A 72,089-nucleotide genomic window follows, 5' to 3' on the forward strand; every position below is an offset into this window, starting at 1 on the left:
AGAATCAGTACACAGAAAGCCTCAAATCTTAGAGAGCAGGCAAAAACAAGAACCATATTGGAATTTGAAGCCACTGGTTCTGAATCATAGCAAACATTGAACATAGCCCAATTTATAGCCACATTAGCATAAATCTTCATGGAAAAATCCTTATTTACATCAATATCTATTATCCAAAACAACAGGGATGACTTTCAACAGAAAATTTCAAGACTTGCCAAAAGACATAAATAAATATATTATATTCATACATACAAGCGTACATACATACCTACCAATCTGAAAAAGGCAAAGCAATCATCAAAATGTAATTTAGGGGGAAAAACAAGATGGCGGCGTAGGGAACAGCTGCACCCGCCGCCTCCCCAACCACATCAAAATCACAACTAAAACACAGAACCACCATCACTCAGAGCCTCCTGAAACCTGGCTGCACAGAAGCCCCACAACCAGGGAACTGAAGGAGCATCGAGACCGGGAGGAGGGGCGGAGACGCGGGCGGATGGGGGCTGAATCCCAGAGACACGGCCTCAGGCCCACACCCAGTGCACAGCTGAAACCCAGGAGGGAATCTCGGTGGTGGGGGTTTTCCAGAGGAGGGAGGGGTCCCAGCCCCACAGCAGGCCCCCAGCCCAGGGCTCCAGGGCCGAGAAGAGACACCCCCACAACTCTGGGCCATGAAACCAGCGGGGACTGTCCCTGAGGGTCACGGAGGCTGCGGGAGCCCCAGCAGCTCCTCCTAAAGGGCCCGGCACAGACTCACTCGGACGCTCCCTCTGAGCCCAGCGCCGGGCAGCAGCCTGAAAGGACCTGGGACACTTGGGGGAGAACTAACCTGCCTGAAATCCGGGCAGGAGGTGGAGGGGCGGCTTCCTCCCAGGCAGAAGGGCTGGAACAGGTGATTGCTCCTGTGATGACTCCTCCCAGCACACAGCAGTCTGGCAAGAGCCATGTTTGAATCGCCAGCACCTGATTCACACCTTTGGCCCCGCCCCGTGATTCCCAGAGGCCCCGCCCCTCCCCACCTGCAGCTCATCCAGGCCTTTTCCAGGGGCTTTTCTGTGCAAGTGGCCTCTTGAGCCTCATGCTTAGGACTTTCCTAAAACCTCTCAAACAAGCAGCAGCAGGCCACTTAGGACTTGATAAGTGGCCCCAGGCCTGGCACTAGTGGCAGCCTGCATTGGCTCATAACTTGGCCTCTCCTGGACAACGCCAAGCCCAGCACAAGTAGCAGCCAACTATGGTTTGCTGTGTAGCTCATGCTGGGTGGCCCTGGGCAAGGCACTGGCAGAGGCTGACTGCACCTCCTGGGAGGCCCCAGAGACAGGGCACCTGGTGGTCAGATTTGACCACGCTGGATTACAACCCTACCACATCCATGAGTGACACTCCCAAGGGGCGCACTTGGTGAACACCAAAGCTCTACTTAAGTAACTCTCGCTCCATCAGGGTGTCTCCAGCACAGCAGCTCTTTAACTGTAGTTGCAGCTGGTCCTCACAGCTGATTGGGTTGCAGGTCAGTTCCTCCCAGTGACACCAACAACAACCAAGGCTCAACTACAGCAGGACAGTGCACACAGCCCACACAGGAGAGCACCTAGAAGGTCCAGTTCAGGTGACTGGGGAGGCTGAGCCACTGGACCCTACAGGACACCTACTACACAAAGCCACTCTACAAATTCCAGGAGACATAGCAGCTCTACCTAATACATAGAAGCAAACACCTGGAAGCAGCCAAAATGTGGAGGCAAAGAAACATGTCACAAAGGAAAGAACAGAAGAAATCTCTAGAAAGGGAACTAAATGAAATAGATCCAAGTAAGCTAACAGATACAGAGTTCAGAATTTTGTTTATAAGGATGTTTAAGCAGACTATTAGGGAAATAACTGAGAAAATCGATGACACAATAAAGGACCAATTTGAAATGAAGGCTACACAAACTGAAATGAAGAATAATTTACAGGGAATCAACAGTAGAGTAGAGGACGCTGAGAATCAAATCAGGAATTTGGAACATGAAGAAACAAAAAACACCCAACCAGAAAGCAAAAAGAAAAAAGAATCCAGAAATATGAAGATAGTATAAGGAGCCTCTGGGACAACTTCAAGAGGCCCAACATTCGTATTATTGGGATGCCAGAAGGGGAAGAAAGTGTCCAGGAAATTGAAAACCTATTTGAAAAAAGAATTACAGAAAACTTCCCCCACCTGGGGAAAGAAAGAGACTTACAAGTCCAGGAAGCACAGAGGGTCCCAAACAAGAGGAACCAAAAGAGCCCACAGTAAGACACATCATCATTAAAATGCCAAAGGTTAAAGACAAAGACAGAATCTTAAAAGCAGCAAGAGAAAAGCAATTAATTACCTACAAGGGAGCACCCATACGACTGTCAGCTGATTTCTCAACAGAAACTTTGCAGGCCAGAAGGGAGTGGCAAGAAATATTTAAAGTGATGAAAAACATGGAACTACAACCAAGATGGCTCTACCCAGCGAAGCTATCATTTAGAATTGAAGGTCAGATAAAGAGCTTCATAGATAAGAAAAGGCTAAAGGAGTTCATCACCACCAGACCAGCACTACAGGAAAAGTTGAAGAGTCTTCTTCAAGAAGAAGCTAATGAACAAGAAGATCTGATGAACTAAATAGATCCAGAGACATTGACCAATGTAACAGACAATCATATTTCTGAAGAAAGAGGGAAAGGGGGTGGAGGGTGGGAAGAGATTAACCAAAGAAGTTATATGCATATATGCATAACACATGGACACAGTCAATAAGGGGGTGAAGGCCTGGGGAGGGGGTGGGAGCAAAGTGGATGGGGTCAATTGGGGGGAAAAATAGGACACCTGTAATTCAATAATAAAGATTTTAAAAAAATTTTGTTTTAATGTAATTCATGTATGGCTCAGATGTTGGAAGTATCAGGTGGGATTTTAAAATTATGATGATTAATCTGTTAAGAGCTTTAATGAAAAAAGTAGACATTTTAAAAATGGGTAATGTAAGCAGAGAAATGGAAATTCTAAAGACAAAAATCAAAAGGAAATGCTAAAAATAAGAAACACAGTAACAGAAATAAAAAATGTCTTCAGTGGAATCATTTCTCAGCATAGCTGAAGAAAGAACCAGTAATTTTGAAAATAGGTCAATAAAAACTTCCCAAACTGAAATAAATGTATAAGTAGTATGTAACTGGATTATCAAAGGGAAAGAAAGAGAATGGAGCACAAGAAATACTGGAAGTTTTAATGGCCTAGACTTTTCCAAAAGCAAGGATACACACCAAATTTCCAATCCAGGAAGCAAGAGAACACCAAGCAGGAATATCACCAAAAATTCTATACCTAGGTATATCATGTTAAACTACAGAAACTTAAAAACAAAGATAAACTTTTACAGAAAATAGAGCAATAAAAATAACCTGTAGAGGAACAAAAATAATAAATATAATCCATTTCTCATTAGAAACCAAGTAAGGAAGAAGTGAGTGAGTTAAAACTTTAATGTGTTGAAAAAAAAAACAAACCAGAAAAGAAAACAACAATATAGAATTCTATATCCAGTAAAAGTATCCTTCAAAAGTGAAAAAGAATAGATACTTTCTCAAACAAAAATTGAGAAAATTCTTTGTTAGCAGAACTTCTATGCAAGAAATGTTCAAGGAAGTTTCCTCAGGTTGAAGAAAATGTCATAGATTAGAAACTTGTATCTTCATAAAGAAAAGAAGAGCTTAGAAGAAATAAGTGAAGGTAAAATAAAATCCTTATTTTTCTTATTTTAGTGGACTTTGATAACTCTTTTGGTAAAGCAAAAATAATGACAGTGTGTCAGGTGATTATAGTTGGTGGATAAGTGAAATAAATAATAGCAATGTAAGAAAGGAGAAATGATGTTATACTATTATAAGGTCCATGAACTATACCTGAAGCAGTACCATTTATTTCAAAGTAGACTCAGATTATTTTTAAATGTATGTTGTAAACTCCAGGGACACCATTAAATATGTTTTAAAAGAAGAGTAAATGATCTGATAAAAAAGGAGAGTGAATGAAATTATATAAAATGGTTAATTAAAACCAGAAAGGCAGAAAAAGAAGAAAAAACAAAACAACAAACAAAAAACAATGAGCAAACAATGAACAAAAAACAATAACTGAATTAAAACAGTTATAAACATGGTAGATAATAACAGTAGATTATGGATACACAATAAATAAGTGTTCTAAATACAGGAATTAAAAAACAGAGATTGTCAGAGAGGAGAAAATCCAAGGCCAGTGCTAGAGACAGTCTCATAGTATCTGCTTTTGCATGTTGTCCACTTCAACAACTTGAAGAACATGTGCTCTTGGATTCATCTCCAAAATAAATCACTCACTTCAAAATCCTGTTTCTGACATAATGGCCAACTGTGAATATTGTGTCAATTAGTCTGCACAATTTACACACTAACTCACTGAGCCTATGCGATCTGCAAGAATGATACATATTCTCTGTACTATTCAAGTCATTTAACAACATTGCTGCCCAGCTGGGTGTGGCTCAGCGGTTGAGCGTCGACCTAGGATCCAGGCGATCAGGGTTTGATTCCCAGTCAGGGCACATGCCCGAGTTGTGGGCTCGATCAATGACTCTCTCATCATTGATGTTTCTGTCTCTCTCCCTCTCCTTTCCTCTCTGAAATCAATAAAAAGATATATTTTTTTAAAAAAAACAACATTGCTGAAATTTAACAACCTCAAAGGTTGCTTTTTATCAACATTTGTGTATGTGTGAGTGTGTGTGTGTGTGAGTGTGTGAACAAGCATTGTGTATTACAAATAAACCAAAATGTACTATAATATAGTCCATATTTTTTCGTCTTGGCCACAAGAATACCAAGGGACATTTAATCAAGTAACTTAAGGAAACCTAAGTAAGTTGTGCTACTGTTGCTGTCCACCTCCTGACACACCATTCTAGGAATAATGGAACACTGTGAAAGGGGCATTAAATTGTTTTCAGTTAAATAGTGCTGGCTGTTTGGTCCCTTTATCTCTTTGGACCCTCTTGCTTAAATCTTAACTCTAGTCCTCCTAATATGACCATTATTTGGAAGAGGCTAATGTACATAAAACTCAGAATCCTGTAACTCAGATTCAGGAGTGTTGTTTCTCTTCCTACTTGTGCCCTATTCTAAAAACCTTGGCTTACCCATCTCTCTTACTTCATTTTTAACTCCAGTTGAAACTGATTTAATGTTATGTGATTTGAGCATATTCATTTGGAGCATGGGATTTCCCTTCCAATATCTGGCATAATTTATTTGGTACAGTAGTTGGAGGATATCACCCCATCAAAGTAATTCCCTATACAATGGGAAAACTTTATATCTTAGTAATTTACACAAACAACTAAATTCTGAAAAAGAGAGCAACTGTTTTGTAGTTTAGTTCTATCTTTCACTCTACAATAGAGTATTCTATTTATCTAAAGAGGAAGGAAAAATTAATGAGAAATTATTCTAGAATGATTGTGGTAATTTGTATCATAATTTTTAAAATCAATCATTATATTTAATGCCTCATTGATATTCATTTTCATTTTTATAAAATTTGGAGAGGCAAGCAGAATTTTAAAATATTCAGCCAACAAATAAGCTTTCTAAATATGAAATATTATTCTAATTCTATATGAGCATATTACTGTCTGCCATATTCCTGCTCTACATATTTACTTCTTTCCCCCAAAATTATACATAATGAATTAGCTTTTTAGTAGATATTGACATAGATAAAATAATATGTTTCTTAATTGCAACACTAACAACATATCATTCATTACAAATATCCTGAGTCAATTTAAATTTTGAAAATTTAATAAAAACATATTTAATTAGTATGCTTCATCATAACAGCAGTGTAATTTGAGACAATGAACCCATAAACTAAATAATCTGACATATATTACAGTGAACATTCATTTAGATTGAAACAATATTGAAACAGTCACATATAATGAGATCAGCCACTCCTGTAGCATTTTCTTAATGAAATCATCCAGAGTTGAAGAATTTCACAATGTACTTGGAACACACGGAAGAGAAAAACAATGAAGGAAGTTTCTTAAAAGCATGAATAATAAAATTGTTTACATTAATGTTAAAATATGTGCTAATTCATATTAAATCACTTAAAAACAGTAGATAGAAATATAGAGCAATGAAACTCCTTATATTTGATATTATAGAATTTTCTTATTCATTAGAAAGAAAAAAGAAATTAATTTAAATGTCTCCCAAACCTGTTGTCTTCATATTTCTTTAAAAAGGGAAAATAATATTTATTTTATGTATTTCATAATTTACAATAGAAACCAGGCAAATTTTATATCCAATTCTTTTAATTGCAATAAATAACCAACTGATCACTTAGGGTGGGAGTGCATTTTTCCTGAGTAACAGCAGCTAAGTAGAAGTTAAACATAGTTTGTAAACTATAAAAGATTTAATTTTCAGACACAGTAACTTGGTTGGCTTAAATGTTCTTGGCTATTGAATTTTCAAATATCTGAAAAAGTGGGTATTTATTTTGTTAAATAATGTACTTTGTAAATAGAAATGTGTGCTATCAAGTGAGAAATGTTTTCTTAACTCATTTAAAAGAAAATTTAAAGGTATATTCTAGAGAAGAAATAGCAAAATTTGACTCTCTTTCAATGGATGGTAGCTTTTTTAAAATGCCAGATCTAAAACAAATTCCTAGGCTAGGGATGGGATTTGGGATACTTCCTTGATCTCTAAAAGAATATGAATGCTGACAACACAGATTATCAAAGTTTACAATGATTTTCTTCCTCTATAATGTTATTTAAACTCCATTTTTATGTAATGCATTTATTCTGCAGTTGCCACGTGAAAACCCTTCCTTATATATACATGTCACCACAAGGATAATGACTTTGCAGCCTTATGCTGATTGTGTGACATATTGGCATTAGGCTACTTTTGTGTCCAGCCTAAAAACACTGCATTTGATGCCAGTGATAGAATGGGGCATTGTTTTAATATCCTAGTGATAATTTATATGTTTGTCTTTATATTTCTGCTTCTCTTATAGAACAGGACTTCACAGCCATTAACAGCACCTACAGTCATCAGTAGGGACTCTTCATACTCCATCACTGAAAATAACAGGCACCATTACTTTGTCAGCACAAATATAAATATATACCTGTTCTTCTGTCACAATTTATTCTTTGATAGGATATTTAAAAGAAGAAATAGGTTGTGGGACCTAGGGTCCTCAGACATTAAATAAGTTGAAATACTACATTATAAGGCAAATTAGAGAACATGTCTCATCATGATGCTAAGATTGAAATTTCAAAGTAAAGCAAAAATATAGTTGTAAAATATTTTATTGTGTTGCAAAACAATTGCACCATTAAATATTAGCTGCATTACATTGACTTATATCTTAGTTATCATGTAGGAAATTTTGAAGACATTTCTAAATAAGTCTGGATGTACATATCTTCTGTGGGGCACAGGGTTTCTGTTTAGCAAACTGCTGATTCTGTCTATTTTAAATTGTGTTGTAAAAAAACCCCAGTGCTTGTAATGAAGATTTAAGTGCCATATGTAATGTGTATGCCCCTCTAAGGACAACACTGAGGGCCCCTACTTGGTGCTTTCATCCCTGATTGCACATTCAATTTCTTTAGGAGAGATACGGACCTAATGGAAATCCTTGGACTGGATGGACAGCATCATCCATCTTAATAGATGGGTAATTCCACTTGCTCATTCTATCTCCATATTTGCAGAGCATCTCATAATTATGATAAAGTCTCAAGACTTTGTTTCAGAGGACATTAGAGAACCAGGAGATGGCTCAGTCAACCATTTGAATCTAAAGATTTCCTTTTTCCATCTATTTGGGCAAAAGTAACCTTGCTCTGTCATAATGTTCATCCAGTCCATCAGGGATTGAAGCTCTGATTTCAATTTCCTTAATATTTATGTTATCATAAGTTTCTCATTTGAAAGAATGCAACAGAAATAAAAAACCTGTGATTGAATGACATTTTTTCCAACTATCTGAAAAAAATCACTTTTGCTCTAGGCTTTATTTAGAGATAAGATCTAGCAAATTATCTCTCTCCCTCTGTCTATCTCTCTCTGTTTCTCTCTGTCTCTGTATATATATATAAAATGCATATTTGTATGTCTATATATAAACATAAATGCATATACTAAAAGCATTGCCCTTTTCCTCACATTACCTACTTATGAACATGTATAAGCATGAAAAATAGAAACAAAAATGCATTAGCTATTTCCCACGTGATGTAAAATAAATTTCCATATATATCTGGGGAAATATATCTGGGGAAAAACATACAATGTATGCTGTTTCAAAGAGCATGTGAGTAAAAGCTATTCATAAAAGAAGAATTGTACACTAGCATTATAAATATGAAGAAAAAAACAGACCCCAAATAGCTGCAGCAATCTTGAGAAAGAAGAACAGAATTGGAGGGATCGCTTTACCAGATATCAAACTATACTACAAAGCCATTGTAATCAAAACAGCCTAGTATTGGTACAACAACAGACATATAGATCAATGGAACGGAACAGCAGAAACCTCAGAAATCGACCCACACCATTATGGTGAATTAATATTTGACAAACGAGGCAGGAGCATGCAATGGAGTAAAGACAGTCTCTTCAATAAGTGGTGCTGGAAAAACTGGACAGGTACATGCAAAAAAAATGAAACTAGACCACCAACTTACTCCATATACAAGAATAAATTGAAAATGGATAAAAGTCTTAAATGTAAGACGTGAAACCATAAAAATCACAGAAGAAAAGATAGGCAATAAAGTCACAGACATCTCACGTAGTGGAATTTTTACCAATACATCTCCTAGAGCAAGAGAAACAAAGGAAAAAATAAACAAATGGGACTACATCAAACTAAAAAGCTTCTGCATAGCAAAAGAAATCAGACTCAAAATACAAAGGAACTCCACAGTATGGGAGAACATATTTGCCAAGGATGCATCTGATAAGGGGCTAATTTCCAAAATATACAAAGAAATCAGGCAACTCAACAAAAGAAAGACAAATAATCCAATTAAAAATGGGTTAAGGACCTGAATAGACACTTCTCCAAAGAGGACATACAGATGGCCGAGACACCTGAGAAAATGCTAATCATCAAAGAAATGCAAATTAAAACCACAATGAGGTATCACTTCACACCTATCACAATGGTTGCCATCAACAAATCAACAAATGACAGGTGCTGGCGAGGGTGTGGAGAAAGGGGAACGCTAGTGCACTGCTGGTGGGAATGCAGACTGGTGCAGCCACTATGGAAAACAGTATGGAGGTTCCTCAAAAAATTAAAAATGGAACTGCCTTTTTACCTAGTGATCCCACTTCTAGGAATATATCCTAAGAATCCTGAAACATTTCTCAGAAAGAACTTATGCACCTCTATGTTCATAATAGCTCAACTTACAATAGCTAAGATCTGGAAACAGCTCAAGTGCCCATCAGTAGGTGAGTGGATAAAAAAGCTGTGGGATATTTACACCATGGAATACTATGCAGCTGTAAGAAAGAAGGATCTCGTACCCTTTGGGACAGTATGGATGGACCTGGAGAATATTACGCTAAGCGAAATAAGCCAGGCAGAGAAAGACAAGTATCACATGATCTCACTTAAATGTGGAATCTAAAGAACCAAATAAACTGATGAACAAAACAGACCAGTGACATAGAAGCATGAAACAGACTGTGGGATCTCAGAGGGAAGGTGGGGATTGGGGGCTTATGGGGGAGAGATTAACCAAAGAATTTATGTGCATAAATGTATAACCCATGGATACAGACAACAATATGGTGAAGGCCTGGGGTGGGAGGTGGGGGTGGGGTAGAAGGATCAATGCGGGGAAAAGGGGGCATCTGTAATTCTTTCAACAATAAAGTTAAGTTTTTTTAAAAAAAGAAAAAAAACCTATGCACAGTTCTGGGTGTCTGTGTCAATCACAGGCTGTGTGAAGAAATGCTAGTGGGAATACGCTTCCAAAAGAGGTTACACATGTCTGGACTGAAATGCTTTGTAAGGGAATGAAAGAGGCTCTCATTTCACAGAAATACAGGATTAAAGACTGGAGAAGGGAGAAGATGGTGAGGCATTTCATACAAGGAAATTGAAGGTGGGTCAGAGTTCTAGAGCAGAAAAGGAATTAATATGGTTAAGAAGCAAAAGAGAACATTCTGGGGAAAATGTTTACTGTTTTAGATGATAATCATTGACTCCGCCATATATCCTTGTTTACAGATAACAGCTAGTTAATAAGCAATAAAGAACACTCCTGCAATGAAAGTACCAAAAATACCTGTTGACTTTGCTTTTCAGTGCCAAATATTGTGTTTATGTATAGCCAAATATACTTATAGAAGACAGCAATAAGTATCATATAAAGATTTTTATTTGAAAGGCTATAACTAGGCTCTAATGGCTATATAGACATTTCTCCTATCTCAGAGGATATGTGATTTCCTGTCCATGTCATTCTTACACCCTCATAATATATATATGATATGATATATATATAATTGTACATTGGAAAGAATTAAACTGATTTCCAAATTGTACTTTGCCCATTTCTCTTTCTTCAGGGAAAACTATGTGTAAACCATGTGAGGGAATAATTTTTTCCCCTTTTTGTTCATTTTAAGTATAGATCTCCTTTCTGAAGTCAGTCAACATTCCTTTTTATGTTTACATCCATCACTGATTTGTATTACATTTAGCATTATAAATGCTATACTTTAATAATTATCTTCTTAATTAAAGCAAAATATGGGGGAAATATTTGGCCAGTTTTAGCAATATGTTGCAATTACCTTTAAAAGGGGCAAATATAATTTGGGAATTTGCAGTAAAATCTAAAGTAAAAAAAAAATAAGAATTCCGTGATTTAATGAGAATTTTAATGAGTACAAATACCATAGCTCTATGTTGTAAGATTAGATTTTTGCAGAATAATTTTAGCTTTACTTCTGTTTTACAGAGGCACTACCAATTAATAGATAATATTAATGAATAAAGTAAGCAAAATTGAATATTTACAAATAACTTATTAACAATTTCTTCAGTTTAACTATTATAATTTATAACCTAAGAAAAAATGAATTATGTTCTGATTTAGCTTGTATTTAAAGACTTACATATAAGAGAATTTCTTATCTAAACATATACATTCTTTGTTTAAAAAATCCACACATCTCCTGAATTTGGGATACTATATAACTCTATACCTTTTAATCTTAATTTATTTTTAACATGCAATTAATGAGTGCCTACATATGCACTGTCACTATAAATTATTTTTATTTGTAAGCTCTCTTTAGAGTATTCCAAAAGCCACAAATAATAGTTTTCTATTTTGCCCAAAATTCAATGATCATATTGAATTCACCAAGAATTGTCAAGAGGTATAAATATCATTTTTGTATATATTTATCTGGAAAGCTTTAAATGTCAAAACATTTTGCAGGTTTTCTTTTAAATATTTTAATTGTGTTAGTGTTATATGGCAGGCAGAAACATGCCAACCTGCAGACCAGCTAGTGGTAAATTGGCAGATAGAGTATGCATATACATAAGATAATGTTTGACTTAAAATTTACAATAGAGTTTTAAAATACAAAATAAACATTTTGTGTATGTGATAGGTCACATATTTACTAAAAATTCACCACCCATTTGGTCCTTACTCACATTCAATAAAGTTAACCTAAGAGCATTCATATATTTCATTGGTTTCCAAAAGTAAAATCAAATATATTAGTTTGAGCTTTTAATGTTATTTGTTTTAATCTCAATTTATTAAATTGTATTATTAAGATCTGTTGTCCGATTACCTTCCAAGGCCTTTGAGTACAGTTTGGTTTACTTCCTCTCTATTATCAACCCATCTCACGTATGTAGGTTAAAACCTGCTGTAGTTGTGCATGTCTCTTTACTATTTCCTAAATATATCATTTTTGTTTCCATTGCTGTACTAAAGTCTATGAATATCTCATGCTATGAATTACATTCCAATTCCTACTGGCCAATTCATGTCATATATCCTCTTGACACATAGTTCTCAGCTCCAAGAACTCTTCCCTAGGCCATGTATGTGTAATTTATGCTTTTATATGCTTTCCCCTTCCTCCTCTCACCTCCACTCTGGTTATTACTCTGTTATCTGTGGAGTAGGATGAGGAGTATTGATGATATTTGGAAGCTTACTTTCTTGTGTCAGAGCATTTATCATGTGATGCTGAGCATGTACTTTGATATCTGTCAAATTCAATTGTCTCATCTATAAGATAAATAAGCTAAAGAAGGTCACCTTGAAGTCTCTGGCCTGTGCCCAAATTCCATCATTCCAAGCAGTCTTGGCTTCTAGAAAGCCAGCCTATTCTATTCTGCTTTCTGTTTTGTTCTATTGTTTCCACTGTGCCTAGTACGTATAATAAACACAATCTCAATGAAATAAATCCTTGTGGGATGAACTGATTGCATCAAGAATCTTTCTGGGAAAGACTCAATCTAGCAAAGCCAGTCTTGAGAGCATTTGTGTACTAACTGTCCCAGTGTCACAGAAATGCTGTGGCCCTTTCAACTCTAAAATGCTTAAGGAAGATCAGGAGCCCAGGTTCCTTACACAACTGGAAAGTGTAGCTTTGAAATGTAGACCCAGGACTCTATTTCCACCACCAGCCCAGCTTTAAGATCCTGATGCCCAGGAAACTCACTTTAGGCTATTTCAAAACAAAACAAAATAGAAAAACTTTAGTATCTCCAGGAACAGATGAAAAATTGAGCATCAAACATGAACAAAAAACCTGTCAGCCTATCATTCAATGCTAACTAGACTCACCAGAAAATAAATGAATAAAGAAAAAAAACCTTTAAAAAATAAATTACTCTTCAATTCTAGGTTTTACTCCTTTCCTGTAAATTATTTTTTCTCTTTAAAATATATCAAAGGGTGAGGTGGCAAATGTCAACGTGATTAACCAAATGGAAACACCAAGGAAAGCTCACAAAATCAAATACGGTCTATCATTTTCATGCCTTCCACTCTGTCATCCTCCAGTTTATTTAATTTCCACCCCCCCTCAGCTTAATCCACAAAAGCCCTGGGGCTTTGGTCAAATGCTGTATGGATAAGATGTTCTTTGTGGCATGAGTGAGTTGCATCATTTCTAAGCAATCTTCCATTCCCATGCCTCATGCTTGCAGGACAGTTGAAGATAGATGGGCATGTCAGGCTACAGTAAGTTACACATTAATCCGCGCTCCCACCGCAATGACAGTTAACTTTCCTTGATGGGAGATGCGAAAGAACAGTGATGTAAGTATGTATGCTGCCCAGCTTTTTTCATTTGTTACATTTTTTGCTAACTTCCTTTGAAATGATGAGAGAAACTTACTAAATATGTATTTCAGAGTGAAACAGGCTCTATTCCACAGGCAGTTACTGTTATTTCATTCGATGACATTTCCTTAGGCTTCAGATTTATTTTAATTCCAATAAATATTCCGGTAGACTCATTTTTCATATACCTAGACTGGGATTTTTTTCCCCTTTGAATCCAATGAGTTTCTACCTATAAGTCACAGAAAAACCTTAAAGGCAAATAGATTTATTTTGTTTTATTGCTTATAATATAATCTACTGCTTTGTTCTGTCTTTAATCGTATTTATATAAATTCTAATGTGAAGTTAAATGCCATGGTTTTAGTTGAATCATATACTATAGATCACTTTACAGTAGTGATATTGATTTAGTTTAATTTTTTTCTTTTGTTCAATCAAACTCTATTTTTCTAAGATTGTTCCTATATTGCAATAATTAAATGTATTTATTTTACAATTAAATACCAAAGACTTTTGCCTAAAGCAGAGAACAATTTGCAAATTTTATAACCGTGCTAACACTCATTTCTATATAAAAGTCCAGCTACATATATTTAATATATTAATCATAATCATGAGTAAAGATTGAGAATGTCTATGCTATAAAAATAAAATTCAGAAAAAAATATTGGCAAAGCAAAGCTGTTTATTTAAACCAGGAATGAGTTTTGGAACTTGGCCTATACACTGAGAATACTTGACTGATTTTTTTAACTTTTTTTAACCCTTTCAGGCATTAGTTCCTTTTGTTATTTATGACATAGAAGTGCAGCTCTAAATAGAGACTGGTTTAAGCCACGCCAGTCACTGTGACCAAAAGGGTAGAGTCAGGTGATTGGCCAGTCCTGGCTTACAGGACTGTTGCTAGTGGCAGAAAGCCTGGCTAATTGCACTTCAACAAACAGATCGGGTATAATTATTATAAAATAGAGGAGTTGTTGAGTTCTGTAGTGGATTGAATGATGCCCTTCCACCCCCCAAATTATGTCTTCACACCTCCAAATCTGTGAACATGAACTTTTTTGGACAAGAAGTCTTTACAGTGTAGTTAAATTAAAAATTACAAGATAAAATCATTCTGGTTTATTCAGGTGGACCTTAAATCCAATGTCGAGTGCCTTTATAAGAGAAAAAGACAGATTCCACATTAGTTTTAACATTTATTTAAGTCTATTTTTACATATAATTTTTGAAAACATTAAGATATAGAGGAATAAATGAGGAAAATAACAAACATTATGTTAGCAGTACCCAGAAGCCACCATCAATTAAACTTACTTACTTACTATCAGAATATATTATATATCTGCTTCTCTTTTTCTCCTGTACATGGAAGATCAAGCATACTATGTTTTCTAGCAATATTTATATCCCAGTTTTCTTTTAAATTCTGTTTTCTACTTCCCTTCTGGATTTCTGTACATTGGCTTAGGATATGAAATTAAGATTTTCAGTTCTGTAAAACATATGACTCTATGTCCCTCTGCTTTCGTGGTTTGGCAGAGGTGTCCTATACCTCTACGCCCTCCCTACTCTTATATTATTGTTTTTTTGAGATTTAATTTCCAATTCATATTTACAAGGTAAGTTGTTGTAGTTATGTTTATTATAATTATTATTACTTGGAGAACTAGTTCTTGGGAACAGAATTATATCTTTTTGGAATAAGATAATATTTTGTTTTGTCCAAAGTGTCCCTTGCATTGCTAATATTACATATGAGTAGCACTCCTCTATTATTTTGGCAGCTAACAAAGCCCTTGCACATTTCCAAATGCCTTCGAGGGGAATGCTACTACTCTAGTTGAGAATTCCCACATGAATTAAAATGTATTTGAGACTACCAATGTTTACTCATATGTTGATTTCTGTTGCTTTGACATTTCATCTTTGTATCCAGAATCAATTTTTTAAATTTTTTTTCAGACCATGATAGTAGTTTCCTAAGTGAGAGTGTGTAATGGTAAATTTCCTGAGTCTTTACTTTTCATCAATGTCTTAATTTCAACCTCACTCTTTAGTAAGCATCAGTTGACCTTGAAGGTTTATTTTCCCTCACCCATTTGAATGCATTACTCCCATCTTCACAAGCCCTTCATTGCCAGTGACAAATCTTATAGAAACTGATTCTTGTTTCTTTGCAATTAATCTATCTCTTACTTCTCTTTTTTTTTTTTTGGAGAATTTTCTATTATCTTTCCTTGCAGCTTAGGGATTTACTATTATGTGTATGTGTGTGGATTTATTTTTGTTTATTCTGCAAAGCACTTAGCGCAGTTTTTAATCTAAATAATTATGTCATTTTTCCCCCTCAATAACTCCTGGGCACTATTTCTTGTGCAGGCTCCTTCAGAAATACCTGTTAGACAAATGTTGGATCTTCTGGTTCTGTTCTTCATAGTTGAACTTTGCTTTTATAGTTTCTCTCTACATTTTTTCTGTTGTATTCTAAATATTATTCTTTGTTCAATAAGCTGTTCAATACTAGTTATTTGTGTGCCCAGTCTGCTAGACAACACATTTTAAATTTGTCTATCTCAAAATCTAGTTTTTCATACTAATTTTTTTTCTTTTTTTCTTTTTGAAATATCTTCATGTCCTTGGATTATATTTATTATTTGCTTACCATTTTAATCTGTTAATATAAAAATATTCTTTTAAACTCTTTTTTATTTTGATCCATTATTTATTTTTTATTGAGAAACATCATCTCTTTTTTTATTTGTCTCTAATAAGGCTGTTCATCCTCAACCTTTGTGATTTTTTCCTCCAATTATCTAAGAAATTCATAGCAATCTTGTAGGCATAATAGCCTCAAAATCCATGGGAACATCTATAGAATGGACTCTTCTTTGGTCCAAATATGTATTATACAATGTATTTCATTCATCTCAAAGTGCTTTCTAGTATTTCTTGTTTTCCTTCTTTGACCCATTGGTTACTTTGGAGTGCATTGTTTAATTTCCACATACTTGTGAATTCCTCAAATTTCCTTCTGGTATTGATTTCTGCTTTTATTCCACTGTAGTTGAAAAACATATTTTGTGTGATTTTAATGATTTGAAATTTATTAAGGTCAAAAATATCTCTCAAGGAAAAAATTCTGTACTAATTGTAATCAAGTTTAGAAAGTGGTTATACACAGTTCATTGAAGAGCTGTTTATATTATGGGACCCCAGATTGTGTCTACATTGTTCAAGAAGTTAATGACAGGTGGATACATTCTATAAAATGAAGTTTACTTTCAAATTTGTATTTGATTTTACTATTCACTATTTTCAATACCATCCACTTCCAGTATATTTATGAGAATTATCTTTCATTAGCAGTACAATAAGAAATTTTTAAAAAATTAAATTGTTAATTAACTGTGAATTAATTTAATTAATTTAAATATTTTGCAGAATATCTGGTAATATTTATAGAATTAGCATAACATTGTATGATATTTGAATAGGTTTTCATGGGATCTATAAATCAAAAGAAATTGTTTCCTTATTTTTTTCTGTCTTCCCAAGTTTGTTGTTATTAGAATGAAAAGTCAATTTTTTCAAATGATGTAAAGGCTTGAAATATAAAGAAAACTATGTTGAAAATATTGGAGAGGATATTTTCCAACACTTTCTTTCAATGAGCATAAGAAAACATATTATTATGATTTTTACAAGTGTACACATGTGAGATATGAGATTAATAACAGAAGCAGTGTGACTTATTCAAAGACAGAACTAAATTCTCTCAGCTCTATCATTTCTGGAAAAATATATTTTACTTAACATTTCTGTGTCATCTACTCATGATGAGAAGGAATACCTGTGCTCACCATTATACCGAGACTTGCACAGATAAATATATATTAGAAAATGTGTTATCTTATATATTCTTAGTTTTAAAATTGGTGATTGGCTATCTATTCCTTTGGAAGTAGAGGTGAATTTGACATATTTATAAATACCTGATTCAACAGAAAAAAACTGTTATTAGTAAATATAAATGATATAAAGTTAATCCATTTTCATGTCAGTCTTAATTCTGTTAATATTATACCTAAAAGATTCTTGCACTCAGCTTTAATGTGAAACTGTATAATTGATCATCTATCATTTTTATTTAATTACATATTTTTAATTGTAGGTTTTGCGACCAATATGTGGCCAATATTTTTCTTATGTTATGAAGATATTAATAAAATATGAAGTGATAATACTCCACAAACAGTTATTTTGAAAAAAAATTGTGTTCACTATTGCAGCCACCAAAACATATACACTATTTGGGCTTTATTAAAATATATATATAATTATTTCAAAGTTTCCTTCAGGACATTCAGAAATTTCATATATAAAAATTTCAAATTTATGCACAATTAGACATCATGGTTATAGTGGGTTGAATATTGTCTCTCAAGAATTCATACCCTTTTGGAACATCAGAATGTGACCTTCTGTGAAAAAGAGTCTGCAGATGTAATGAGCCATAGGTTGTGAAATGAAATCATTCTACATTTAGAGTGGAGCCAAAATTCAGTGATTGGTGTCCTTATAAAAAGAGGAGAGGACACCAAGAGACATAGGAAAGAAGGAGATGTGAAAATGGCAACAGAGATTGGAATGAAACATTGATAAGCCCAAAACAGCTAAGGATTGACTCTAAACACCAGGACGAAGAATAGAGGTCTGGGACAGTTTCTCCCTCAAAAACTTCAGAAATAGCAACTTTCACAACACCTTCATTTCAGACGGCTGGTCTCTTGAAATATTTGAGAATAAATTTGTGTTGTTTTAAGTTATCTACCATGTTGTAATTTATTATTGCAGCAATAGGAGACTAATTCAATTGTACGTACTATCAATATTACAGCTCTTTTAAATTGCCTTTTCATCTTTCTACTGCTGATTCGCTATTAAGACAATTTTCCCTGCAGTATATTCCTTGACTGTTTTCATCTTACCCTGATGTACTTTTAGCATTCCTAGATTAATAACAGGCGGTTCTTTAGAGGACTCTTTACCTTGAATGGACCCTTAGCTTCTACCTCTATCTCCCACAACACTGAAAACTGATAGTCAAGTTCATCAAGATGTGGAAAATTCATTACAACAAAAGCAGCTGCAGACCTCCTGTGTTCCTTGAATTTTGCCAAATGATTTTTAATTACTCTCCATTTATCTTTACTTTGTACTATAAATACTCCTTGATTTTAAGAAAATAAAGATATTCTCTTAGGTTTCATTTCTTTTATTAAACTGTGATCTCTAGGTGGACAGAGGCCATTTATTAATTTGTTTGTTTGTCTATCTATTGTCTCTTGTTTCAGGAGAGTCTCCCTAGTACACAAAAGAAACTCAGACTTCTGTTTAATGGGTATGTGTACGTCTGAATGTGCGTTAAAACATTCAAAAGCTTATTATACCCACATTAGCATCATGATTCAAAATATTTTTGTTTTGATTTTCACTTTTAAAATAGTATTGAAAAACTGTGGCAGTCTTTTCAATATCTTCAAAAGTTCTTTATGTTCATTCTCTGAAAGCAAATATTTGTTGAAAACACTTGAAAATAATTTGAAACTTATTTTAATGATGACAGGGATGCTCAAAGTGCTAAATAACAAACTTTGATTAAAAAGTAATTGTGGCTGTGAAGTAATAATATGGATGTTTTAAAGGCATGATTTCTAAATTGACTGACTTAACTTTTGAGTCCCATAATCTCACGATAATACTTATTTTGCAAAATAAATTTGGGTAGAATTATTTAAATATTTCTTTATCATAAAGTTGCATATTTGCAGGTTGACGCATTCAAATACATGTTTCCATAGTCTCACTTTGTTATACTAAATGTCTAGATAAATGAGTATACAGAAACACCTTCAAAGTCAGGAAAGCTTGGATGGCGACATGTTAGTAGATGAGCCTGAATGCACATGTCCAGTGCTTTTGCACCTCAACATTTTCTACCTTTCATATCGTACACGTGGCAGATATGATTCTGTCACTTTGAAAACTGTTTTCCTAAGATTTCAGTTCAGGTGATCAAGTGATAATGCCAGCTATTGGTATTACATAACAGCTTTTATTTATCATTGCTATATTCAAATTTTAATATGTCCACAATATTTAGATTTATGAATATTATTCAAGCATCCAGTATTTATTTTAAAGAGGTTGATTTAAGTTTCCATTTGAAAGTATATGGTGTGAGGATGTGACATGTGCATGTGTGTAGGGGTCAAATTGTAAATTATTTGGGGGATGGGCTGCTGTCTTATTAACTTAATTTTCCATTTTGTGAACATGAGTATGTCTCTAAGGATGTTGCACCATAGACATTCTGGAAGAAACTAAAAGAATAATTATTAATCACTGTATAGTGAATGTATGCAGGAAATTACAATTATAGCTAAAATACTCAGTTTATCTATCTACAGAGAAAAAGCATTGCATTTAAAAATTAAATTGATATTTAATAAAGATTTATTTTTATTGGTATATATTTTTAATTTTTTAAATTTATATTGGGGTAGAAATGAGAAGAGCAAATTTTCAGAGGGAAAAAAAGAGCCTAATTGCTGAGTGATCAGTGTTTTCTGTGCTGGGTGTGCCAGGTGACTTCTAAAACTTGTTTCAAATTCTACGACTTCATGCAAAAAAATTAAAATCTGCTATTAAGTTGCTTGAAATTTTTCATTTGCTCCCTTCTCCTGTGAGTTCGGGAGAATGTTCTCATTTGTTCCATTATAACTGTTTTTTCCTGATCTCATGACATTCCTTCTAACATAACTTCATTCTTTAAAAAAGCACAGATTTGTTTGTCTCTGCAAACACTGTGAGTGAGAGAAGCCACTGAGGAGCCAGGAAGTGCTCAGTGAATTGCTGCTGCCTCCCATTACATCTGGTCTGCTGTGATCACTAATTGCCTGTCACAGCCACTGAGCCGTGGAGCTGGCAGGGCTGCCACCTCCTGTTTGGTCAAGTTGTCATCTCCTATTAATCTGAACCCTGTTGTTTTTTCCATTGTCTCTACTTTCTCACTCTAGACAGAATAAAAATCTATTATCTAACTGTGATATGAGTGTATCAAAATTTTAATTTGGAAGAAAAACGGAATGAAAAGACCCTCTCATAAAAAGCGAATCTCTCACCAGGGCTGCATGGTATTTTCTCTGCCATGCTGATTTTAAGGGCTCGTGTCATTTTCTTTTCCACTACGACTCAGTTATTTTCATAACATCAGAGATCATCTGGTGAAATTTTACAAATTGCAAGCAAGAGCAAAATAAAAACATAAAGATGCAGGGAAAGTTCTGAGGCCAGTGAGATAATGATTAGAAAGTTTTTGTTGCTTACAGGTTTCTACAAAATATTATGGAAAACATGACTGTGTACCTGAGGGGGCCAGGCACCTAATTTCAAGACTGTTGAAGCATAACCCAGCCAAAGGCCAATGCTGGGATAAATATGTGAACACCCTAGGATCGCAGCAAAATCATCAAAAGCAAGTAGCCAGAAGAAGCAAAAGAATCTTAAGAATCTTACAGGTGGAGAACCCCTTGAGCCAGGACTTCCGTGTACTCTGGCAGGAACCAGCTACTGACATTAATTGACTGACTGCTTTCAGTTTTGTTTTTTTAACTGAGCGAGGCCCAGGGTGTGGGGGTAGAAGGGTAGTTCGGCCTGTCCATTCAGAAAGCTCCAACTCAGTAAACACAGCTTTCTGAAGTGAAAGTGGCCGCAAGAAGCATGCCAATTTTACCGGCTTTCTAATCTGTAGGCAAGGTTCAACTACAGCACCTGCACAGCCTGGGCCACATGAGGCATCCTTGTGGATGACAAGCATGGGTCCATTTGTAGGAAAAGTGACTGTTTTGCCTTAACTTGACCAGTTAAAAAGCTGAGCAATAACCTTATAAGTACGCAAGTGTGGTTGTAACTTATTTAGTACCCAAGCCAGATAAAGCTATTGGATTTAATATATGTGATTCTTTCTTCTCAATGTTAAAGATTGTGTACAGGGAAAAAAATCTGTTCCCCTATTTCTAACATGCTCCCATATGAGTATGCTTCTGGGACCAGCAGTGGCCTGTCACTATTTTCTCAAGAAGCCCTGAACTTTGTTGGAGCAGGACATTAATGAATTCTAGGGCCATATTTCACCCAAAGGTCAAAGATTTACTCTCTAACTTCTGTCTTAAATTGTACCCAATCTGTTTGTCCCATATATTTCACCAGGTTAGGCAAAATGATTACATAGAGTTCAACCAATGTAACATATAGGTGTCTTAAGTTAAAAATAAAGCTCTACTTTTAATAATTCTAAAGGAGATATGATAGCTCTTCAAGTTATTTCCTATTGTCCTTGCAAGTTAAATTCCAAAAAAAGTTAAATTCCCAACCTTAAAATCCAAAGAAAATAAAAGTCACACATCATTTGTCCTAAATTTCTAATGTTGCTCAGTCTCCATCAGAACCACGTAGGTAAGTAGTCTCCACTCCCTCTTGGAGGATGGCATTTCAGCCCTGCACTCTCTCTACCACTGCCGTTGCCTCTTAGCCCAGAGAACACTCATGTTCCTGTAACTGAAAAATCAACGGTCTTAGTTTCAAGAATTGAAGCTGCTCTCATGTTTTCTGAAAGCTGTAATGCTAGGGGCCTACTGAGGTCTGATAAACCAGCCTGAATACTGCCCAAGACCTGCATCTGTACCCATCTCCTCCTACAGCACTGAGATCTACTTCTATCAGCTTCCTTTTTTTCCTGCTATTTTAAGAAAGGATCGGCTATGTTCATGCTTTTTCATTTGCTCTTTTCTAGCTATACCTCTTAGAGGGCAAGCACCATTTGTTGTATTTGAACACCTAATTTTGATATTAATTTTTTTCTGACCTGAACCTTTCTTTTGCTAGCATCTTCCTAGGTGTCTCCCACAGTAAAATGTAAGAAATTCTGGGACTGGCAAAAGCATCAGCCTTTTCACCTTCCCCTTCTGAATGGGAAAACTGAACTCTGAAGTGCTTCTCCCCTCAGACCAGCTCCTACAATTGATGTATTTTCACACATTTAATATTGCTAAATTTGAACCTACATGATATTGCAAGAATAACACAATAAGCACCCCTATATTTTTTCCTAGATTCGGCAACTGTTAGCTTAGCATTTTACTACATTGCTACTTCCTTTCTATATGTATGTTCATGTTGTTGATTTTTGATGACACATCTGAGTATTATTTGCAAGCATAATGACACTTTACATTTCTTTAATATTTGTCTTTTAGGAAAAAGAAACTTCTAAAAATCCATAATAGAATGAATATTAATTTTATACTATAATCTAATATATATCACATTCAATGTCCTTCAAATGTCTCAATATTACCCTTTAGAGCTATTGTTTTTGTTTATTTATTTGTGTTGTCAATCCAGGGTCCAATCAAGGATCATGCCTTCCATTTAATCATCATGTCTATTTGGTTGCTTTTAATCTAGTGGGTTTTTCATATGTTTTGTCTTTTATAAAATTGTTTTTATTTGTTTATTTTTGTTTATTAGTTTCTTCATGGTTAGCTATAAATTAAACACTTTGGACAGAAATACTATACAGGTGACAGCTTCATTTTTTATTGTGTCTTATCCTCCTTGTGCCTTCCTGGAGTCCTAATTCCATGAATCTCTCAAGCATGCTCTCTAGGGGAACAGGAACACTCACATCCCCACTCGAATGAACTGGGTCATCTTAAAACTCATCCAATAGTTCTTTGAGTATTCTACTTAATCTTCTTTCTGAAATCCCTTCATGTTTTGCCAATTCCTTAGTACAACTGCCCAAGTCTTCAAGAAGACTCTCTAAAATGGTATGTGCAGCTTCAAAATGTGCTTCTGAATATATTGTAGGCTGCTTCTTGAGGACTTATTCTGACTCCTTTCTCAGCTATACTAAACTAGTTGGGGCCTGACCATCTTTGCTAATATGGAGTAGCAAGTTGAAACATTTCCTCATGTTCTAAATACCCTGTTTGAGGGCTTTTAGACTGTAGGTATGGTTTAGGTCTTTTCCTGTTCTTTTGTGTTGATCTGGTTTACTTCCGAAATCCCAGGTTTCTTGATATATGCCCATCTACCCCTTCATGTCTCACTACAAATTTCCTAGTTGGCCGTTTTTTTGGATTTTTTTTTTTAATTGAAACTGTTTCCAAAGCAGAAATACAAAAATCTGGGAATAAATTTATCCTTAATACTTTATATGGCCAATATCATTGATGACTTCCCTCTCCTTCTACATATAAACTGGGGGAAAATGTGCTTTAGGTTCCCTAGAAACACAGCATAAGAAATTTGGGTGCACAAGATTTATTGAGAATGTAAGAAATGGGTCCCATCCACAGAGGAGCTTGAGCTCGAAGGGTGAGACACAATACAACATTGTCTCTTTCTGGAAGGAAAGAGATTGGTCTTTTGAATCCCTTATCAGTCTATCCATTTTTGTCTTCAAGTGCCCCCATAGGCAGGGGTGAGTGGGGATGGAGTAGACAGCTGGGCTGGCCTTAATCTTCCAGAAAGTTATCCCCAGTCATTTGAAGGGAATTGTCTGGAGAAGAAGGGACAGCTATGAGCAGATAACAGCTAACTCTCACAACTGAGGGCTTGGTGAATTGGCTTGGTCAGCGGATCTGCGTAGGGCACCAACAGCATTCTCTGCCTGATGGTTGGACTTAGTCCTCAAGTAAGCCCTGAAGGGGGATCGTCTTAGAAAGTGAAGAAACTATCCCGATTACACCTCAGCTGATGAGCTTATTTTACAGTTCTTGTGCACCTAAAGTTGTACCATCTAAGTACACAAGCAAAATCTTATTTAATCTTTCTAAACAATCCTTTGACCCTTTGATGCAGTTAATATTATTTAATGACTTTTTTTTTCTTTCCAGCTTCCATTATCTCTGCCTAAACCCAGCCTTGGGAGGAAGCTAAATTCAGGAGTCTGCCTCATTCTACAGATCTTTTATCAATGCCCTACAACCATGCCATGGTCTTTGACCTAACACATACTCAGACTCTTTTCTCAAGGGAGTTCATTGTTTCCAGACATTGTGCCCAGGTGTCCTTCCAAGAACCTTCCAAGATGGCTCAGGTGTCCTCCAGGAACTTTCAGAGCTGCCTAGGTGATACTTGCTACAAGTCTTACTCATCAGCCTTCTGCTCCTTCCTGAGATATTCTTAACATCCAGATAATGAATTCTCATTTTCCTAACAGTATGGAAGGTCCTCAAAAAATTAAAAAAGAATAATCTTATGACCCAGCAATTTCATTTCTGAGTATATTCACAAAGAAACCCAAAACACTAATTCAAAAAAATGTAAGCACCCCTATGTTTATTGCAGCATTATTTACAATAGCCAAGATGTGGAAGCAACCCAAGTGCTCATCAATAGATGAGTGGATAAAAAAGCTGCAGTACATTTACACAGTGGACTATTACTTGGCCATAAAAAAATGAAATATTACTATTTGCAACAGCATGGATGAACCTAGAGGGTACTATGCTAAGTGAAACAAGTCGGTCAGAGAAAAACAAATACCATATGATTCCACTGATATGTGGAATCTAATGAACAAAACAAACAAACAAAACAGACTTATAGATACATAGAACAGATTGATGGTTGCCAGAGGGGAGGGGAGTTGAAGGACTGGGTGAAATAGGTGAAGGGATTAAGAAGTACAGCTTGGTAGTTACAAAATAATCATGAGGATGAAAAGTACAGCATAGGGAATATAATCAATAATATTGCAATAATGATGTACAGTACCAGGTAAATACTGGAAATACCAAGTGGAGCACTTTGTGAAGTGTCTGATTGTCTGACCACTGTGTTGTACACCTGAAACTAATACAAAATAATATTAAAAGTAAACTGTAATAAAAATTTTCATTTTCCTTAAGTTATCTGGATCCAGTTTTAATTGCTTATAACAATAGAAATTTTTTATTACATATAAGGGTCTAAAAGTTTACATAATCTAATGTTTCCCAAGTGACATAGCTAGTAATCATCATAGCTGGAATTAGAACTCAGGTGTGCATGACATTTAAAGCTGATGCTATTTCTATTTTTATAAATATATTTAATTTTTGTAGATTACAGTGCACAAACTATAGTCATTCAAATTATTCAAGGATACATATTTTACTGAGAAGAAAAGGGATGTATACGGCTACATATGGTTAAGAACTTTAATGATCATTAAAATTCAATTTTAAAATATTTTCCTTTAACAATGTCACAAAATACCAGTGAAAGCTACCAGTGATCAGGCTTCTTTTCAGAAAATTAAGATTAGCTTGGGTGGATCTTGCTCTGGCTGAGCTGCATGCATCCTACACCCCTTGAGGGATATCCTTCTGGAAAATAAATGTGATGAAGGCATTTTATAGTATGGTGAGCTAGGCAGTTCTCCTTTCCCAAGGATACTTAGGAAAGGAAGGGGAGTAAGGTAGAACTCCCCACCCCCACCCCAGCATGGGTCCTAGGAATACCAGTATATTTGCTCTTTGACCTGAGCAAGGGACAAGCCTAGTTTGTAGGGGTCCCCACTGCTTACAAGCACAGTTGTGACTCAGGGACTTTTATATTTGTATTCTTTTCTGGGATTAAGTTATGTCTTCATAGGCAAAGAGCCACACAGTCAGTGAAATTAATCATGAGATTTTGCTCATCCAAACAACTTGACTGAAAAGTCTCTCTCTAGATAGATCCTTTTAAATGTATCTGTTTCCTAAGCTGCTTCCTTATATACGACATAAAGTGTAGAATATAGTGTGCCTATCTTAACTTGTAGATCAATATAAGGTCATTGTTTGCATAACAGTCTTTCAGTGCTCATCTTTCATCTCTCTGCTTCGACATAATTCTCTTGTTTCCCCAGGGATTACTAATTAACTCAATATACTTTTATGTCACTGGTTTTACTTTGGGTTTATTCAGTGCAGTAATTTTTTATTTCACTGAAATTCACATTCCATTATCTGGCTGGGGTGCAGGGAATTTAGAGGCTGCTGACATTCTGTTTTACATTTGACATGTGCCATATTTTAGCTAAGAATTTATTTTAAACTGCTGTGATTTTTTAAAAAAATAGTGTTTTAAATGTAAGAATCTGGTCAAACATTCAAGGACTTCATCGAAAAGGACACACATTTCAAAAGCATTTTTTCCAGAGTTTGGAAACTTCTTTTCTAAGAGTTTTGTTGGCAAAAGTGAGAACGATGATGATGATGACGATGATGATGATGATGATGATGATAACAAAGACGCAAAATCAACAAAAATAATACAAAACAAAACAAGTGCTCCTTCTCACGAGAGGGTATTGAGTAAAAGGGCTCCCTTCTCTTCCCTACTCCTGACTCTTCCCTTTAGAAGAAAGTATGTTTTCTGACTCTTGTGATGGCAAGTGATGGGAAAGCATAAAACAGAGGAGTTAGAAGATGAAAAACATTGCAGGTTTTCAAGAGCAAGGGATAGTCATGGAATTTTCGAGATATAAAGCTAGAGTGTGGTGTGGAAGTTTAGAAAGGTAGATTGAAACAGATTATAAAATATCCCATATGTCCTGCAGTGGAATTTAGATTTATTGTGCTGTAAGCCCCTGAAATATCTTTAGCATTGGAATAACAACATAGCTATATTTAACTTTCAGACAGATAGCGCTCATGCCAGAGTGAGGATGAATTAGAGACACTGAGATAAGATAAAAGTTACTTGAAATAACAAGTAAGAAAGATGCTGAGATGATACTAAGAAAGTGGCTATAGAAATGGAAATGAAAGGCTGTAATTAAGAAGATTTTCAAGATAGAAATAGACTTCGTGGCCAGTTTGATACATAGAAACAAGGAGAAATTGTGCTGAGCCAGTTTCATTCTTCTTTAAAAGATACTAGGGTGAAACCCCTTGTTGCCCTTTATTAATCTGATCTTCTCACAAAACTTCTGGTTGCTTTTGAAAATTGCTCTCAGGACTGAGAGAGTCCCGTTTAAGGCATCTCCTGTTGATCCTGAGACCTTACTGCCCAACAACTTATAGAAAGGGGCAAAAAACAATGTAATTATAAACTCAGATATATGGCTCTTTTTCTCCTGGGGTTTTGGATAATAACGACAAAGGTGACATAGGTAAAGGGACAGATAATAATGAGGAATGTTTCAAGGTAAATCCAAAATATATCATTTCCTTTCATCTAACCCTCAGTTTTCCTATGATTTTCACCACAGAGTCTATATAATATTTATCTATAAACTAAGCCTCTTAAAATCCAAGCTGAGTCCTGTTTTTAAGCAGCTCAGGCCAGTAGCTCAATGGTTTAGCATTAAATATACCTTACTAATGGTCCCTAAACGAATATGTGTGTTGGGTAGTCACTGGGTGTTTACATTGTTATTTGTCTCAAGTCTAATTTTTCTATCGCGTCCCTAGTGCACGGAACCCTCAATTGATTACATCAGTCCCTTTGGACCAATCTGCATGTACCCAGGTTTATTCAGGATTAGAATGCACCTTATCTTTTATTTCTTTTTGGGAATGAGAGTTGTTCCCTAGTATTAGATTTTCAAATGTCTATGTTCCTAGCATTTACTTCTAGTCCATGCTGAAATAGGCAGTTTTTCTTAATTGTAAATTCTTCACTATAGATCCAAGGTATGAATCTGCCTTTCCCCATTATTAGCCCTCCCTAATCCCAAACACGAGCCTTTCTCAGAATAGTTCACCAGGAGCCCCACGAGGCTTCTTGCCTTCTTGCCTTGCTCCCTGCTAATTGTCTATCCCCTTCGCCAGTAGCTGTAGCTCTGCTTACAAACTGTTATAAGGCTGTTCTCTGAAGCCTGTGTGGCCTCCCCATTTTGATATTTCTTCATCTGGCCCATCCACCAGATGGTGTTGATTCAGCATTGTGAGAGCACAAGTTTCTGCCTTTCCACTCTATGTAGGTCAGCATTTCAATTTATTTAGCATTCTCATATGTTTGCATTATTTGACTACAAAATTATATAGAAACACCAGTATGAAAAAGAAATTACTTAGGGTCAAAACTGTAATATCTTTGTCATGCAGAAATGAATATATTTTCCTTAGGCTCAATTTCTCTCTTCTCTTTTGTTTAGTTTTACTTGAAAGGAGGCCACAGAAGAATCTATTTTACAGTTATTTTATGTTCTATTATCTGTACCTGCTACCAAGATAGGAAATATAACATATAAACTTTGCTAAAAATAAAGTAAGGTTTGGTTTTTTTTTAAGGCACATACCTGCAGAGACAAAGAAAGTAGAAAACAACTACAAAATATTGGATGTTGCAACCTGACTTAGTGAGATAGAGAAAGTTAAAACCAAAACTTGCATAGGTGTCGGCCAGAAATTTCCAAGAGAAATCCAGAAGTGAGCATATTCTGACCATCGAAAACCAGAGTGGCTCAAGATCGGGAGGCATTGGGTTGCTCCAAATTGAAATTCCTCATAAGGATGAAAAAAAGAGTCGACTGAAAATGTGGAAGTAAACACCAGTAAAGCCATTATGTATATTATTTTTTAATTTTTAAAAACAGCGATATGGATGTACTTATTTGCTGATGAGGCTATACAGAGTATACACAATACTAAATTAATTTTAGAGAAGAGGTAAATTACTCATATGACTTCATAGAGCTCTCATTAAAAAATGTTTTATACTTCTGGCAGTTCTTGGTAATGTCTCATTTTACAAGGTGGGTGCCACTGTGTGATTGATTGTCTTTTCTGAGTATCTTATTTTTAAAAAGACATACAAAATAGATATGGGTTATATAAAACAGAAAAGGGAGAGAAGAGGAAGACCTGTAAGAGGTCTTAGTCATTGCTTTGTCCTAACTAAGAAGAATTCTCCCAGTGAAGCTATGGGAAACACATGAGCTGATATGCCACAGCTCTTTTTCCTTAAAAATTAAATGTCCCTTCAAAACCCCCAGGTTCGCTTGTTTCTTACTATTGTTTTCTATCTGTTGGCTTGATTTGCTTCCCTCCTCTCCAGAGGTTGCTTTGAGGTATTTCTAGTCCTGTGTTAAGTAACGTCTGAGCCGTATAAATAGATTGTTTCACTCAGGGATGTTTCCACATTTGTCTTCTTCAATGATAAGTGCTTAATGAAACATTTAGAAAATACTACTCCTGTTGAATAACTTTTACCTGTGGCATCGCCCAGAACACAAATTAGAATCCTTCTCTGTTAAGTGGGGATCTCTGCAAAGACAAGGTGCTAATCCAAGAATGACCCTTCCTCGGCATTCTTTAATCTCTGATGACAGCAAATGAAATGGGACTGGACGCAGAGCAAATTGCTTCATTAGTAACATAGCCTAGGCGACCTGTGAAACCATAACCTGCAGTTCCTAATAAATGAGCCATGAAATGTGATCATTTAACTCTCACAATTTAAACTCGTATTGTCTACTCAGGCTGGATTTTCTTTGTTTTCATGAATCACTTGTTAAAATGCAAACTTATTATATTTTCCTGATTTTTCTATGTTCTAATATAGTACATGGCAGTGGTATAAATAAGATTGTTAACTAAACAATGCAAAAGTGAAAGGAATTGACTAAAGTGTTTAATTTTATAGTACATTCCCAAAGGGAGCATGTATTAAGCAACAAATCTGTACTCTTTCATTTTTGTGAGTGATATATGAAATGTGCTAATCCAATCAGGACAGAATAGATTCAATCATTTTGTACCATCATTTAATTGGTTTTATCAATATTTCACAACTGCAAAAATGAGCAACGCACATTAATACTATAGCTATAATATGTTTTTCAAAATATATATCCTTAATTCCCTATAACTAGAAACCTGCAATGCACACTCATTCTGATGCCAAATCTATGAGATACTTGACCACTGGAAACAAGTTGCAAGAAATGCATGATTTTATAAAACTGAGAGGAAATTTTCACAGAACATCCTTTCCATGAAGGGGAAGTGCAATACTTTAGAAAATTTTTTTTTCTCCTGAGAAAAATTCTATTTAAACAAGGTAGAAAAGTAACAAAGCCTTTTTTATAGGTTAAAAACTTATAAATGATATAATACAAGTAGATGATAACATCATCATATTCATTTTAAATAGTATTCAAGGTGAAGGAGAGAGGGGACAAAGTAAACATAGTATATTTTAAACATTATAATAATATATCTTCTCATTAATTTTAATCACAGGGTGGGAGTGGGCAAACTCTGTGAAAGGCCAGGTAGTCAGTATAATGAGTCCTAGAGAGTGGAACAGTTCTATCAGCTGCTCTAGCACAAAAGCAGCTCTGGACAATAATTAAGCAAGGGGGTACATATGACTGTGCTTTAATAAAATTTTATTCACAAAATCATGCAGACAGCCAGATTTGGTCCACATAGATTATAATTTACCAAACATTTATCCCAAAATTACTGTTAGAGACTGTTATTATTATTAGTAGTAGTCAATCCTCACCCAAGGATATTTTTTCCATTGATTTTGAAAAACAGAGAGAGAGAGAGAAAAAGTCCCATGTGAGAGAGACACATTAATTGGTTGCTTCCCTCACTCACCCCGACTGGGGGTGTGGGGCGGGGAACCTAACTGCAACCTAGGTACATGATGTGCCCTTGACCAGTAATGGAACCAGGGACCCTTTGGTGCAAGGGCCCATGGTCTAACTACAGAGCCACACCAACCAGGGCAGAGAGTGTTATTTTTAAAGAGACTCCACCACCCAAATAAGCTCTTGAGCCAAATAAAGTTAATTTAGGAATGATCTGAAAGATAATAAGGGATATTCTAGGATGTTCTATCAAATCTTTAAGTATTATTTTGAACTAGAGTTGCATTCTTGTGTTCATAGCAATTAATTTAGGCAGTTTAAAAGCACTGACACTGATACATTTAAAAAGCATTTTTCCGGTGCAATGTCTGAAAATTACCTGAACGTACTGAATGAATGTACAGAGAAGGGGTGCTGAGCAACACTTCCAAGTTATCCATTTTCAAGTTCATTAACCTTGAACTTGTTCATTAAACAAGTTCAAGTCTATTAATTTATCCCAATGGATCCATGCAGAATGAGCTGGTTTTAAAATGTATTGTTTTCCTAAATAGAAAACAGTGAGTAATATTCTCATTTTAGAGATAAAAAAACATTTAGGTTAAGAAGGTTAGGTAATTGCCAAATTTGACATATCCAATCAGAAATAACATCAAGATTTAAAATTAGATCCCCTTTGTGATTTTTCACCTTTCTCACTATAAAGTCATAGGGTCCTACTATGAATCTGGTACTTACATACAGTATTTTAATCTCTAACAACCCTGCGAAGTAAGTGTTAGTGTTTCTCATACATAATGGAGAAACTAAATTCTTAACTGCGCAGGTCACGGTGGGGAGTCACATCCCAGTCATATAGCTTCTTTAGTTAAAGATTTTAAGCCAGCCCTGTCCATTATTCTTGTGCATTTAGGTTAACATACTTTTGAAATACCAGAAGTGATAGCCCTCAAAGTGGGTTAATCAAGAGATTACATAATCTTGTTAACTATCCTATGATTCAATTCCTACTTTGCTGTCTCCCACCTCAATGTAATCTTTCTCATTTTCCCTCCTTAACTTCAAATGCATAAAAAAAAAAAAGCTGCAAAATTGCTATTCTCCAGAGCATTTGAGATCTTGCTCCCCGGCATATGTCCTTAGTTTGGCTCAAATAAACTCATAAAAATTCTCTACAGGTTTGGACGTTTCTTAGGTAACATGAATAATTTGTCCATGGTCAGAAAGCTAGCAGAGCTTGAATTGGAACTGGTTCTGCCTGTTCCGGGACCTGTACTCTTCCTGCAAAGTCTAGCTGTTGATATGTGAATAGAGATGTGAAGATTTATTTCAACCAGCCTAAATTAATGCTTACATTTGCAAAAAGCAAAGGCTTACTGAAGTCAATAACGAAGAATATGGGGTGAGATTTTCTGAGTATGTGAGAAGAACAGAAGTGAGAATAAAAGAGATTTTATTAAAATACAGAACAAAATATAGAAAATCAAGAGGTTTAAATCTTCTTCCTATGTTAATCATTGTATCAGCGTGGGCGAATGGCTTAACAGTGAAGAGTCTCTGTTGATTTATCTTCAACAGAGAAGTAATGATGCAGATTAAAAGGTGCTGATATGAACTTTAGAAGATAACCCCCATATAAATTGTATTAATATCATTCATTGATAATAAATATGTATATATCTAAATATAAAAATATAAAAATAAAGATACTATATTTTTACTTAAATCTCTTTATATGTTTACTTTTAATAGTTTTTTATTTTTTATTTCTAAAGTCCAAATATATGGGAATATGAACTTGACTTTCTGGCAATAATTTCAAGTTAATTGGGTAAATAAGTTGTATGAAAATGATTCTTTGATAGCTATTAAAAGTTAGTCAGTTTTCATATATTCAATGCATACTTAAGGGGGAAAAAATTTGCTAACTTTAGAAAGTAATGTGTGTGTTGTTCAAATCTATTATATTCTCTGTATTTATCTAATTTAAGAATAACTAGTATAAAAGATGTTTAAAATATCTTACAATGATTCCAGGTTTTGCTGTTATTAGCATAAATCAAGTTTAAAATTGTTATCTCTTTATGGTAAATTGAAATTTTAATTGTTAGGTAGTTCTCATTTTATATCTTATAATACACTTGTCCTAAAGTCCACTTTATATAATATTAGTACAGCCACAAAATGTTCGTAAAATTAAGTAGGAGCTTTTCCACACTTCTATTGTTAAATTTTCTGTTTATCTCTTATTAACACTTTAAACAATCTTTAGTAATTTTAAACACTTTAGACAAACTTTGCCTTTAACAAAAGAATTTAGTCCATTTACATGTATTGTTATTATGGTTATATATTTGCCATCTTTTGTCATAATTATTGTCTAGCCTGAGTTTTATGATAATATGTCCTGATATCTTGATTTATTTTGTATTGATTAAGGTGGCTTCCCCCTGAAATCCAACTCTTCTATCATTTTGGAAGATATATCCCACTTATTTTAGGTATTTTTCTTAATATTTAATCAAAGATGTTCAACTTAACAAAATAAAAAGTTAGTATTTTCAGTTCCTCCTAAACACACAAAGGCATTAAAATATTTTAACTCTGACTCTTTTCTATCTTGTTTTTATGGCATAAGTTAGACATTTTAATATTGTGTATAGAGTCAGTATTTTTATCACATTTGATGATATATTTGCAATTCACTTTACTCATCATTTCTTTTGGCATCTCAGCTTTTTCTTTAGAAATCATCTTTCTTTCTCCCACAGTGCAGTACTTAGAAATTTCTCAAGTAAGATCTATGAATGGTGAGTACTCTCTTTTAGGTTGTCTAAAAAGGTTTTGACTTATTTTTTTCTTTTCTTTTTCAAAGACAGTTAGCTAAGCATATAATTCTAGATTAATTATTTTAATTTGTCCCTCTCTAATGATTAGTGACTTTGAGCATTTTTTCATATGTCTCTTGTCCATCTGTATGTCCTCTTTGGAGAAGTGTCTATTTAGATCCTTTGACCATTTTTTAAATTGGATTGTTTGTGAAGTTGTAAGAGGTCCTTATATATTTTGGATATTAACCCTTAATCAGATGTGTTGTTGGCAAATATGTTCTCCCGTACAGTGGGCTGCCTTTTCATTTTGTCGATGGTTTCTTTTGCTGTGCAGAAGCTTTTTATTTTGATGTAGTCCCACTTGTTTATTTTCTCCTTTATTTCTCTTGCCCTAGGAGATGTATCAGCCAAATATATTTTTACGAGACACCTGAGATTTTGCTGCCTATGTTTTCTTCTGCGATTTTTGTGTTTTCATATCTTATACTTAGTTTTTTATCCATTTTGAGTTTATTTTTGTATATGGTGTAAGTTGGTGGCCTAGTTTCATTTTTTTGCATATATCTGTCTCATTTTCCCAACACCATTTAAGGAAGAGACTGTCTACTCCACTGTATGGTCTTGCCTCCTTTGTCAAATATTAAGCGTAATAGCTTAGGTCGATTTTTGGATTCTCTGTACTGTTCCACTGATCTATATTCCTGTTCTTGTGCCAGTACCAGGCTGTTTTGATTACAGTGGCTTTGTAATACAAGGCTACCATCAACATATTGACAAACAACAAGTGCCGGCAAGGGTGTGGAGAAAAGGGCACCCTAGTACACTGCTGGTGGGAATGCAGACTGGTGCAGCCACTATGGAAAATAGTATGGAGGTTCCTCAAAAAATTAAAAATTGAACTGCCATTTGACCCAGTGATCCCACTTCTAGGTATATATCCTAAGAAACCCGAAACACCAATCAGAAAGAATATATGCACCCCTATGTTCATAGCAGCACAATTTACAATAGCTAAGATCTGGAAACAGCCCAAGTGCCCATCAGTAGATGAGTGGATAAAAGAGCTGTGGTACTTTTTCACTATGGGATACTATGCAGCTGTAAAGAAGAAGAATCTCTTACCCTTTGGCACAGCACGGAGGGACCTGGAGAGTAATATGTTAAGTGAAATAAGCCAGTCAGACAAAGAGAAGTACCACATGATCTCACTCATATGTGGAATATAATGAACAAAATAAACTGATAAACAAAATAGATCCAGAGACATAGAAGCATGGAACAGACTGAGGGATCTCAGAGGGAAAGGGGGTTGGAGGAGTGGGTGGGAAGAGATTAATCAAAGAACTTATATGCTTATATGCATAACCTGTGGACGCAGACATTGGTATGGGGAAGGCTTGGGGATGGGGTGGATGCCAGATGGAGGGGATCAATGGGGGAAAAAGGGAACATCTGTCATACTTTCAATAAATTTTTTTTAAAAGTTCTTTTATGTGATCACTTTGAAGAAATGTTTCCATTATTTTTTGGCTTCCATGGTTACTGTTGATTAAATCAGTTATTTGCTGAATTGACATTTTTTGGTGGTTAATCTCCCCCTCCTCACCCCCTCCCCAAACTGCTATTAAGATCTCTCTCATTTTCTTCTTATTTTGCTTTAATGTATCAAGGTGTCTAGTTTATGCCTTGGTTTCACTAGAGTGTGTTTTGGTGTAGATTTATTTTTATTCATCCTGCTTAAGATTTGTTGGAATTTGTGAATCTGAAGATTGGTGCCTTTTATCCATTTTGGAAAATTTCAATCAATATTTACTTCAAAAGTTGCCTTCTATAATCTTCTCAACTTCAATAAAATATGTTATTTTCACTACCTATTTAACTTCATATTTTCCTCCTCTGAATTTCTGTGTTATATCCTAATTTTCCTGCAGTTTTCTCTGAAGTTTTTCTTTGAATTGTGTTTTAACTTTAAATTTAATTATTATGTTTCATTTCTAGAATTATATGTTCTTAATATCATATATAACTGGCTATGTTTGTGTTGCATTTTTCTATAGCAGATTTTGAAATATTTTAATTTACTTAAGCATTATGAAATCATGTATTTTATAATTTATAGCCAAAAATTCCAACATCCATTCTTTGAATGTCTGATTATTCTGGAATTTGTTTTTGCTTTTAGTTGTTTCTTCTGAGTGTTTGAATGATGATCTTTTTTCTCATGGTTTTTTTACAACTTCTGACTAGTGATAATTCTTTAGAGTGTGGGTTGAAGGTGCATGCCTACCAATGGGGCATGTGTTAGCCTCTCCCAAGCAGTCAAGGGCACTTCCTGATGAGGATAACTTTAAAATAGATGATCACTTGGCAGTTTTTTTAATCTCGTAGGTGGTTACCTACATGACAATTTTTCTCTGGTGCACAGCCAAGAATTTATAAGAAATGCTATTTTTTATACTGTGATCCAAAACCAACATAAGAAAGTATTCTTACTATTTTGTGTTGTAAAATTTCACCAAGTTTTTAATCATTTAAGATTTATACAGGGCTCTTAATTAGACTTGCCTAACTAGGTTAGTTCTCAGGGCCCTGAAGGAGGCTTATTCATATGGAAATTCTAGTCCACCACGGATTAATATTAGCTCCATACCACTCACCAAACTTAAGTGTAGTTTACTTCTGTGGATCAGTACTTTCTCACTTTTTTTTTTCTTTCTTTCTTTTGGCTTTAGAAGATTTTCTCTATTTTCTTACATATTTATATGTCCTCTAGTATATTTTGGTGTTTTGTATTAGATGGAATTTATGGATATTGAATTCACCATATTATGAGAAATTGAATGTTCTAAATCTATTTTATATTGCTAATTCATGACATTAATAAAAAACAATAAAAGAACATTAGGCTTTACTAATTCAGTAAGCAATGCAAATCTAATTCCCTGTCTCATTCGGTAGTGCCACTTAGCTGATGTCCATCTTCAAAATGAAGCTATGTTTGTGTTTATTTACCAATGCCAGGAAGTTTGAAAGTGCCAATTCGATCTAGTTAGCTTGTCCTTTTAGAAAACATTGTTTAGCCATATGTAGAAGGAATTCTCAGTGGCCTCCAGATAACCCGAATTGATATTTTTCAGTTTAACAAGAAGTGTTAATATTAAGTTCCAATTTGGTATAATCATTACCTTGTCTGGCTCAGAGCTTTCCCATAGAAAGTCAAATCTAAACAGTCCTTTATATAAATGACTTTTTTTCCCCCTCACAACTGAGCCTCAGAGTAGTACTGAAATCTAAATTTCCTTTTTATTTATTTTTAAACCTTCAGATTAACTTAACAAAAATGACCGTGATGTCAACACACAAAGTGAGAGCCAATTGCAACTTTGTTTTCTTAAACATCACCAACTTTGGAATGAGCATAAAAAAGCAACTACCTAGAATTGAATATGAATTCATAACACATCTTGTGTTTCTGTCAGTTTCAGATGCCCCTGCTGAAATGGGTGAAGCTGCAGAACTCCTGCTCCTCCGGAAAGTGAAGGATTGTATTTGCTCTGCAGCTGTAATGGCTGCTGTGTGTGGAATCTAGAGTTTGTTTTTGCTTATTTCCCCAGCTCATTACTTTACAGAACACATAGCACTTAAGTGGCACAAAAAGTTAATGCTCCTCCACCGTGTATGTAACTGGAAGTAATTATGCCACTTCTACCAAGTGTCTTTAAAGAGAGAGTTGTGTACTTCCCTTGGCCTCTCTAACATTGCTGGCTGGAATGTGATTCAGTGGCTAGAGCCAGCTGCCATGTTAGACAACGAAATGACCCTGGGAAGGAAAATCAGGAGAAATAGGATAGAGGAAGCCTGAATTCTCTGACCCTATGGCAAAACATACCAGCCTTGTCACAGATCACCTCTGAACACATTAAACATAGGAGCAAAAAACTCTGGGTCCTGCTCAAGCCATTTTAAATTTTTTACATGCTGTAGCTGTTACTAGTGCTCGCAGGTAAACCTAATCCCAACTAATATAGATTTCAGTACCTAGAAAGAGGGGCTACAAGTAACAGGACCTAAGCTCATAGCATTTGCTTAGTGGAATTGGTAGGTCAGGGTATTTCATAATTAAGCTATTGTCACCTGAAAGCTTACTATACCTGGGCAAAAATACTGGAAAAGTATCCCCTGGAAAAGTATCCCCTGCTGTTTCTCAGAAAGTGGATCACACGTTAACTTCTATAGTAACATTAGTGCAAATACTAAGAAATACTTTTTAAAAACAGATTATTGATTTTTGCTGGCTGCTTCTTGCCAGTTTTAGCAAAACCCTGAGGAGAGCTGCACATTGCCTGTGCTAGCCTGTCTCCACATACTGCAATGCAAGAGCACAGGTAAGGCACTCTCAGTTCACAGGCTGCACCATAAACAGGTTGAGAGTCTAATAAGCTGGGGCCTTTTGGATCTGAAAAAGTAAAATTCTTCCCTAAGGCATTTCTCTTCCAAGGCTCTTAAGCAGCCCCCTTAGTAGGAGACAGACGCCCAGAGATTTTTTGAGGACCTTCCATTAAGAGTTCTATTTCAGCCCAGCCGACGTGGCTCAGTGGTTGAGCACTGATCCATGAACCAGGAGGTCACGGTTCGATTCCCAGTCAGGGCACATGCCCCGGTTGCAGGCTCGATCCCCAGTAGGGGGCGTACAGGAGTTAGCCGGTCAGTGATGACTCTGTCATCATTGGTGTTTCTATCTCTCTCTCTCTCCCTCCCTCTCTTTGAAATCAATAAATACGTATTTAAAAACAAAAAAATATATGACCATGCAGCTCCCAGATGTAGAGAACTCTGCAATTGTCTGTCCATTTTGTTGCCAGGGCAGAAGGAGAGAAAGGAGACTGAGAAATCTAAAAAAATATGGAAGCCAGTTGGTAAAATATGTGGCTTGAAAGCTACAGGCTATGATTACCTACTCAGGGAATTCACTAGGAGCAAATAGGTGAGAAGTCTACTAAGTTCACGAGGAAATTATATTTTCAAAAAATCTGCAATCCTGATATGCAAATACCTGTGTTTGTTGACATCTAAAACACCCCTGGGTCTCCAACCCGCACGCTGAGAAAGATGGTCAGCTCCAAAAAAGAAGAGCAAGTTCCCATGTCCACGTTAGATGTGGCTGGTCATGAAGTACAATGGAGGGGAAGAATCTTCAAGAAGGTTGAACCAGGTGCTCACAGAGGACAAATATGAAGGGAGATTGTCTCAGATTACAGAAGCAGGAGCAGCCAGAGGTCATCAATAATTTATTCCACTGTCAAAAATGAAATATTCCCTAGTCCATCTCTAAAGGATCTGGTACCCGCTAAAGAGCAGTCACTGCTTTTTCAAGTGAGAGTTTTTAATTGTGTAGCTATCCTGTTTCTACTCTATAAATGTATATTAGAAATGGTGATAGCAGGTAACTTGACTTTGCATTTATAGGTAATTGAATATGAGTAAGTCTGATATACTGTCCTAACCAAGAACTGTGCATTATTCTGGAATTTGAGCTGAATGCAATATGGAGAGGGAGGGTGAGTAGCCAAATGGATTGTCAGGCAGCCAAAATAGCTTCCCATCTACCAAGTGGTAAAATTTGACTTGGATTATGACTTCCCAGAATAAAGGTTGCATTACTTTGTCTTGCTCACAATTCAATTTGGCCATATGACTAAGCCCTGTGCAATAGGATGGAAGCATTATCCTAGAAAAGTTCCTTAAACGATAACTGGCATGTACCTTTTACTTGTATCATCACTATCTATTTTTCCATTTCACCACCAGAAATACAATTTGATAGTGGTTACGTCTGACCACAAGTTGGAGGGCACATCATAGCGATGGCAGAGTAGTGGCCAGGCAGTAGCCTGGAACCCTAACTGTTTGTTGAACAGCATTGTCCTAACTCAGATATTTATAGTTGTCAGAATATAATGCCTCTTAAGATGAAATATTTGTCTTTTATCTGTATATTATTTCTCATCATGCCCCAACTCACTTCATTTCTAGAACTTTGCCTACCATTTTGCCAAATTTTACCATTAGTCATCTTTCTTTTTTATCTATCCTGTGAATAGCCACTTACAGCCATTTCATTAGGATTCCTAGAAAGAACTTTTCTGTCCATTAACAACAAAACTGTGTTGAGGCAAACACTGGGCAATTCTCTTATCTGGGCTGTAGTCTCACATCTATTTATTCAGTCTCTGTCTTGCCATTAAGTTTAAGCATGGCTCATGAGTTATATTAATTAAATTGCTCATGAAGCAAAATGTGGCCCAGGTGGCTTGTACAAGGCTCCTGGTTGAAGGAGTGTTAAAACCAAACACAGCTCTATGGACTGTGCTATATCTCAAGCTAATGGCACACACTCATTATATTCTGTCTTTCAAAACATATCTAGCTGCCTTGATTCAGCTTACTTCATTAGTAAACATCTCATTTAAGATAACAGACATTTGCAGGAAACAATATTGGTAACTGTACATCAGATATATCAAAAACTTTAGAATGTTTTTTTATATCAACATTTCTAAAATTCTGTCCTAGTGGTAAGAGTTCAGCCAGATATAAAAAGATAATATATGAAAAAAATTATAATTTAATAAGTTTAAACAATAGAATGTTAAATAAAATGTAATAGATTATAAATGTATTAGAGCACTAGTTATGATCAAATTCATCTCTGAGCAGAGGAGGCACATACTGCCAGGTGCAGGTTATAGAGCATTTCTCAAAACTGTTTCCCTCCATAGCCCATGTTCTGTGTCCCATAATATTGAAAATATGCTATGTTGCACTATCAATAGAGTTGACAATGGGCAGCCATGAAACAAGTGCTGCTGCTTGGGATCTTGTAACCCACGGTGGAGTTTTGGCCATGGCATGGATAGCAGCAACCTATCAGTTTTTTCTATTTACCCAAGTCATGGAGTTATGTTGAATAAAGTCAACCTGAGTTGGTCAAATCTAGTCTAGTTAAATTTATTGAGAAATCCTTAAATCATAAAAAGTCTGGAAGCTAGTGTTAAGCTCCAAACCTGACCATCCATAAAATGCTAAGGCTCAGAAGAGCTTCCAGAATCTTCTGGGGCCAATGACTGTGCTCAGCAAGCTCAGACCCGGGATGTATAATAAATCATGGACCATTTGGCAAAGATGCCAAATGAGGCATGCAATCCCAATAAAACTGAAGAAGTCTGAGTTCAAAAGCCTTATGCACCAGAGGCAGGCTACAGAGAAAGATATTCACTGACAGAACATATTTCACATGTGGTATTATGTGTGAAAGGCTGACAAAATCTTCACAGTAAAAGACTGATAAAATGGATGGCTTCTCGAAGGATTTTTGTAGTTCTATATTCTTATGTAAGACAGGTTTTCCAATAGTATTATTTGACATTTTAATAAAAATCAAATTCATTACAAAGTTTGTATAATAGAATAAAACCTCTTTTATGAAAAATGATCTCCCCTCACAATAGATTGGATGCTGAAACACCTAATCACCTTATCATCACCATCCAAACATTTCAAAGTCAGTGTGGATGTTAGGAGTACTTTCTCATTAATGGAGATCCATAGAGATAAAAACTCACACGTGCGTGTGTGTGGGGGGGAGTATTCAACTATTTTGTTTTTATTAAAATCAAATTTGAAGTTTTTCTATATTTACTTTATTGAAATATATAACCTACAGGATCTGGTATTTTAAAGATCAGAAAACCACAATTTTTCCAAACTGTTCATTTCTCCAAAGCATAAAAAACTACTCAATTTCTATACCACTTTTCAGCAAGAGAAAGTTATGTTTAAAAATATATATTATAATTAAGACTATGCCTGAAAGCCATTAACAAAAAAAGAAAGAGACAATAGTTCTACATTGGAAAATTTTGTTATCAACTGAGCTGCTCAGGGAAGAATGGATTGTAAAGCTCCTTGGCTGTGAAGTACATAAAATATATAAATTAAAGCAGGGGGGCTTTTTCTCTTTGTTAAATAAATAGCTCTAATATGATTAATTTTATTGAGAAATGCTTAAAAGTCTCTGAAAAAAACCCAGGGTATTTTTCTCTTCTTCTTTACCCTGATTCTTCTGGCTACAAACTTATATTACAATTCTAGTAATTTTCTCTCTCCCTCTCAGGGTCACAAGCCCAGGCTGGCAAGGAAAAAAAGAAAAAAGAAAAATACGAAAAACACAAGAGAAGACCCTAGAACAGGTTACATCTACAGACAATGCAGAACAACTCCCCTTAACTGTCCCTGACCCCTAGTGCAGTCACAAGACAGTTAAGATTGCTAACATAACAAAAACAAAACAATCTTTAAAAAGCTTTTGTTAAAGATAGTTCAAATTTATCATTTACCTGTGACCAACATCAGCCATAATGTATCTCATTCCTAGATCATTTCTCTAAGTTTTATTATTAAGCCAAGAACTACATGCTTTGGGGGAGAGTGACGGACAGGGTGTTGCCAAACATTGCCAATCCCTGGTCAGGGCTCCGGACCTGCTGAGTCGGAAGCTCTAGGTGTGCCGCTGTGGGGCTGTTCCATCCACTCCTTGTCATTTTTTTTCTTTTTTTAAATTTTATTTTGTTTGTACCTTAGGCACTTACTAGTTAGGTAACTTTGGGCAGATTAACCTTCCAAAATCTCATTTTCCTCATTTTTAAAATGTGAATGATAATATTAATAGCACACACCTCTTACATTGTAACTTGTAAATGATTTAATACATGCAAAGTATTCAGCACAACAATGGGAATATAGTAACCCCTCAACACAAACTTATATAAGAAAAGTAAGTTTTTTTAAGCAAGAAATTTGTGTAATCCGTTTGTTTTTTGTGTGAAAAGTTGTGATGGTTTCAGTAGATAATGTAGTGGAATAGTAAGAAGATCTTTAAGTAACAGAAACACTTACCTAAGTCGGGGGCAATAGAGATGCGGAGGGCTTATCCTAGCACTCCGCTGGCAGTGCCGCCCCGCTCTCCAGGTTGAATCCCCGCCCTTTCTTCCCTTGGTATCACAGCTCCCTTCCTGGTTCCCTTACATCGACATTGGCCTCTTCAACTGATCAACCCTTAAAACTCACTGTATGAGAATAAAGTGCAAATCCCTGTCAATGATTTCCAAGGCCCTTCATGAGCTTGCCCTCTGCTTAACTAATATAGGCACTAACCTTTCTCCTCCTCTCCGTCAGTCACCAGCTACCTCTGCCCGGCCCATAGGATCCTGTGACCTCTCTTCTCTGCTTTGTACAAACTCGGAGTGACTTGCCCATACCCCCTCTTGCTCTCATGCAACTGCCTGATTATTTAGAAGTCAATTTAGATGTTATCTTTTCAAGCACCCTTTCAATAATCCTATGAGAAAGAACTTAATATCCATATTGAGTAGCCAACACAGCCCCGTACCAGTTTACATCATAACAAAGCAATGCTGTGTCATAATCCCATACCTACCTGGGATGTTTGTCTCCCAGAAAAGGCATTATGCTTCCAAAGTACAAGGTATATGCTTATTTATTATTTTATGCCCAGCACCTAATAGTGTGCCTGGCATGTAGTACACAATAAAGAAATATCTGTTGAAGAAAATAAATGAAGAAACAAGTCACTGAAATATTTAACAATAGGTTGTGAAAATGTCACTGGACAGTAAAAAGATGGAAAAAATAGCCTATTTAAAAAGTGAGGTTCTGTGCTCACAATAAGAAAAATAGCTATAAATAGTATATATGTTTAAAACAGTGTAATTATGCAATTCATCACAATGATTTTACTACTTTTTATCATATATAAAATGCTTCAGAATGAACAAGATTAATAAACGATTCAACATTAGTCCTCAAGCAGACAGTAAAAAAAAAAAAAATACACACAAAAATTATAAATACATCCATACAAAAACCTCAAAGAATTTGACAACGATTACAAAATTTAAAACCAAAAACTCTATCTATTGAGAAGGCTAGGAGTGAATCAATCACTGATCACTGACACATAATAGGCAAATGAAACACCAGTACGTAGTATCGATCCCTTCACGTAGGCATTAGCCAGCAGGCGTATGCAGGAAGGAAGGAGAAAGGAGAATGAAGGGAAGAGAAGCTGGGGGCCTGGGTGAGAGAGGCAAAGGCATGAAGTACAAATTGGGAGTCGCCAAATAGTACCAGGAATGTACAATACAGTGTAAGGAATACAGCCAGTAACACTGCAATAACTATATACGGTTCCAGGTGGGTAGTGAAAATATTAGGGGGAATGCTGTAAAGTATGTGATTGTCTAACCACTATGCTGTACATCTGAAACCAACACACAATATTATTGTTTAATCAACAAAAATTATGGCAAAACATTTTTTAAATATCTATACCTACCAAGGTGTATTATCATTTTTTGCACTATGAATTCCTTTGGCACTCTGGTGAATTCTAGGAACCTCATCTCAGAATTTTTTTAAGGCATAAAATAACATGCATGGGAACATTAAACCAATTATATTGCAACATTATTCTTTACCCTAAATCAGGTTCCTTTGATACAAGGTAGGAATTATTTAAATGAGGAACAATCTTGTTCATTGAGTCTAAGATTTCATTTTATTCGTAACATATATGAGGTCTACAAATGAGGTGTTTTGTCTCTCTGCATCATTGATTCAATATGGGGAGTTTTCACTGAAATAATGAGTAATGACAGTGTCTGAATGTCTCGCTAGCATGCATCTAAGCCCTGCTGATCTGCATGCCTGTCTTTATTCATTTGACTCTTAGACTCTCACCCTGCTAACTAAACTTAACTTTTGATGCCCTCAGGCACCTGATTACAGTCTCAGAGATTACATTGGTCCAAAGCATAGCAAAAGAACAAATCCTAAGAGATTGTAAAGAAAACAGTAGCATACTATTTTCAATTATAAATAGCCATACAAAAGTTTTCAGTGCATGGCTTATATTTTATATGTGTTAGTGTAACATGTAAACAGAGCAATGCATCTACATGAATTGAGGAAAATTATGTATGCTTTTATCTAAATGCTCTAGATACTACTATTATTTTGCCTATTTAGAATTTATTCTTAACATCCATATCATGTGCAATTTAAAAAAATTATGAAGTAGGCATATCTATTTACTCAGATTAGACACACTAAAGATAATTGAATACATTCAAATGTAGAGAAATAATGATTAACCACATAGAAAAATATAAAGTTATCTTCAGCCTACAAAATATATCAAGAAACAAATTTCAATGAATTATAACATTAAGTGTAAAAATACAATTAAATGCAAATAAAAATACAAAAAAAGAAAAAGAGCATAGCTGCTTACTTACTGATGGAATATATCATTATGTGACATTCTGAGCAAAAGTCTTAACATAAAGAGAAAGTTGATAGTATTAACATAAACAATATACATATATATATGTTTGTTTAAAATGTAAGAATTAAAATTAAATTGGGTACACCTTATTACTGAATATTACACAGGGTATTATGTTTAAAATAAAAGAAAATTTGATAAACCATCAAGAAAACAATTATACAATTAGAAAAACAAGTGAGAAAACAAACAGTTTATAGATGAACATATTTTGTTAAATTCCATCTCAGTAATATTTTTAAATTTTCAAATTAAAACTGAAATTAATTTTTGTCTCAGAAATATTTTAATTCTAATTTTCACAATTGGTATAGAAGAGGCATATATTTTTTGATGGGGCTAACTTGACCATATTCACCAACTGTATTAAAAATATTAACTCAGTCACAATTTATTCTATGAGAATAATTAGAGATGTGCAAAAAAGATTAGGAATAGATATTCATCTTCAAAAGATAGAATACTATAAGAAGGTTTAAAAAAGAAGAAAATGTGCTCATTACATTTTATGTGTAATGAGTGATCTGAAAAAGAAAAATGTTTATTTGTAAGTGAAAACATGTAAGAGAAAGACTAAAATGATGCACAGCAGAAGAGCAAACGAGATGTCTGCTTGCAATTAAGATGGAGTAATGGGGGAGGGAGTCAATGGGGGAAAAGAGGAGTCATCTGTAGTCCTTTCGACAACAAAGATAATAAAAAATAAAACATACTATGAAAGGGGAATAAAAAGATGGAGTAACAGAACAGATGGAACAACTAAATTTTAAAACAAAATACATAACAAAAAACAGCTTCAAGAATTAGATACTAAAGAGCACTGATTTCTAAGAAATTGGAAACTAGGAAGTGAGCAAGGTGAGCCTTAAGGTTGTTCCCACTTACTGCTGGGAGAAAGCTTCCAGGCCACAGTGCAGGGAAGGAAGACCCAGGTAGAGCCAGGAGCTGAGGGACCATTAAAGTCAATCGATTGAAACAGATCCAGAAACCGCAGAGATAACAATTAGGAGACAAGAACATTTAGTAGTTTTCACTACTGTATTCTATATGTCCAAGAAGATAGAAGAAATAATAATTTCAATAGAGTCGTGGAGATATAAAAGGACCCAAATTAAAGGTGTGTTTTTTTTTAAGATTCCACAAGTGTTTTTTATTAAAGTTATTGGGGTGAGATTGGTTAATAGGATCATATAGGTTCCAAGTGTACATTTCTATGATACAAGATCTGTATATTGCATTCTGTACCCACCACCAAAGTCAAATCACGCTCCGTCACCTGTATTAGGCCCTTTTCCTGCCACCACACCACTCCCTCCCCTCTGGTAACCACATAGTGTGGTCTGTGTCTGTGAATTTGTTTTATAAACCACATATGAGTGAAATCAGATAGTTCTTTGCTTTTTCTGATTGAACTTCTGAGCTAAAAATTACAATGCCTGGAAGGACAAACACACCGGATGGGATCGACGGCAGATTATATATGGCAGAGGAAAATATTAGTGAACTTGATGACTAGCTTTGATTAACTTTTTATTGCTGCTGTAACAAATTACCACACACATAGTGGCTTACTAACCACACACAATTATTATCTTATAGTTTTGTAGGTCAGAGGTCCAACACTGGTCTCACTGGGTTAAAATCAAGGTTTTGGAAGGGCTGCTTTTCTTCCAGAGGTTTGTGAGGAAAATCTATTTTGTTGTTGTTGTTTTGTTTTTTGCCTTTTTCAGCTTCTAGAAGCTGCTCTCATTGCTTGGTTCATAGCCCCTTCCTTCCTCTTCAAATCCAGCAATAGCGTGTGAAGTTCATCTCATGTTTCCTGTCTATGACCTATTCTTCTGCCTCCTTCTTTCACTTTTAAGATCTCATACAATTAGAATGAGCCCTCACCCCAGATAAACCAGAATAATCACTCTATTTTAAAGTTATCTGAATAACAATATTAGTGCCAGCAGCACTAAAGAACAGTATTAGGAAAGAGGAAATATCTCAAATAAGTGACCTCAGCTTCCTCTTTAAGAAATGAAAAATAAGATTAAATTAAACCCAAAATAATGAAATGAATCACAGTAGAAATTAATAAAAATCAAAATATACAAACGTGTATTGTGAATATTGTATATATTATGTTTGCACATATTTTTCTAATGGGTATTTTTCATAGAATGAAAAGCACATCCATATTTTCAGAATTTAACAACTACATTTTTTAAATCACCAGGCTAATTGATTTAAAAACAAAGGTTATGTTTTTAAAAAGGGCAAACAATACTCAATATTGAGATGTAATTATAATTAAAATCTGAAAACCAATTCTGGGGGAAAGAATATTCTTCATCCAGGCCATGTTTCAGAGGTGTGCACAATATAACAACCTCCAGGAATCCATTAATTAATTCCGCAAACATGTATTAAGCATCTACTTACTATGAACTAAGCAGTGTGGTGGCGCCTGAAGATACACAGTGAACAACCAGAAGAACTGTGCTTCTGTGTTGCAGTGTGCGCGGATGTTGTCTGTGGCTGCGCAGAGGGTACCTGGACCCAACTTCTCTGATGCTCCTCTCTATTTCCACCATTCCCCCAATCCTCCTTCTTCTTAATAATGTATCTTTGGATGGGCTCTTCAGAAAGGTTTCCTTTGCACAAGGGGCCACTCTCTGACACCTTCTCCTTCCCAGGGCATGGAAGCGTTCTGTGCCCACGAGGCACGTAGGTGTGGGTGGGTGGGTGCACTGGAGGCAGAGCAGGACAAGATCTTGCCAGAAACATTGCTTTTTCCTATATTCGAACCTGCCTTGGGATCTGTCCCACAAGACCAGATGTAATCACATGTGGTGACCTTCTTTGTACCTCACAAATCCTATGGCTTCTCCTTTTAGTTGCCTACCTTTTGGATCCCAGAAAAAAAATGTCCAGTAAGTCTGATTACCTTCCCATCTCCATTCTGGTCTGAGTATAATTTTCTATCACTGGGCTCCTGGGCTTTATTTAAATCAAGGCACAGTGTGGACATTTCTTGTCCATGACCATAACTAGGGTGTTATGAAGTTTCCTGCACATGATTCATGCAGTTAAATGGTTGAAATGGAGTATTTAGAAACATCTAGAAAATGGTGTGGCCTAATGCCACCAGTTAGTCATCAGTATCATTGACATAGCGTCTCAATCACTATTAAATATAACTTTCAAAATAGTCACATGGATGTAAAGCACAGCATAGGGAATATAGTTCATAATATTGTAATAGTTATGTATGGTGTCAGATGGGCACTAGACTTATTTGGGTGACCACTTCGTAAGTTATATGTCTAATCACTATGTTGTACATCTGAAAATAATATAATATTGTATGTCAACTGTAAATGAATAGTAAAAATTATTTTTAAAAAAAAGAAATTGTTGAGAGGATACTGCAAATCACCTAAGTTTACTAAGAGAGACTGTGAACCTCTTTTTCATAGTTCATGCTAGAAAAACACATCACATTTTTTTTCCTCTGAGTCCTTTAGATATTTATAATTTACCTAATCTGAGTTCCATCTGGGCACCTCAGAGTTCTGACAATTTTAACATGTAAGGTTAGGTCATTTTGGTAACGAGCCTTACAGGCTACCATTTACGTCTAAATTTGAATCCTTTTAAACAACATTTTTTACTAGAGTATGAAGATAAAAATAACTCAAAGTTATTTGGTGATAATTGAATGCTTGGTGATAACTGAAAACCTCACTCTTCTATAGGAAGTTTATTTTGTTCCCTTTTTTTTGTCTTTAACACTTTTATTTATTTATGGCATCATGTTCACAAACACTTATGCATTTCTAACACCTACATTTTGAAACATAGGCTGAAGAGACACTTTTATTTTCTTGAGCTGTTTTTTGATTGCTTTAGTTTTAGTTTTAGTTTTTTTACTGTTTTGTGGACACTTGTAAACATCCCAACATCATTTTCCCTGAGTCTTGCCCCATTAGAGCAACCTCACCAACACGGTCACTGACAGCACCTGTGTCTTTCAAAAGCTTCTCCTGCAAGAGGTTCTCAAGAACTCCGAGTGCTGGGACCATCACTGATTCCTTGTGAGTTCCCTTTAAGATAAGTTATGTTTACCGCAGACATCCGAATCCTCCTGGTGACGTGTCTTGTCTTGCTCTAGAAAGGGACTTGAGCTTGGAAACACACAGGTATTGTTCAAACGTCCTTCCAGGCCAAGCAACATGAGACTCCACTCCTCCAGCTGCATATTAAATTAATTCAACAAGCTTAAGATGAGAGTTTCCATCCATCCATTCCTTGTACTAACACTGTTTGGATTGTTGGCCTTTTCACTGCCTCAGATGTCTCAGTGAAGCCAACAGAAAATGAAATAAATGAAATAAAAGTGGCAATGCCCACTGCTGACAGAGTGAAGCTGGGTAGGACAAACACTCCACATAGTGTATTTCTGACCTCATACTAATACATACATCCCCTTGTCCCATCAATTTACTAATGACCCTTTCCTCAAAGAACAGATCGAAGTTACAATATGTATCTTTGCTAATTTACATCAGTATGCCCACGCCCTAACTTTGTATCTCGTTATGAATTGTGGCCTTCAATTCTTAATACGTTCTGATGCTTTGATTTGTGAAACTTTTATTTATATTTGGATGTGCAAATTCCATAATTAATATTTCTAATATTAAGCAAGACATTAAAGTTACTTTGAATTGTATTGCATGCATAAAACATGATAGAAATGTTAAATTAAAAATAAATAAGATAAATTTAAGTTTTACCTCAAAAGACCAATGAAAATTTGAAGTGTAGAATCATAGGCAGAAATACATGAAATGGCATGGCACAGATTTATCCATGGACCAGTTACCGTCATGGTTCATTAACTTTACTTTCAGTCACTTTGATCAGATTATGTAAGAAATTTTAAGATATAGTGAGACATTTAACTCATCCAAGAAATCAATTATTTGGGGAGTAGAGTTATAAGCAGAAAATAGTAAATGTGTTATTGTTTTAAAAACCAATACATTTTGAACAGAATGTAATAAGTTTTAAAATGTTTGGATTTAGAAAATGAAAGATATCTATTTAAGACTTTTTAGTTTTCAAAAACTTTTACTTTTAAGTGTTAATATCAATAGCAAGCATAAGCCCTATTGGTAGCTGCTTTAAAAACACGCACAAAACTATGGTATGCAAGTGGTTCAAAATACTTTCAAAGGCAAACACTTCTCCATAGCTCTAATGTAGATATAAATTTTTACATGGGCATAGATAACTGTCATACAAACATGCTATATATATTATAACAATGTTAAAACAATGATCCTTAAATATATTGTAAAATTGAAAGTACCCACATTAGAATAAAGATTATAAATATCTGACATATTTAAATATTAAGATTTTTTTTCTTAAAGGATTAAAATAGTCCTACATATTTTTATTTTGCATATGAACTGTCAGGCTATAAATTCTAAATAACAAACCAGCAAAAAGCCTAATACATTATTAGGACACTAAGCAAGATTGCATTTAAGATGGAATTTGAATTCTGTATGTTTCATAGGATTATACATTCTGTGAATGTTTTTGGCATACACACATATCCATATACTCAAACAATTATTTAATGATGTCTTAAATCTCAGTAAAAATGCTGAAGAAAATAGTGGTGGTCAGAGCTAAAACTGACCCAGAGGAGCAGGGATAGGAATTTGTAAAAGATATGACTGTTCCCAAGACCTCCAACTTTGAAAAGAGGAATTAATAGCTATAAAGGCTGTGTGACAGCAGAATTTCTCAAACATTTGGCACATTATTTGTCCCAAACCACAAAATGATGTGTAAGCACTTCAGAAAAAATCTCAGGAGTAAAAGAAAATGGTTCCTACTTGCTAAAAAAGGATCTCACAATTTGTCACCTTGGAAAGATTCCATTTCATTTTTTTGTGAAATTTGTTTTTAAGTGTGAAGTGCGAAAATTTCCTTCACACTCCACAGTGCATACACTTCACCTCATATTCACAGAACAATTCACAGGAGGATATATCCCATATATTAAACAACCAGTGGATATGGTGAATGGCTCTAAAACATTTTCTTCTTATAGTTTTATTTATTTTGTATTTATTTAAAAATAGAGTCCCTTTGAAAATGGAAGAATGAGAGCCCTTCTGATACTCATGGCATGCTTTTTCTTGTCACCGTGAAAGACCTGGCCCTGCTATTTAACCACTGCCATACCCCAAGTTTAATAATTGTGTAGGGAAATACTCATGCTTTTTCTTGCATGTTAATGTTTTGAGCCACTTCAAGATATATACTGTTTCCTTTAATCTGACTTCTAAAATTTTATTATTCACCTTCTACTGTATTGTGTCAGGTTTATTCCTATAAGATAAATCATATTTTAAAGCTCATAGATTAGAGTATACATAGATACACTCATAACTTCATAAAATCCATGGTGACTGTGTTGGTATGATGTTAGTTTCCTAAAACTTAAAAATATCTAGAATACTGATCCCTTCAATTTCTCAACTCTTAACACGTACTAATCATCTCTTCTACATTTTAGCACTGTATTGCACAAAGTATTCTTGCAGTGGGGAATTCAGTCTCACACTGTATTTTATACTATTCATAGTGTCCAGAACACTGGAGACACAGAGCAATTTCTCAGTAATGCTTTTGATTGCCTGATGTGATTAATGTAGAGATACTCAGTGGAGCTCCTCATGGATATTATTCTTTTTCAAAGGTTAGTTTACATAATACTCTTCTTCCACCCATGCGTTTCTCCGCCTTTCTCCTCTTTGGCAGCTCTCACAGGAAGTGGAGTGTTATTTCTAAGCTTTACCTTTCTTCCTTGACTCATAGCAGCACGTTCACCATGCGAACACATTTACACACACATCTTAATGAAAAACTACTGTAGAAGCATTCGAAATATTTGTTTTAGTGTTTTTCTGTTTGTGCCAAATGCTCTACCCTATGTAAAGCAATTTTAGAGGCGTAAGAGAGAAGGCTGTTTTGAATTAATGAATTATGTTAACAGAAGTATGTATGTGAACAGCATTCCTGAATTTAAGGTTTGAGTAAATTAATTACCAGGGGGAAACCCACCTTGTTTTGGGTTTTCAAAGCTCATCAGTTTGGAGGCAAAGACAAACTCAAATAATGTATGTGTGTGTGTGTGTGTGTATAATATATAGTATATATATAATATATATAATATATAATATATATTATTTTCTCTTATTGAATTTGAACTTATACTGGGACTTCACTGAATCTCAGGAATTATCCTCTTAGGTCTTCTAGAACAATCCGTTGTTGGAGGGTCATACAAGTGTAATTTATACGTAGATGCCCTTGTTTTTAGGCTTTTTAAAAATTGTTTATGGGAAAGCACTTTTCTAGGCATTTTTTCTAAGTAATCTATTGCAATGCACTTTGTCAAATACATGATTGGAGCAAATAACATTTCTCTACAACATACAATGGGTGCGCAGTGTTATTCCCTGCAGTGGTGGCCAACATAACCCGCATTGTAAAAGTGCCTTATCCTCTAATGGCCCAACCAACCGACAGTGAAGGGTTTCAGCCAAACAGGACCTGGAAAAGCCCTCCTCTCTCTCTGGCTGCATGTAGAGCTATTTGTATCAGATAGTAAATTTTGGTGTCTAATTGTAATATTATGGAATTCGAAATAAAATAAACAGTAAGTTATTTTTAGTAAATGCACAATAATAAAATAACCAAGCAATGGCCCTAATAAAATGCTCATAATAAGGAAAACACTACAGGTGTAAACTTTGATTCAGGCCGCTCAGAACACAGAGTGACCCCTGTCCCTGCATTCACGCACAGTTCATCTGGGAAGTATGCAATTCTCATTCGTGACTGTTTCTTAAGCTCTCACTAGCTTTAGATCTGCTTCTGGTAACAAAAGATGTGTCATTAAGTTGTTTTTAGAATTTTTTTAGAATCAAAACATATTTGACTTTCAAGGAAAATAGAATATAAGAAGGAAGAAGTGAATGTTATATCAGTTTATTATCCAATAGTGTAACACAAAAAAGCCTCTGAAAATTTTAAGCCACATGAAGAATATTACTTTGAAGGCATCTGACTGTCCAATGATACAATCTACATTTCACACTATCAGGGAGATTTTTCAATGCAAATAGGAAGGTGACAAATGTATCTCTATATCTTTTCAAAAGTACTTTTACTCATTACTGTTTAAAAATTAAGAAAAGGGTCCACAAGTATTAAAAATGAAGATGTTTTTAGCACACACTCTTTATTTGCACATGTTCTACAAAAACCCGGCAATAAGTTACCTACCACACTCTAAGAGGTATATGCCATCCCCTATCATTGTAACTTAATTTAAAATAGTATTTCTAGGCTACAGCTTCTTCATCGTTGCAATCTTGTCAACCAGATCCTGGCTGTTAATGATGAAATAATAAATATGATATGTCTCTAAATGCATCTTTAGGCATTAAATAGAATGGAAAAAGCTCTTTACTGCGTAGCAATTCTTTTATATAATTAGGCTAAACTGTCCCCAAATTTTAGAGAAGTGTAGCTTCATGTGAATGCAACTTTTCATGTATGAAAAAGGAAGAAATCATTTGTGACCATGACCAAAAAGTATGACAGTTACTGAAGAATAAAAAGTTTGAAAGCTAAAGAGTAGTTTGTTCTGGAAGATTACACTTCTTGTTGGAGTTTTAAGAAAAAAATACCATCATTCAGTAGTGCCACAACTGATTAAACAAACTTCAAGAAGCAAGATGTATTAAAAGAAGGCTTCATTGCCATGTACTTTTTATAAGTAATTGAACTACTTAAAACTGTGTTCCAAAGTGAAGATGCAATGAGTAGAATTTTGTGTGTCTGTGCTTTGAGTCTATTTGCTGTTAACCTTTCTCTGAAAAGACATGTCAGACATTATTTTCAGACAATTGTTCTCCTCAGAGAAACACTAAGAACAAATAAGCATTTGCACTTGAAGTGTGAAGAACATTTTAATGGAGTTAGAAATAATTTTGCTTTGCTAGCTGAAGGGCTAACAAAAATAACTAAAGAAAACAGTCCAAAAATGTGGTGAAAAGATATTTAGATTTATCACTGAATTTTGTCTGCTGCTTCTCAGACCTTTTCTTTCACCAGCTGATAATAAATGTCATGTATCCTTCATAGTCATGTCAGGAAAGAAAAAGTGTCTCTTCATTGAGGTGTAAGGTTCTTCATCTTTTCAAAAATGACATACATTCCAAATAAAAAGTTAAAGGTCTGTGATATTAATACTTCACAGCTGAAAAAAATTTCCTAAAACTCGGATGTTCTCTCACAGTGACAAATTGTCTTAATACATATAACCAAGTCATATCATATTTTTGCTTCTGAAGTAATAAAATTTCAAATAACCTATATAAGGAATATTAATTTATCCGTTAAGTATATGTTAAAAATTTACTAAATAGCTCAGTATAGTTTTTACTATTTAAGGGTGTCTGCTCTTAAGAAACAAATTTTGTAATTGATAAGACAAATACATACACATAAAACAATACCGTCTAAAATGGAATGTAATTAAATGCCTTACTTGAGGGCATATTAGAATTACCTTCCCCCCACCCCACAGCCACTCTGAGCCAGGAATCTGAATGTCTTGCCTGACAGAATAGGCTCAGAAAGCTTGTAGTCTGTCATCCTCCCAGTTTACCCCTTGTCACCTGCCTTTCTTTTTGTTTGTTAGGTTAATTTTTTTATCATATGCTCATTTTATTTATCACAAAAGAGGGCACAGTAAAGATACCAATAAATACGCTGATATTCAGCACCTACTTAGAAAATAGAACTTTCCCAGTTCGTATGAAATCCCTTCTCTGATCTGATCTCATTGCCTTCTCTCCTTACAATGAATCACTACGCTAACCTCAGTGATTATCATGGCAATGCATTTCTTTAAATGTTTACAATTTATGCTTGTATATGTATTTTATATAAGGATTTTGTTATGTTTTTAAATTATATATAAATGTTATCATGTAGCAGATAACATTATTTTGCTGAGCATTGTAACTAAGATCCATTAATATTCATGTGTGTAACTTGAGTTAGCTGTCATTTTCATATACAGCCTCCTGTATTAATATATCATACTTTATTTAGTCTCATTTTGATAAACCTATTTTCAGTTTTTTATTTATTTTGAAAATATTCTGCTAATATTCATGTGTGTATTTCCTTGGGTACATATGTAATAGTATCTCTAGGCTATAATATACAGAAAATTGATACTTGGGGGAGGTAAATACTCTTAAATTTTTTCTCTATAAAAAATACCTACCAGGATTTTTATTAAAATTGTATAGATTTCACACTAAATTCAAGAAAATTGACATCTTCATAATGTTTGGATTAAGTCTTTCTTAATATATTCTAATAAAATACTATAATTATCTTCACACTGTGCACAATTAGTTAAATTAAATGAGTCTTAAGAGCCATTTTTTTAGACTTATAAATAATATTTTTATAGAAAAATATGTTTTCTAAATTTTTATTTATGAGATACAGTGATATGTTGAAGTGTTACATTAATCATATACCTAGCCAACTTGATCAACTTATTAACACTTTTACACTCTGAATATTTCCTTAGATTTTCTAAGTAAAAAAATGATCATTTGTGTAGATTTTTTTTCTCTTTAAGTCTTACACATTTTACTTTATTTTTTTCTTTGGCTCTTGCTAAAACTGAAGGACAGTATTGAAGAGAAATCGTAATGCCAGGCATTCTTATTTGATCCCAGTTTTAACCAGAATATTTCCAATGTTTCAACTTAAAGAATCATGTTAGCTATAGATTCGGAGTAGGTACTGGTTATCAGTTTAAGAAATGTTCTTTTAATTCCTAGTTAGTCACAATTTTTATTTTATTTTTTATAAACCATATATGTGACAAATTTTATGGAGTCTATTGATCTGATCAAATGTTTTTTGTCCTTTAATTTATAAATGTGGTGGAATACATTCATGGATTTCTAAGGCTAATCCATTCTTAAGCCTGTGGATAATTTAAATTATTCATGCAGGATATGTTTTATATACTGCCAGGTTTTGACTGTTAATACAGTATTTGTTTCAGCTTTTTACATCTATGTTAGTGAATAAGAGTGCCATATAATTTTTTTAAAAACATCACCTTTTTGGGTGTCAGGTATCTAGTGGCTTTATGAGATGAACATGAGATAGTTTTCCCCTTTTACTAATCTGGAAAAGCTTATTTGTTAAAAAAACAATATGTATCCTAAATGTATCAAATAATTTACTGTGCAAACATATAATCCTTTTTATTTCAAAGATCAAAATTTTAAAAATTATAGTAAAATGTACCTAACATAAATTTTACCATCTCAGCCATTTTTAAGTGTACAGTTCCATGGTATTAAATACGTTCACATTGGCATGCAAACATCACCACCATCCATCTCCAGAACTTTTTTCATCTTCCCCAACTTTAACTCTGTACCCATTAAACACTAACTGAACATTATGCTTTTAAATACTGATTTTCTATTGGTTTTTGAATATTGGTTTTAAGCAGGAGAGGCATGTTGGGCATGAAGAGACCATGAGGAAAAAGAATAGAGGAACTTTTATTTGTACAATGTTAAAAAGATCATCAGAATCCAAGTTTTCTCCAAAAGTAACTATTTTGTTTACCTAAAACACAGAAATTATAAAACCCTGGGAAAGAAACAATCCCCCCAAAAGCAACAGCCCCCCAGAAGCCTTCTATAAGACATTCTGCCAGAGTGGTCAGTACATAGGTTTTACAATTTGGAAATTAACTTGAGTTAGCAATAAAATAAAGCAATATTCTTGTTCACCTGATTTAAAATATTAAGATTCTACCCACTTCATATAAATTCTAAATATAGATCGTTTTCTGAAAAGATATTCTCCCAAAGCCTGAGGCAGTGCTCTCTCTCAATATGGAAATTGCTACTAGAAATCATAACAGGAATCTTGGGCCAAGAAAAGAATTATTAATCTTGAATCAGCTACAATGAGAATATTTTTCTAGCCAGTGCACAGCCTGACTACTTTGACACCCAAAAGGCAACCACTCAGTGTTGGGAACTTGAATCTTATAAGTATTCATCTCAATCACATCAAGTCTCCAAAATTATTATTGATCTCTTCTCAAACTAGCTTCATCTTTTCGTTGTCTCTATATATCTACTCTACTTAAAATGCTAGACAACCTGTAGGGTTGCAGTGAGGGACTGTAGCCAGCAGTTTGCTGAGTGTATGTTGACAGTGAATCCTGTCCATTCACAGCTTCAGGGGAAGAGTCTTAGCTCAGAGATGCATGGAGGAAATAAGAATGCATTGCAGAACATCAGATTTTTTTTATGTCTTCTTAATATATCTTCAACCATGGAGCATTAATGCTAATAAAGTACAAACTGGTAGTTTCAGAATAGTCACAGGGATGTAAAGTGCATTATAGGGAATGTAGTCAATAATATTGTAATATGTATGGTGTCAGATGGGCAGTAGATTCATTGGGATGATCACTTAATAAGTTATACAATGTCTAATCACTGGGTTGTACACCTGAAACTAATATAATATTGTATGTCAACTGTAGCTGAAAAGAAAAAAATATATTTAAGTAATTTTTAAAATTTTTTAATTTCATAAAGAAAATATCTTGAATTTACAGAGAATCGAACATACCTGTATCTGAGTATTAGTACAGGATACATTCTAAAGACAAAATGATGTCAGTATTGCCCATTAGTACCATCATTAATGCAAGTGCTTTGACGAGCACACGCTTTAGTTTAGGGTCAGGAAATGTTGTATGTAAAGATCCAGATAATAAATATTTGGGACTTTGTAGGTCACATGTTGTAATCCCTCCCAAAAAAGCCATAGAAAATGTGTCAATGAATGTGCAGGGCTGGGTTTCAATAAAACTTTATTTACAAAATGTACAGAAGGTCAGATTTAGTTCAATAGCCACAGTTTGCCCACCTTTGCTTTACGGTGAGCTTTACTCTCACGTCTTCACCTACCCCTATCAGGAACCTTTTCCAGGTTTACAATTTTAGTTTGATTTAGTTATCATTAAATAAAATGATGTTTGTGAGCTAATTTATTCAAGTAACTTATTCCAAAGGGAAATTTTTATGTCTAAGTAGTTAGGCTTTGGAGGATTGATTCTGTTTTTCATCTGTAACTTTAGACTATTAATTTATTTATTTGAGTTTTGCCTCAAATATATTCTCAAGGAAAAACATATTATTGTAGAAGGCTCTAGTCATCCTTGCATATTTATTCCACCTAGATCTTGAAGATGTCAGAGTACTTGTATGGAGACTATGCATCATTGCAGAGTGTCTTCTTTGGGTGACATATAACATATTTTTTTTCTTTTTAATTGAATGTATTGGGGTGACATTGGTTAATAAAATTATATAGGTTGCAGGTGCATAATTCTATAACACATCATCTGTATATTGCACTGTGTGTTCACCACCCCAAGTCTAGTCTCTTTCCATCACCATTTATCCCCCTGTACCCTCTTCTACCTCCCCCCACCTCCCTTTCCTCTGGTAACCCCCATATGGTTGTCTGTGTCAGTCTTTTCTCTTTTTTTCTTGCTTAATCCCTTCACTTTTTCACCCAGCCCCACAACATCTAGGCATTATTATATAACTTGTCCACAATGAGTAAAATGGCACTGGTAGTGTTTTTTTAAATTTTAATCACAACCTGGCTATTAAATCCAGATGACTTGTCCTGTAATTATATAAGGTCATGGTTTCCAAGCAGCATGCCCAGGGGCCCTGGAATGCTGCAGTAAACTCACAGGGGTATCAAGAGATATGTTAATTTTTTTTAAATGGTGATACTCAATACAAGTCTATTTACTTATCTATCTATTTATAACTATATATTCCTGACTTTTCCTTTTGAACCCTTTACACCAGTCTTTATTAAGCTCAGTAAAGTTTTCTTTATTTGTCTAATTATGGGTTTTCTATTATTATTTCTTTTCCTAATTCTAGAATTTCTATTATTCAGGCATTTACTATTCTAAAGCTATCTACAATATCTCTAATTTTTTCTCTCTTCATTTTCAAATCTTTATCTTTTTGCTCTTTTTAAAATAAATCATTGGGTTACTATTTGAAGTCATTTAAATTATTTTTAATATTGCCTAGCTCTTATTATTTTTATTTCAACAAGCACCTTTGCCTTTGGGAATTTGAGAACAACTTTTCCCAGAGCCTAACCTTCAGTTCCTTCTAGGGAAAGAACTTCTGCATGAAGGCAGAACTCCTGGTTAAAGTGAAAACAAAATCCTTTGGAAGTAATAGTCTGAAGTGATATGACCCAATCCATCTATTCTTGCTTGAACAGTCTTCATAAACCACCAGTTAAATTCCACCATTGCCCTGATCCATACACAGGTAGCAACTCATTGTGAATTCCTTTTTGTTGAACCTTATCTTGTCTCTGACTGCAATTTTTTAATACCACCTGATTAAACTTCATTTTGTCTTCAAATCCATTTCCAAAAATATTTAGAAAACTAAACAATATCCTATCAACAAAAAAGTCTCTACAAACAATAAACACAAATGAAAGACAAATAACATGTATCATTCCTAATACAGAATCTATTTTGAGAAAACAACGTAACTTGCAACCTTAATTTTCAACCTATAAAGTATAATGCTACAAATCTGTCTAGATAAAAGCTACCAGAGCAACAGAAAAGAAAGGGGCACATTTGAATTTTGTTTCTAATTCTAGGAAACTGGTATCAGTGTGGAAGTAACAATTCATGTTAATACTCTAGGATATGCCTAATATATAAATCTTTTTACTCTTGTAGCTAGTAAACTAGTGATTTTCACTAATGAAATGGTCAGTCTTCAAGAGAGTATCCCTTCCAAACAATATTGAGAAAAACAGGATGTTATAAATTGCCCTAAGAACAAATAAACTAGCTCAGGTCCCGGACAGTTTTGTTTCAAGACTAAAGTATGAGGGGAGAGGTGGAAGAATTTTGTTAAACTCTTCAGTGTCCTATCAAACTAAATGCTGCCTTGAATGTCTCTACTGTGTGACATGGTATGGATCTGCTTTGGTATTCAAACAGCATAAATCTTCCATCTGGATCATATTGTAGGTGTGAAAGTTTATAGTTGAAAGACATGTACTTGGCAAAAACTTAAAATTACAGGAAGCTTTCTGAGTAAGTGAAAGGTGAGAAATTACTATAGTCAGAAGATCTAAAGATCTGATTTCTTCATTTTGAATTTTACAGTTTTCTTTACAGCACTTGGAACCTTAAATGAGTCTAAAATCACTATCATTTTATATTTATTTTTCAAGAAAAATGTTTTTTGAAATATTTTGCACACTGATGTAGACTATTTCTTTAGAAAAGTGCTACAAAATATACAGAAACCTGTATTTTACAACTTGTAGCATATTGAGAGTCAAACCAAAAAAGATGGGGGGAGGAAAGGAGATCATAAGAAAAAACTAGTTTTAGCAGGAATGTATGTCCCAAAAACTAGATTTCTTTAACTTTCAAAAATTTTAAACAGAATGGCTAACATCATTCTTTTTTTAAAATTTACCTTTATTGTTAAAAGTATTATAGATGTCCTCTTTCTCCCCCCCCCCAGACCCTCCCCATACCAATGCCTGTGTCCACAGATTATGCATATATGCATATAAGTTATTTGATTAATCTCTCCCTACCCATTCTCCCACCCCTGCCTTCCCTCTGAGATTCCTCAGTCTGTTCCATGCTTCTGTGTCTCTGGATCTATTTTGTTCATCAGTTTATTTTGTTTATTATATTCCACATATGAGTGAGATCATGTGGTATGTGTCTTTCTCTGCCTGGCTTATTTCACTTAGCATAATACTCTCCAGGTCCCTCCATGCTGTGCCAAAGGGTAAGAGATCCTTCTTTACAGCTTTTTATCCACTCGTCTACTGATGGGCACTTGGGCTATTTCCAGCGCTTAGCTATTGTAAATTGTGCTGCTATGAACATTGGGGTGCATATATTCTTCCTGATTGGTGTTTCACGTTTCTTAGGATATATTCCTAGAAGTGGGATCACTGGGTCAAATGGCAGGTCAATATTTAATTTTTTGAGGAAACTCCGTACTGTTTTCCATAGTGGCTGCACTGAACCATTACATTCAACTAATATTTAACAAAGGATTTAATACCATTCTTAATGTCAGAACTGAAGGGTCCACCTGAAGACAAGCTTCTCCGAGGTATTTGCACTCATTCAAAAGGAGGGTGCAAATTCTTGCACAAACATTTCAGTAAGTCACCCCAGGCTTCACACTGTGCGAGTGTGATCTCATCCGTTTCTCTGTGGATGATACCCAATCTTTGGCTCCACTCTACATGACTCCTCCTACTTGTTTTTTTAACTCCCTAGTGTACATCTCCAACTGGATGTCTGAAGGCACCCACATGCAAGCATAGAATTGAACTAGCTGTTTATAAAATTCAAATCTATTTTCTATACCATCTCCTGTGCAGATAAGTGAATGAGTACCTTGGAAATAATGCTCAATTATTTTCTTTTCCCTGACCACCTAACGTAACCCCTCTTCCAAAACATATTTTGGGGGAGCACTTTAGGTCCCATATATCTCTTACTATTATTACCTCCTTTTAAAAATTATCATCATGCCATTAGTTCAAGGACTTACATTTTACCTTAGTCTCCAGCAATAACTTATAAATTGGTCTTCTGATTTCAAGTCTCCTTATAGATACCCACAGTGATCTCAATGTTGTGCAACTTTAAGAAAAAAAGCTGATTATGTCAATTATTTTTTAAATCCCTGCAGTGTGTCCCCAGTAACCACAAGATTAAAAACAAACTCCATGATAAATTATTAGAGGTCCTTATGTGACCACTCATAAGCACGTAAATAATATAAACAGAAACTGATGATACATAACAATTATAACATTGTCTAATTTGTGCATAAAACACAAAAATAGCATAAACCCAAAACACAAAATATAAGAGTTTGAGGATACTTTAAAATTTCTTTTGTTGTTTGTTAATCTAAAGTAGCTGGGAAAATATCTGAAGAAATATATGAAGCTTTATTTTCAGTGTTTGAGAAAATTTATATTAATAAGAAATATTGATATGAAAACTTCTTGGATTTTGTAAATATTGCAGTGTACTGTTAATTGGAAAGTCTGAAACTTAAGCCAATTAAAAAAAAATTTTTTTTAAACTTGTTTTACTTTGGCAGCTTCTTACTTACTATATGTAATTCTCTCCTAAGAAGGCCATAAGAGGTTAAAAAAAAGTCATCAAAATCTCTTTCAAAATTTACTTGATGAGCTATATATTTTCTCTTATAAATAAAATAATCAATCACAGAGAAACAAAACCTCTGACAAGCTAGTAATTGAAGTAATGCAATTGAAGTAACTTGTACTTTTATGGGCAGTCTATAGTAATATATATATATATATATATATATATATATATATATATATAATATAATAATGCACATGCAGTCTATTACTATAGACTTCCCACATATATATGTAGGAATTATGAAATTACGAAGTGGTGAAAAATACTTAGAAAAAATATATAGTTTGACTTCAATAAATGAGCTCTTTAATATAGGTTTTAATACTTTTTTGGCTTTATTAAAAAGACATATCTCTATTCTTAAAGCTGACAGATAATCCAACTGCTAAGACTGAATATATAAAGTTAAAGGGAAATTTTGCAAAGGGCATAATGACTGTACTAGAAAACAAAGACGTGAACTCTTAATTTGATTAAGCAGTGGGCATATATGGCCCTTTTTTGTTTAACAGGATAATATGGTACCTTTATTTTATATGTTTGAAGGTACATTAATTCAGCCAAAAGCAGTGGACTTCATTTCAAACAGATGAAAATAATGCACATCTGATTCCACTTTGAATTTAACAGAAAGCAACCAGGTTTACACATAAAATACATCAAGCTGGTATGCAAAAAGGTCTTGGAAATGAATTTAATATATCAAGCTCTGGGAACCTCTGGTATTAAACATGGAAAAAAGTTTTAAAAAATCTCATTAAGTATTTCTCACAGTGGATCAGAATTTGTTTCTTTTTGATTCTACCTTGAGGTCCTGAAAGAGCTGGCAAGCTAATATGTGAATGACAGGATAATAATAACATTTTTATATCTCCTATCTCCAAGGAACTCAGATTCTTTATAGGTATGATCTCATTAATCCTCACAGCATCCCTGCAAGGTAGGTAGGCAAAAAGAACTATAATAACCACTTTATAAATGAAAATAGTGGGAAATTTCACAGTTTCATATAAATGAAAATGAAAAGTAGTACCTTTTGACATTGAATATAGTAGTTCTATGTGCTGGACTGCTACTTTATAAACTTAGAGATTAGTTTTGTTTTGAAATCACTTGAAATCATTAACTCATTAAGCAATGTCTTACTGAAAAAAAATCTATCTACATTCTACTAAGTTTATAGTCTTTGTTATTATTTAACAAGAATATTTAAATTATCATTGTAAGATTTATCACTAGGTAAAGCTGTGATACATTAACAAGACCTAAAAAGGTACAAGTTTGCATCAAGTACACAATATACCATCAAAAATGAATGTAAGTAAAAGACGATTCCAATAAACAAGACATTTTACCTTACTACATATATAAGTTTTCACCTAAAGTAGCATAAGCATTCACATGGAATTTAAGAATATTAAATATATCAGATATTCTCTAGCTATACCTATTATAGTTGATTATTAAAGTAATAGCTGATGGTAAAAAAATTGGAAAACACCAAAAACATACAAAATAAAATGTATAATTACAGCATTACAGCCTTAAAAAATGCTCTTCATAATCCAACAATCCAAAATAAACCATTATAAAATATCAGCATATTAAATTCCAAGTCCACACCTACACATGTATTTTAAAACATATGTTATAAAGTATATATTTTACAATTATACTGACACACAGTTTTAAAACACATTTCACCTAACATTACAAATATTTTTCAACTGTTCAAAAATTCTTGAAAACATTCATTCTAATATCTGTATGGTATTACATCATAAATGCATAATATTTATTTAAAGTTTTCCCTTTAGCAAATAATAGGTAGCATCTACTTTTTGTATTATAAGCAATGCAAGGATGAGTATATACAAGCATCAAATTTTCTGTCTACATTTTATGCTGTCCCTGTAGATTTTATCCAAATGTGAATTGCATAGATAAAAGACATAAACTAACTCCACATATTAGAATTCATATCACCAAACCCTGTTCTTAGAAATTTGTATAGTTTACATTTGCAGTACCAGCACTTATCTGACTCTGTCTTCACAAGTATTTATTACTACAGGGTGGGACAAAAGTAGGTTTACATTTGTGAGTACGCAAAAACACAGGGTTTATTCTTATATTCTTATTAATTATTGTATTATTTTCCATATGAACAACTGGAAACCCACTTTTTCCCCACCCTGTGTGGTGTTTCCTTTGAAGATATTTTGTAAAGGGAAAATATTATCTCCCTCTACAATTTAAATTATACTAGTTAGTTGTTTAGTCAGTCAGTTATTCCTGAGGTTAAACTTCTGACACACCACTCCCTTATTTTCATCAATGATTTGTGATTCCACATTTCTCCATTATCTGTTTATTTCTTTTCCTGATTCATTTACTGGATGTGTTTTTTAATACATTTTGGGAAACAGTATTAATTTATTAAAATAATACATACTCTTTAAAAATATAGGCTGATAAAAAAGGAGACAAAGAAGAAGCAATAAATCCTAGCCCCCTGGAGATAGCCTGCATGGTGGCCAGGCATCCATGTTCCCATGAACAGGCACAAGGGTGGGTAGGGATTCATGTTGCTAATGAATGGGGAGGCCGACAGCTGCAGAACTGAGTAATTTTATAATGGTAAAATTACATTAACCATGCTGAAAAACATATTAAATTCTAATTGAATTTAAGAAAAGAAATACAAACTCAATGGATCCTGAAGGGATTTTGAAATTTCATATAAATGTTTCTTCACTAGAGGAGATATTGTTTCTTTAAACAATTTTCTTTAAGATTGAGAGAAGAGGTTCCTAGATCTACACGGAGTCTGAAGTCACTGTGGTTTCCTGTCACCCACACGCTTACCCTGGAAGTGCTGTAAGATTGATTCCGTGCTGTATAAATGAGATTTTTAGTAGCGCTCTATTTCCTCCTTCCTCCCTATCCCCACTGGCCTATTTTTATTGCTTGTATTATTTTTTTTCTTGTCACATTTGATTGCATTTACATCCTGTTCAGATATATAATTTTGTTTCTTTATTTAGATGAGCTCAGTTCTGAGCCCCAGTCATTTTACCACATCTTCTCTTTTCATACTTCTTGAGTTTGATTCCTTTATAGATTTTGCATGGGGTTGATTAGTTAATCGGCATATAAGCAATTTTATGATTGAAAATATCTTTCTACTTGATACTAGGACAACAGCTTGCCTATGTACAGGATTTGGGAGTCCCACCTCCGCTCCCTCAGAATAGCGGAGGCCTTCCTAGCGCCCTGTCTCCTCGCTCGAGGCGCCTGGGAGCCTGATGCCTTGCTCGCTAGTAAGTTCCCCCAGTTGTCTGTCCCCTCGCTTTGCCCCACAGTTCCTTACCTTATTCTGGACCCCTCTCTACGGTGACCCGGCATTTGTACTTTCATGATATCTAGTGCGCCCTTTCAATGATCGTACCCAGCTCTTTACCCATTCCACACTTTGTCACTTCAGAATTTCGACTCGTTCTGTCATTAACTCACATCTCGACCGTTTCTGCTCTATTTCAGCTGATTCAGATTCATGTCTTAGATCTGTAACGGTCCAGTTTAGGTTTTATATTCGCCGCCTACATCTGAGTACCTTGCATCGTTTTTGTCACATTTTTTCTTATCCTACTTATATTTAATAGTAATGACTCTGTCCAGACCTTTGTATTTGCTAGCCGAATCTTTTCCCCCTGGACTTCAATTTGGGCTTAGAGGCTGCTTGATCTTTCCTGTCCCTGCACGGTTGATGTGACAGGATGGGATGAACCCTGTCCTGCATCCTGGGGATCTGAGGTCAGCTCTCTTCTGAGATTTTCTACTGTCTCCACAGGCGGGCCTCCTTCTCCCAGGCAGTTGTGTCTCCCATGCTTCTAGAAAACGTTTGTTGACCCAACTTAGCTCATGCTCTGAAAGAAGGAAAGGCCCCCTGCTGCCTCAGATCAAATATTAGAGTAGCATGTGGAAGCCTTCACACTGCAGGGCTTTTCCTGACCCCCAGCCACGGTCCACTCGCCTACCCCTCAGACCGCTTCCTCCTAATTGGAGAGTATAATGAGGATTCTCAGGATTTTGTTAACATTTTTCTCAGAATGATTTCAGGGGTGGAGAGTGGTGAATTTGGGAAGGATTAGTCAGAAAGAGGAAGATTATTAGACAAACCCCCAAACAGAATATTTCTTTGTACTCTCTCTATTTTTAGAAGTTTGTGCAATAAGGCTATTCCCCTTTTCTTGTCAGATGACTCTTGGTAAGATTTTGTTTTATTTATTTATCTATCTAAAGTTTATTTCACTTAGTTTGATGGCTGGGTGTTTTAATCTTATATTTATTGTAAATTTAATATAATACATATTTATATCAAAACATTAATAGATTCATTTAATACTTAATATATTATAAATATGTTTAAATTTATTGTATATTTTGTTTTAATGCTTGTGCAAATGTGTGCATAAAATTAAAAGAAGATAAAAGTAGTTAGGAAAATCAATTGATAAATATGGTCAAAGGGTTCATATTTTAAATATACAGAGCTATTTACAAGCAATAGGAAGAATTTTCAGGGCCCTGGCCAGGGTAGCCCAGTTGACTAGCATCACCCCATGCATCACATGGTCTTCAGTTCAATTTCTGGTCAGGGCACATGCCCGGATTTCAGGCTCAATCACCAGTAGGAGTGTGCAGGAGGCAGCCAATCGACCAATGTTTTTCTCTCATTGATGTTTCTCTCTCTCCCTCTCTTTCTTTCTCTAAAAATCAATGAAAACATATTTTTTAAAAAGAGTTTTCAGAATCAGACAGACTCTCCTTTCTATAATACACACATGCAATGTTTAAAAAGTGTGTGTTAATTTTTAACTTTTAGTTATAAAGAAGTCCTTAACTTATTTTGTAAAAAGAATAACCAGTTTTGTAAGAATGGCAACCAAACATTATCAAATAATACAGAAAATATTATTTTTTTAATTGCCCATTATTCTACCACCTATAACTAATAATTATTAATAATTGATGAACATTATTTCAAATATCTCTTCATGACAGAAAGAAGGATATATATAAGGACAGACATAAAGAGATAGCTATTGACAAAAAATTTTACAGAAATACGATTATAGTCTGAATGCTTCTAAAATGTTTTGTATTAATTCAGGTAGTTGAATTAAAATTTTAATTTTATTTCATAGAAGAAATGAAAATTAAATCAAAACAGAAGATAAGATGAATGTTCTTTACAAGAAGATACAATAAGGCCTAATTTAAATTCAATAAAAAAGAATGAAACATGTTTATAAGCATAAACATAAGTTTAAATATATACCTAATTCAATCTTAGAAATTATCTCTTAAATATTGAATCTCAAATAAGTAATTATCACTGTTACCTTCACCTCATTTCCTGATATTTGTCCTTTATAGCATAGTGTTATAATGTCAAGTTTAGTAATATTTACATTGTTTTTTAATTATAATTTACATAGAGAATAAATGTGAATTCTAAGCTAGATGGATTCCAAGATAATTATTAGTCATTTTACATGGTTCCTTTCTGTTCTTTTGATTTATCTCTGAGTTGGTTGAATTTTGGCATAGGTTAGATTTTTTAAAATCTAGATTACATATGTCTAAGGATTTTTGGATTTGGAAACTATCAGTATCTTTACATTGTATTTAAAGACTTAGTTAGCATAGCATTTGGGGATTATAACTTCTAGAATTTTTTAGACAAACCTCTCCTATTATCTGGTCTTGAATGTTGTGGAATGAATTGCAAGGGCAGCTTGATAGTCTGTCTTATTTGATGACTTTTCCTCCCTAAATACTTTAGATTCCTTTTCTTAATCCATTGAAATCAATTCCTTTTTCAGGGTATATTTTGGAGTTGATTATCACGAGTTTTTCCTGGGATCTGGAGGATTGCTTCAATCTGTAATTTCATATGTCCCTATACTTCAGATATTATTTTTCTATTTTATTTTTGAATGTTTCCTTTTCATTTGTTCTTTTACATTTGCAAGGAACATATCTATGATTTGTTGGCTCTCCCTTGTTTGTTTTCCTTCTATATCTATCATCCTATATTATACACTTGGTTTTTTTAGTTTCCAGTCTCTTTTCCTCCATCCTGTCCACTATGTATGTGATTGCATTAGCTCCTTTTATTCTGCTTTATGTTACTTATTTGTTTTTATTTATTTATATTTTCTTTTTTCCCCCCTGAGATCTGTCAGCTTACCTGTCATCTCATTCTGTTGACTTATAAACCTCTATTTAAGCTCTTGTATTTATTACAATTTGACTTTTCCACACTTCTCTCTCATTTTTTAAAGAGGAATTGTTGGAAAGTTTTCAAATAGAATGGAGAATAGTTCTTGGAAATCTTATGTTTCATCAAAAATTTATTTTTTTACATAGGCCATTCAGAAAATGCCTGCTAATGTTTCTCTTCTCCTTTTAGATTTTCCTCCTATTTATATGCAGGATCCATATTAACTTCTTTTACTTTTGTGTGTGTGTGTGTGTGTGTGTGTGTGTGTGTGTGTGGCTTTCAGTATGGCCATGAGGAGCCATAAACTAAATATGCTTCAGTTTACTGTTTTGAAATAGAAATCTTTTAGTGTTTTCTTTTCCTTGGTTGAATATTATTTGAATTTTATTTTCTCATTGTACTATATTTAATATTTGAATGGGAATCATTTTATGTGGAAAGCTATTTTAAATTGTCAAATAATTCTGCTAGAACACTAAATGTTTTATAAATTTTCTAATACAGTTGAGTAATTCAACATATGAAAGAAACACACTTCTATTACAGTCCTTGTGATGATTTTAGAGTCCATTTCTGTTTAATCTTTATTTTCTTCCCTGTGCAACTACTAAAATTTATGTAAAAATATTCTCTATTGAAAAAATCCTGTTGGTATTTTTTATAAGTACTCTAAACCAAAAAGGAACTGATAACATTAGTGTTGATAACTAACTTTATGAAAGGAATCTACAAACAAAATAGGAGTATTTTTTTGGTTAGGTATTTTGAATTTATTATTATAACAAAATGCCAGAAAAGATAAGTCCTTGCATTATTGGGACTCTAGTGACAATTTTAGAGCATCATTAATAAAAAAGACATTTAGTATAAATACAATGTAACTGTCATGTATTTTATAAAATGAAAATAATGTTAAGAAAAATCAACTATGATAAATTCTCTTCGTTTTAAAAAGATTTTATTGTAGCCAATGTATCTTAGATTTTTTTTCCTGAAATTGGCTTTATTTTGTTAGCATTTTCTCTCACTGAATTTGTTTTTTTGAAATTCAAAGTTAATTTTCTTAAGCTTACATTAAAAAATATAATCTTTAAACTTTAAAATGTCCTCAGTATTTTTAATTTTAAAATAACATAATATAAAATCATATCTAGGTGTAAATGTTTATTATTTATTGGATTCTATAGATCTGAGAAGAAGACAACAATTGTAACAGCTCTCCTTTAACTCAGCCTTGTCTTGGGCATCCAAAATCTATTTCAGAGGAAAATGGTTGTATGTTCTATCCTGGGGGTTTTGGTGCTCCACAATATTATAGAAGAATATGCCCTTGTGTTAATTACGGCTTTGACATAGCTCCAGATGTACATAATGCATGGCGTGTAAGCCAGGTGCCCCGTGTGTTCGTGCCTCCACCTGGACGCTGCTGCTCGAGGAAATCAGGGCCCCTCCTGCTGCAGGTGGGCCGTGGCCGGCGTCCAAATCCAGCTCAGGATACTTTTGCTGCTCTCTGGGGAGATGTGCGGGACCACTCCACAGAAACATTTATGGTTTCATTCAAGAACGAATCACCGAGAGTCAAGGGGGGCCTGCTAATTGGCATTTAGAGATATAAATTTATTTTCACTATAAATAAAGGTATTTCCATCTCCTTCTGACCTAACCATTTGAGGAAGTTATTAATGCTAACTAAATTTTCTTATTATACTTGCCACTTTTGAAGCTTTCTAATGTTTTTTCAACTTAAGAAGGATATATATTTCTACTAAGGAATTTCTGAAAATATTTTAGGAAATGTAATATGCCTTTCAATTTTTAAATTTATAGAGCTTCTATTGAAACTTCACCCAATGACTTTTTTATTGTCACACTACCCTTTAAGAATTCTGGAATTCTGACAATTTGCAGTTTGCTCTCTAGCATGTTTATTACAGCAATACATTTATATATTTTCCTAGCTTTTATATAAGAAAAAAAAACTTTTTGGCTTAAAGTCTATTGTTTGCGATAATTACTTCTACAGCTATTTCCCAAATATATATCACCAATTAATACCTAATTATGCATAAAGTGTTCAAAATTATTATCATAAATAATGGTTCTCATTGAAGCAGGATGAATGTTTATCTATCAGCCTCTACATACATATTAATTCTCTGTTTAGAGAAAACTCAGAAAAATATATTGCTTTGACTAATCTTTCCTGCTCATTATATAAAACGTAATGACTTAAAACATGTAACCTTTTTTAGCTAATAAAAATTCTATAGTTTTGGTGATTTTATTCCGATGGAAAATATGATGAATAAGTGAACCGGTCTATAAATGCTGCAATGAAATGTCTTCCTGAAAAAAAATGTATATGGGTAAGGACTATTTTTATGAAAAAAAATACTACAGATATGAATTTTTCCTATTTCTATCAACAAATCTATTTTATTGGAATTAATAAAATCTAGAAATATCTTGATATATTTATGATATAGTGTTATTTGTTGGTCTTATTTCATTATATTAAACAAACATTAAGAAAGCCAAAATTTTACACTGTCAGTACCTCTGATTATTCTATACCTTAATGAATTCATAATAAGCCTTTCATCCTATAAAATTGATACAAGTAACCTTTCTTATTTTAGCTTGTGAAAAACTTTCATCTGCAATTATTAAAATTGAGGCCTCTATTTACATATCATCATAAATTTATATGCTTAAAAAATTAACAAAATAAAAGTTTTAAGAAAAAATAAATGTAGATTCAATTTTCAAAGAATAAAGCTATTTTTATATCAGATACTTTGGGAAATAGCCTTCTAGTTTACCACCATTGCTAAAATATAAACACTAGATAATTATGACGTTACAGAAAAACTTCAGCTGAATTTGTGATGTTTTATTATTAACTTAGTTGCTTTATAGAATTTGCTTTTAAAATGCATATTCACAGCTGTGAAATTGCAATTCCTTATTCTTAACCTTTTTTTGAACAGTCTGGTTCCCCTTTATT

Source organism: Miniopterus natalensis, chromosome 2 (assembly GCF_054644295.1).
Source record: "Miniopterus natalensis isolate mMinNat1 chromosome 2, mMinNat1.hap1, whole genome shotgun sequence".
Taxonomy (NCBI): Eukaryota; Metazoa; Chordata; class Mammalia; order Chiroptera; family Miniopteridae; genus Miniopterus; species Miniopterus natalensis.